The sequence below is a fragment of the Callospermophilus lateralis genome, unplaced genomic scaffold, assembly GCF_048772815.1.
Source record: "Callospermophilus lateralis isolate mCalLat2 unplaced genomic scaffold, mCalLat2.hap1 Scaffold_1255, whole genome shotgun sequence".
In the NCBI taxonomy this organism is placed as follows: Eukaryota; Metazoa; Chordata; class Mammalia; order Rodentia; family Sciuridae; genus Callospermophilus; species Callospermophilus lateralis.
The window spans coordinates 145,631-217,719 of record NW_027512437.1 but is presented as its reverse complement, the minus strand read 5'-3'; positions in this window follow the sequence as shown (position 1 = coordinate 217,719).

Here is a 72,089-nt window from a genome sequence, read left to right as displayed (position 1 = left end):
TGGAATACATTCCACTGTTGTATACGTAAATATATAAAATCAATAAAAATTCATATGCCATTCAGTCACTACAGAGCCCTTCCAGGGGCAGAAGTTGCAATTTTTTAAAAAAATTCCTCTCATATATGAAGTATTAGAAGATTGTGCCATGAGAGAGAAACTTAAAAAGTTTTAAAAGTAATGCAAACACAATGCTGCAACACTATTTTTTAAAAGATGGATACTTGATTTTAAATTATTGAACCTGTATTTTATACCTCCTTATTAAAATTTGAGAAGAAGATACAATCATTGAAGAAGATACAATACATTACTAGGCAAACTGTTGAAGTACTGTTTTAAATCTCCCTGTATATAAAATTATCATGAAGGATGTAAAAACCCATAATTTCCTGTTTGTTGTATACATGTAATGAAATTGTAGATAGAAGTGTATTGCATTAAAAAATGAACAAAAACTAGACACTTTTACTATACAAGACTGCTGATGAAGAAATGTGTGTGTGTGTGTGTGTGTGTGTGTGTGTGTGTGTGTGTGTGTGTGAAGAAGATATCACGGGGACAAATGAGTTGTGTCTTTGAATTAAATGATGTGTGCCACATGATCTCAATGAAAATTTGACAAATTTGATATTCTAAAAAAATTGATAACTGTTCTAATATCTGAGTAGTAAGTTTTTAAAAAGTTATTAACAACATGAAATCATGGACTAATTTTGGTTGTTACAGTCATCATTGTCAACCCAAAAAAATCAGAGGTAAAAATTATGTGTGATCAAAACATCAGTTGACAGACAAACTTAGAGCTTTATTCTATTCAGAGAAGGCAGATGCATTGGAAATCTTTATTTTTTTTAATTCTGGAGATAATTGTATACCTATCAAAGTTTTTAAAAATATGATTTTTTAATTTCCATTCTGGACAACAGTGGTCAGCAGAATCATCGGTTGTCACCTTCATTTTGACCTCTCCATCACCTTGTCTCACTTGAAACGTTTTAATTTTATGCTCTGCAGTAGTCAATTTTTTGTATTCAGCTAGTTCTCCTTTAATGTGCCAATGCTCTGTCTTTGTGTTCCACATTCTTTTGTTTTGATTTATTTACAATACATGCTGTGCCATTATGATTTTAACTTTGTTGTGTTGGTTGAATAACTTGTAATACTTAAATACTTGAGGTCACAGTGAAAAACCATACCAGTATTTCTTTCAGCTCCATTTCAAATATATTTATTTGATACCAGTATTTCTTTCAGCTCCATTTCAAATATAATTAACCTAAATATTTTGGATGTTTATCAAAGGTCTTTCATGAGGAAAGTAAATTTATGAAATAATAGATGTGTAACATATATGAGTAATGTTGGCTTAGATCAAATTTTGAAAACTTAGTTGGCAAAATATCGGATCACCTGAAAAGAAGCATGAATTTTGAAATCTGAATGCCTTGGTTCTCAGTATTATCATTCTTTTTTCATATATATATATATATATATATATATATATATATATATATATATATATATTAATTATCAATAGACCTTTATTTATTTATATGAGGTGCTGAGAATCAAACCCAGTGCCTCACATATGCGAGGCGAGTGCTCTACCATTGAGCTACAACCCAACACCATCATTCTTTTTTTTAAAAAAATATTTTTAATTGTAAATGGACTCAATGCCTTTATATATTTGGTTTATTGTGTGTGGTGCTTAGAATCAAACCCAGGGCCTCACATGTGTGAGGTAAGTACTCTACTACTTAGCCACATCCCCAGTCCCTGTATTATCATTCTTTATTGAATTTATTTCTTATTAAAGTATATAGATTTTAAGAAATTTTTTACAGTATTATGTAACTTTTAGCATGGTTAGATTAGAGTGATGCTCATATGTTACCATAGAGCAGACAATTATATTTTGTCTAGACTTTATTATATCAGTAGTTTTCATGCACTATATATATACAGCAAGCAACCTATTTCCAATGAGAAACATGTCAGTTAATGTATTTAAAGCCATTGTTACAAGTTTGTAATGTATGTTTTCCAACTTGTTTTATATGTATGTGATACATTACAAAAAATATTGTTCTTAATTGAAAAAAGGATATAAAATGTAAAACCACAATTTTTCATAAATGAATATTGCCAATTGTTTCCCAGCCCTTTCTTATGTTGGGTGTTTTGACTTGAGATTCAGTTAGCTAATTAATGGATAAATTAATTAAACACTTATGAAATTTAGTTGGGATTTAATTTAGCTTGTAATTTAATTATTTGATTCTTTATTGCATCCATTCACCCACATCAATAATTTTGTGAATGTTATAATACCAATCTAAAAAAAACAACCAAAAAAGCAAACTGAGTAGTATGGGAGGAGAGGAGTAATGGTGATAGAAGTTACCAGGTAAAATCTTTGTAATTCATCAAGATCTGCCTCAGGAAGATATTCCTCTTTTAGTGTGTGTGTTGTTTTTTGTTTTAACTAGTTAAAAATGACAGTACAATGATATTGACATATCATATTTTTGAATAAGATGGGGTATAATTTCTCATTTTTCTGAGTGTACAGGTTGCAGAATCACATTGGTCATACAGTCATGAATATGCATACAGCTATACTAATGTCTCTTTTATTCAGCTGACCTTCCTTTCCCTCCTTACCTTCCCTTCCCCTCCCATCAGTTCTCTCTTCCCAATCTAATGTGACACACTTCTTTTTTTTCCCTCACATCATCATACATGTATTCTGTATCACGATGAGGGTCTCCTTCCATCTTCCGTGCAATTCCACTTCTCCCGCACTTTCCCCCCCATCTCTCTTCCCAAGTGTGTTTTATTATACATAATGAATTTTAAAAGCAACTGTTACCATTAAATATAATTTAATAGAAAAATTTGACATGAAATACTAATATTAAAATTATTAAACAAAGAACATATAAGTCTGAAAATTCCATATAATATAAACAGTTATATCATTGGAAATGAAAAACAAGCTCCTGCTCCGAGTTTTACAGGTTAATTTCAGCTGCTCTGCACTGCAGGTATCATCTCTCCTGTGTTCCAGGGCCAAAGTCTCTGCTCTCCCTGGTGTCTTATGGGGTCTATAAAACAGAACAAGATAAAAAAATCACTTGGGATGAGTTGCTGGCCACAGAGAGTGGCCAGGACCACAATTGTCCTCAGGAAATGCAAGATGAACTTGGACCCTGATCTCTCCTGGGGTCTGGGCAGGGAGCACTGAGACTGGTATGCTGACTTAAGCTGAGGGTGTTGTCTGTGGGAAGAGTGTCTATGAATGTCCTCAGAAGGAAATTCTCATGGATATTCACCTTCAGATCCTTCTGACACTGCTTTCCTAGAGAGTGAACATGAGGCAATGGGAAGAGTTCTCTAAGACATCTGGGTGTAAAGGCTGAGTAGCATACATCTGGAATCCTGAAGAGCAGCATCTGTGATGACACAGGGTGGAGCAAGGTCCCTGGCTCCTCCAGCCCTACCCTCTGTAATGCCATTCCTCAGAGAGCTTCCTGCACTGATTTTTACCAAATTGTACCTTCTCTTGCATGGCCATGGTCCCATGCAACTATAGAATCTTCAGTGCTCTAATTGATTCTGATGGATTGCAAAAAAGTGCAACAAAGAAACTTGAGAAAGCAAAGGAGAATATGTGGACTGATATGACCTCTGCTCTCCTTCCCATTCTTTCCAGACTCACATTTCCTCTTCCTAAACTGCTTTATCGCCTTTGCTGCATTAAGCCCATATATTGAATCAGGAGAGGGCCCCTGGAGACAATTCATGTTAAGGAACCTAAATTCCAATTGCATAATCTTGACCTAGGAAAGGAAGGATACATTCATGCATGCCCAGAGCCAGCAAAGTCAGAACCCAGCTATTCAGTGGTCAGTAAACCAGAACCAGATTGTTTGTGTCTCATGTATCAGGCAACAACTCAGTGTTTCTGATGCTCCCTACAACTCAAACTCAGTATATGGGTATGCAGTATTACTCAGCATGATTCAGTGGTGTTGCTTGTGGTAAAAAAAAATGCAGATAAAGACTAAGAATGTTAGTGCAGAGAGATTTAACAAACATTGAAGGTCCAAGGACCTCAAAGATCTGGATGAGGAAAGCACCTTTAGAAAAGTCATAAAATGTGGGAAAGATGAAACATGGAAAATCTACAGAGTTTTTACGTAAGAAAGAATAATTAAGAGAAACCAATAGAAAATCAATTACTTGCAGATTTCTTGTCCTTTTGTCCTCCTCCTCATCCTCTGAATAGCTTTCTATGTTTTCTTTGTGGACTATTGCCATGATGGTCATGATGTGGCCTTAAAAAAAGGAAAGGCAGAGTTAAATTCAAGGAGAGAACTTAAGTTGCTCCAGCTCCTGGTGTTCTAGAATGCACAGTCAAAGCTCTCCATTCTTCCTCTTGTCTGCATTCCTGTCTCCTGGTCTCCATCACCTCACCTCTGCAATGAGAAATAGATCTAGCATCCCAAGAGCTCTTTTCCACCAGTTCACATTCTGCCATTGTACTTGGTAGGGATTCTGTGTCATCCTGTTCTTCCAAGAGACAGCCACAGTCTTCCTGATTTTCTGGTCTTAGGCCTCTTAAATACAAGCAAATTCAGATTTTCCCTAGTCCAAGTGCTTGGGAATTAGACAAAGACTGGAGGTTAGAAACATGTTCATGGAGGAACTACTCCCCACTCTTTTACAGGAGAACACAGTGGCCTGTCCAGGGTGCACAGAAACAATTTTCTTTAAGTTGCCCCCATTTGGGAATTCATTTTCGACCAGAAATAGACAAAACACAGAAGAGAAAATGCTGCTCTAAAAAGATAACATTCAGAGGGGAATTGTGACTTCTTACTCACTACTTATCACTAGTGAGAGCTTCAATTACAGGTTTGCAAAGTGCTCTAAGAAAGTATGTCCCACTAGATTCTTTCCCTTGTGGGTCAAACCTAAAGTGCAGATCTTATTTCTTTCATGCACAATGCCAAAAAATAATCAATAATGAAAGCCAGGCTACTTGATGTTTATTAGAGGCAAATTTAGGACAGAATGGGACTTAACATGGAAGATTGTGTTTACCTTTCAAAGCAAAAGTTGTCTTCTTATGAACAGGATGTCAGATGGTCTACTAACCCTACTTTTTATTAAAATAATACATATTTCTGTTTTCTCAATTTTATTCCCATTCCTTATTTCCCACGTGAGTAGGTGAACACAAATCTTACCATGAAACCTTTCCCATTTTGTCATACCCCAAGTGCTGTTCCTACCTGCAGGCTCTCCCTCGTCACAGCTTGAATCATAATCTTTGCTCCATGTCCAACCTTTAGAGACACAGACATCATCAACTGAGTTACTTAAGATTGACTCATTCTTTCTTCTACACAACTAAGCTTATGATGGTTGCTAGGGTTGGATGTTTTTTATCCCACACTGGATTGTGTGATTGAGGCTTGGTGCTCAGTATGGCCACATTGAGATTTGTGAAATCTGTGTGAGGAAGGGTCTGCTTGGAGTTGGTGAGGACATTTGATGGTATGAGAGTCAGAAGTAAGAATACAGATTTCTCAAACCCTTGTTAGATCCTGTTATATAAGAAGAGCAAATGAATCAACTGATCCCTGCTGGCTTCGTGTCTTGCCATGTGATGTCTCTCTACTGCACCTGCATCCCTGCAGACACCACCAATCACGCTATGCAGCTAAGAGGGTATTCACTAAAGAAAAGTGTTTGCTAGTGCCATGCTCTTGTACCTGCAGAACTGTAAGCTAAACACACCGACCTGTATAATTTATTCAGTTTCTGGGTTTCGTTATTGGAAAGAAAAATATAGTGATACTAATATTAATAGTCAGGATCATCTACATCTCTGTTCTGGGTTCTCAGACCCTCTCTGGGTTCTGGGGAGTCAGAGGCCTCAAACAGGATGCTGCAAACAATTGCAAACATTCTAATGAGAGTGGAGCTGTAAGGAGTCAAATTTTAACTACTTTCTTCCATCGGGATATTATCCCTTTCTCGTTTAAAAAGACCAAGCTGACATGCAAACTGTGATGCCAACAGTTTCAGGAATATAAACTCACAGAACATACACTGTGCCATCATCAGAGTAGCGGTCCGGAAGAGAATGGGAATGTCCTCTGCTTTATCCACATGGGTCTACTGGCCACTTTGAAAGTTTCGAATAAAAATTAAAATTAAATTAAAAATACTGTTATTTTGGATGGCCAAGACCAGGAGTTCAAAGATAAAGCAGACAAGAATTTCCTTGCCCCGGGTTTCCGTGCACAGCAGTTTGCTAGCATGTTCTCACTCCTCATACACCTCATTTATAAGTAGACTGTGGAGACAGTTTGCTAGAATGTTATCACTCCTCATACTCCTCATTTATAAGTAGACTGTGGAGTCAGTTTTCTAGCATGTTCTCACTACTCATACTCCTCATTTATAAGTAGACTGCAGTGTCATGCAAAAGTGAAAAGTGCCAGGAACTATCTGAGGGCCTGAGGAATCGACATAAACAAAGTCAACATTAAGTTCCAGATGGCTCCCCTCAAATTCAAGCACATCCCAACTAGAGCTCATAAGAAATGTGTGTGAAAAGCTTGGACACAATGCTATCTTAACTTCCCTACTGATTCTGGCTGGTCCTGGTGAGATCTCTGGTGGATACCTGGTTCATTGTAGAGCCCCACATGCTGAACAAGTGGGATCTTAGCACAGAGTTGCATTTATCAAATGATGTCGTGGACTAAGATTAAGACACTCTGCACAGGGAGAAGTTCTAGGATGAGAAGGAATGATGACCACAGTGGTTCTACCATCACAGTGACCAGTCAGTGTCAGTATGCATGTATGTATGAATAGAAGGACATAGACAGTACTTGAGACTGACAGTATGAAGACGTTTCATATATACTGTCATTGTGATATTCTGCAGGCCACACATGGGGCAGCACAGACCCAAACAAGGGATCAGACACCACTGCTGTGCTGAGCTGGACCTTCAATCCATCCCACCTTTTGCTCTGTAACTAGATGAGCTGCAATTTTGCTGATCAGGCCCCATGAAAACCCATCCAGTTAAAACATGTTTCTACAAAGTAGTGTCTACAAAAAGACCCAATAAGGTATTTTTCAGTGTCAGTTGGCACATGCAAAGTAAGCCCTTCCTTAGCTAAAGTAATCTCTGGTCTTTGAATCTCCTCTGTCTCAGATGTCCACCATAAGTAAGCATAGTGCATTGGTGGACCTGAGAGTCACTGTTAAGGATTGGCCCTGTCCAGGAACTTGTGCCTAGAATGGGGATTGGAAGATGAATTCTGACACCTCGCACAAAAAATGTATATGAACTTGAAAATTTTTCATGAGTGAAGTGTTCTGAACAATTACATGCACTGATTAAATCTAGGACCTACTGACACGTGATGTTTGCTATTAAATGAAGTTGCTACTGTTGCAGTGACAGAAATGAAGTGGAGCTTTTTCTTTATAGAGTGTCGTGAAAATTTTCTGGGTTTTGATGGGATATGTTTTGCATGTTAATTGAGCTATTGGTGTGAAATGAACTGCACACATGGAAAGTTTACAGTTTGATCTATTTACACATATACAAAATCATGATCTAATGGAGATGGCTTTTTTTGTTTAAACATGTGGACATTGGCATCTTGGCATGTATATATCTAGAGAAACAGACAAATATGCAAAAACGAACAAAAAGTCACACTCAGAATCATGTTGCAAGAATGCACACAGAGATACATGTAGAAAACTCTCATTGACCTAACCACGTTGCTCAATTCACACAGGTGCTTCAAGGAAATATGCAGAATGGCCATAGATTTATTTTAATCAATTTAGACCAGAAACCCCTCACTTCTCATTCTCAAGGAGGTAGTGGAATCACTGAGTCTCTGCACTCAAAAGGAAGGAAGTCTCTCTGACCCTTGGCGTCATCTACATTTTGCAACAGGAAGAGAGTGAGGCCAGGATACATACCAATTATGGATCCTCTTGAATCCTCCTGTGAATAGAGAAAAGGAGTCACTATGAAGATCAAGCCATGCTCTGACCTGTGTGCACAGTCTTTTGTTTACTTGGTGACATTCGAATATCCAATGATAATGTGGGCAAATCAAGGGAACAGATAGCAAATGTACTCTCACCAAATGACACAAGCTTTTCTAGGGGATTTGTGTCACAGGTCTATATTAGGTGATAATTAAGGAATTCGATGGCCAGGAGGGAAAACCATAGCCAGGCACAAAGCTTGTCATCATACAGTGTGTAGTTTATACTGTTTCTTGTTAATGTTGCTTTCAGTGAGGTCTCATTTGGCAACAGACACCCAAAATGAGAATCTGCACAGTCAGGAAATTGTGTAGGTCATCTCCAGGAAACCATATCATATAACAAGAGAAAGAGAAACTAAAGAGCAAAACTAGATTTCAGAGGAAGATAAGCAACCTTACCATGGCTTTTGATGGGGTCTCTCGACTCATGCTTTCTCCAGGAATAAACTCCACCATGTCACCTGGGTGAACTAGGAGGATGCAGAATAATGATTAGTATACTGATTTAAGGCTTATGAATAGTTCAGGGCATTTCTTGATATGGACATCAGTGAAAATATACAGCAAAGTTAAGAACAAGAATGAGAGATGCCTGCAAATAGAGTGTATCACACCCTGTGTACCGCATCACTGCACAGATGAATACAGGGTTAGAACGACAAAAAGCTATCTTGTTAGAAATTTCTAGCAAAATTGGGGTGCACCGAAACTTAGGGGAAGGATTCTATCATCGAGGAACGGTTACTGAGTCTCAAATGTGAGCCAACAGTGCGACCAGAGATCCAGGCTGACTGATCCGCCGCCCGCCCTGCGACCTGCCCTGTGGCTACAGACAGTGGGGTGCTGCCGAGAAGCGACCAGCAAGGAGAGAGAAACGGCGCTACGGATTCTGTGGAGTCCTCCTGGCTGTGCCCTCACTGAGCTCTGGGCTGAGTTTGGGGTTTGAGATTGGGGAAGGAAGCAGTCCAGTTCTATCCCCAACAATGGAAAATCCACCAAGGAAGCCAGCGGACACCATCTTGATCAGCTGACTTCACCATCGCCAGGTTCCGACAGATTGCAACAATAAAACAGCATGAACAACCAGACTACATATAACTTATCAAATGCAAATAGATGAATTCTATGAACAGGTCTATATTCCACCTAAGCCCTTAACTACCCCCAAGTACTCCTGTCTATTCTCTTGGTAATATCCGCGTGCATTTGCGTAACACCCCAAAGTAGCTAACATATACTAACCTCCATACAAGCAAATCACCCGACTTTAACATAAAATTCTAAGTCCAAACCTCAGTTCTCTATACGCCATCAAAATCTGAAGGATTTAATAAAACCAATGAATTTACCTTAAATCACAATTAAATCCAACATCTCTAAACATCATCTCCTAACACAAAGGAGAGATAGTGGAACTATAAAAACCAAAACAAATTTAAAGGAGAAAACAGAAACACAGCAGTCAAAGAGAGTTGGAAAGTAACATGAGCACCATGAAAAAACAAGGGAAAAAAAAGAGTACAAACAATGCAGGACAACTTAAATACAATAGAGAAGCTAGAGGCACCAGAAAATTGGATGGAGAAGGAAGTCAAGGCATACCTAATTAAGATGGAATGGAATCTCAGAGAAGAGTTTATACAGCAAGTTCAAACAATGAACGTATATTTTGAAAATGAATTAAATAAGCAAATTCAAATGTCAAAGAACGAGCTCTATCACGAAATAGAGATTTCAAAAAAAAAAAAAAACAGTAATCCTAGAAATGCAGGAAATGACAAAGCAAATTAAAAATTCAAACGAGAATATTACAAATAGACTAGATCAAGCAGAAGCCAGAACATCAGATAATGAAGACAAAGTTTATCAACTTGAAAAGAATATAGTCAACACAGAAATGATGCTTAAAAGACACGAGCAATCTATCCAAGAGAAATGGGATGTCATAAAAAAACCAAACGTGAGAGTCATTGGGATAGAAGAAGGCATAGAGGTTCAAACCAAAGGAATGAACAATGTATTGAATGAAATAATCCTAGAAAATTAACCAGATGTGAACGATGAAATGGATTGCCAAATCTGGGAAGCCTACAGGAACCCAAACCTTCAAAACCGTAATAGACCAACACCAAGACACATAATTATGAAGATATTCAACATACAGAAGAAGGAGAGAATATTAAAAGCTATGAGGGAAAGGAGGCATATTACATTCAGGGGTAAACAAATTAGGTTAACGGCTGATATTTCATCACAGACGTTGAAAGTGAGAAGATCCTGGAGCAACGTATTTCAACAGCTAAAAAATAATGGATTCCAACCAAGAATACTGTATCCAGCAAAATTTACCTTCAGATTTGACAATGAAACTAAAATATTTCATGATAAAAAAAAAAAACATAAAAGAGTTCACAGCCATAAAACCAGTACAGCATGGCATCCTTAGCAAAACACTAAAAGAAGAGGAATTGAAAAACAGCACCCCAAACTAACAGTGGGAGGTAACTCAGTAAAGGGAAGGGAAAAAATAAACAAAAAGGAAAAACTAGCCATATTAAAATAAATAAATAAACAAGCATGAGGTTAGTACTAAGCATATGTCAATAGTAACCTTAAACGTTAATGGCTTAAATTCCCCAATTAAGAGACATAGGCTAATAACCTGGATGAAAAAAAAACAAATCCAAAAATACGCTGCCTTCAGGAGACTCATCTGATAGGAAAAGACATACACAGACTGAAGGTGAAAGGTTGGGAAAAATCATACCACTCACATGGTGCCCCGAAGCAAGCAGGAGTGGCCATAGTCAAATCGAATAAAATCAAATTCAAATCTAAGTTAATCAAAAAGGGTAAAGAAGGAAAATACATACTATTATAAGGAACCACCCACATACAAGACATAACAATTATCAATATGTATGCATCAAACAATGGTGCTGTAACATTCATAAATCAAACTCTCCTCAAGTTCAATAGTCAAATAGACCACAACAGAATAATTATGGGTGACTTAAACACAAGGCTCTCTCCATTGGACAGATCCTCCAGACAAAAGCTGAATAGAAACTATAGAACTAAATAACCCAATCAATAACATAGACTTAACCAACATATACAGAATATATCAACCATCATCAAGTGGTTACACGTTCTTCTCAGCAGCACAAGAATCCTTCTCAAAGATAGACCATATATTATGCCATAGGACAACATTTAGAAAATATAAAGGTGCGGAGATAATACCATGCATCTTATCTGATTACAGTGGAATGAAACTGGAAATCAATGATAAAAGAAGGAAGGAAAAACCATACACCTCATGGAAAATGAACAATAGGTTACTGAATGATAAATGGGTTACAAAAGACATAAAGGAGGAAATCAAAAAATTCTTGGAGATGAATGGAAATATAGACACAACATATTGACATCTATGGGACACAATGAAAGCAGTTTTAAGAGGGAAATTCATTTCCTGGAGGTCATTTCTCAAAAAATGAAAAAACTAACAAATAAATGAGCTCAAACTTCATCTCAAAGCCCTAGAAAAGGAAGAGCAAAACAACAGCAAATATAGTAGAAGGCAAGAAATAATTAAAATTGGAGCGGAAGTCAACCAAATTGAAACAAACAAACAAAAAAAAAACATTAAAAATTGATAAAACAAAAAGTTGGTTCTTTAAAAAAATAAATATGATTGACAGACCCTTAGCCATTCTAATGAAGAGAAGAAGAGAGAGAGCTCAAATTACTAACATACGAGATGAAAAAGGCAATGTCACAACAGACACGAAGAAAATACAGAAGATAATTAGAAATTATTTTGAAACCCTGTATTCCAATAAAATAGAAGATAGCGAAGTTACTGATAAATTTCAAAAGTTATATGATTTGCCCAGATTGAATCAGGAAGATACAAACAATATAAAGACTAATAACAAAGGAGTAAATTGAAGAAGCCATCACAAGACTACCAACCAAGAAAAGCCCTGGATCAGATGGATATACAGCAGAGGTTTATAAAACCTTCAAAAAAAAAAAATAATACCAATACTTTTCAAGTTATTTCAAGAAATAGAAAAAGAAGGAGCTCTTCCAAATTCATTTTATGAGGCCAACATCACCCTGATCCCAAAACCAGACAAAGACACATCAAAGAAAGAAATCTACAGATCAATATCTCTAATGAACTTACATGCAAAAATCCTCAATAAATTTCTGGCGAATCAAATACAAAAGCATATCAAAAAAATTGTGCACCATAATCAAGTAGAATTGATCCCCGGGATGCAAAGCTGGTTCAATATATAGAAATCAATAAATGTTATTCACCACATCAATAGATTTAACCATTAGAACAACATGATCATATCTATAGATGCAGAAAAAGCATTCAACAAAGTTCAGCATCCCTTTATGTTCAAAACACTAGAAAAACTAGGGATAACAGGAAGTTACATCAACATTGTAAAAGCTGTATATGCTAAGCCTCAGGCTAGCATCATTCTGAATGGAGAAAAATTGAAGGCATTCCCTCTAAATTTGGAACATGACAGGGATGCCCTCTTTCAACACTTCTATTCAATTTAGTCCTTGAAATACTAACCAGAGAAATTAGACAGACAAAAGAAATTAACGGCACAAAAATAGAAAGAGAAGAACTTAAATTATCACCATATGCGGATGATATGATAACATATCTAACAGACCAAAAAGGTTGTACAAAGAAACTACTAGAGCTAATAAGTGAATTGAGCAAAATGGCAGAATATAAAATCAACACGCATTAATAAAAGGCATTCCTTTATATCAGTGACAAATCTTCTGAAATGGAAATGAGGACAACCACCCCATTCACAATTTTTTCAAAAAATAAAATAAAATAAAATACTTGAGAATCAACGTAACAAAAGAGGTGAAAGATTTATACGATGAAAACTACAGAACCCAAAAGAGAGAAATAGAAGAAGACCTTAGAAGGTGGAAAAATATACCCTGTTCATGGAAAGGAAGAACTAACATCATCAAAATGGCGATATTACCCAATAGTTCTCTATAGGTTTAAAACAATGACAATCAAACTCCCAATGGCATTTCTTGTAGAAACAGATAAAGTAATCATGAAATTCATATGGAAAAACAAAAGACCCAGAATAGCAAAAGCAATTCTAAGCAGGAAGTGCGAATCAGGAGGTATAGTGATACAAGATTCCAAAGTGTACTACAGAGCAATAGTAACAAAAACAGCATGGTACTGGTTTCAAATCGGGCGGGTGGACCAACAGCCAGATTACAGGACACAGAGACAAATCCACAAAATTATAACTATCTTATATTTGATAAAGGGGAAAAAAGCATGCAATGGAGGAAGGAGAGCATCTTCAACAAATGGTGCTGGGAAAACTGGAAATACATATGCAACAAAATGAAATTGAATACCCTCCTCTCGCCATGCACAAAAATTAACTCAAAGTGGATCAAGAAGCTAGATATCAATCAGAGACTCTGCGTCTGATAGAAAAAAAATTGGCTCCCATCTACATATTGTGGGGTCGGGCTCCAAATTCCTTAATAGGACACCCATAGCACAAAAGTTATTAACAAGAATCAACAAATTGGACTTACTTAAAATGAAAAGTTTTTTCTCAGCAAGAGACACAATAAGAGTGGTAAATAGTGAGCCTACATCATGGGAACAAATTTTTACTCCTCACACTTCAGATTGAGCCCTAATATACAGAGTATACAAAGAACTCAAAAATTTAAACAACAAGAAAACAAATAACCCAATCAACAAATGGGCCAAAGACCTGAACAGACACTTCTCAGAGGAGGACATACAATCAGTCAACAAGTACATGAAAAATTGCTCATCATCTCTAACATTCAGAGAAATTCATATCAAAACCAGCCTACGATATCATCTCACTCCTGTAAGATTGGCAGCCATTCTGAAGTCAAACAACAACAAGTGCTGGAGAGGATGTGGGGAAAAAGGTACTCTTGAAAATTGCTGGTGGCATTGCAATCTGGTGCGGCCAATTTGGAAAGCAGTATGGAGATTCCTGGGAAAGCCGGGAATGGAACCACCATTTGACCAGCTATTGCCCTTCTCGGACAATTCCCTGAAGACCTTAAAAGAGCGTACTACAGGGATACTACAACATCGATGTTCATAGCAGCACAATTCAGAATTGCTAGACTGTAGAACCAACCCAGATGCCCTTCAATAGATGAATGGACAAAAAAATGTGGCATTTATACAACATGGAGTATTACACAGCACAAAAAAATGACAATATCATGGAATTTGCAGGGAAATGGATGGCACTAGAGCAGATTAGGCTTAGAGAAGCTACCCAATCCCTTAAAAACCAATACCAAATGTCTTCATTGAAATAATGAGAGCAACTAGAAATACAGCAGGGAGGAAGAGCAGGAAGTAAAGAAGAATATTAAACATATACATGAGTGGGAGGGAAAGGGAGAGAAAAGAGTAATTGCATGGTAATGGAGGAAGACCCTCCTTGTTATTCAAAATTACATATAAGAGGTTGTGAGGGTAATGGAAAAATAAACAAGGAGAGAAATGAATTATAGTAGATGGGGTAGAGAGCGAAGATGGGAGGAGAGGGGAGGGAGGATAGTAGAAGATAAGAAAGGTTGCAGAATACAACAGTTACTAATAGGGCATTATGTAAAAATGTGGATGTGTAACTGATGTGATTCTGCAATCTGTATTTGGGGTAAAATTGGGAGTTCATAACCAACTTGAATCTAATGTATGAAATAGGATATGTCAAGATCTTTGTAATATTTTGAACAACCAATAAAAAAAAAAAAGATCCTGATGGCTCCCCTCAAAGTCAAGCACTTCCCACATAGAGCTCATGAGAAATGTGTGTGAAAAGCTTGGACACAATGCTATCTTCTTAACGTCCCAACTGATTCTGACTGGTCCTGGTCAGATCCCAGGTGGATACCTGGTTCATTGTAGAGCCCCACATGCTGAACAAGTGAGATCTTAGCACATAGTTGTATTTACCAAATGATGTTGTGGACTAAGATGAAGACACTCTGCTCAGAGAGGAGTTCAGGGATGAGAAGGAATGATGACCACAGTTCTTCTAACCTCACAGTGACCAGTGAGTGTCATTATCCATGTATGTATGAATAGAGGGACCCAAACAGCATATGAGACTGACAGTATAAAGACCTATCATATATACTGTCAATGTGATATCCTGCAGACCACAAAAGGTTCAGCACGGACCTAAACTAGGGATCAGATACCACTCCTGTGCTGAGCTGGATCTTCACTAGAGGCCAACTTTTGCTGTGTAACTGGATGAATTGAAATTGTGCTGATCTGGCCCCATGAAAACCCATCCAGTTAAAACATGTTTCTACAAAGTAGTGTCTACAAAAAAACACAAAAAGGTAGCTTTCAGGGTCAGTTGGAACATGCAAAGTAAGACCTTCCTTAGTTACAGTAATATCTGGCCTGTGCATCTCCTCTGACACAGATGCCCACCATAAGTGAGCATAGTGCATTGGTGAACCTGAGGGTCACTGTTAAGGATTGGCCCTGTCCAGAAACTTTTGCCTAGAATGGGGATTGGAAGATGAATTCTGACACCTCTCACAAAAAATGTATATGAAAGTGAAAATTTTTCATGAGTGAAGTGTTGTGAATAATCACATGCACTGATTAAATATAGGACCTACTGACAGGTGAGGTTTGCTATTAAATGAAGTTGCTACTGGTGCAGTGACAGGAATGAAGTGGAGCTTTTTCTTTATAGAGTGCCGTGAAATTTTTCTGGGTTTTGATGGGATATGTTTTGCATGTTAATTGAGGTATTGGTGTGGAATGAACTGCACACATGGAAAGTTTACAGATTGATCTATTTACACATATACAAAATCATGATCTAATGGAGATGGCTTTTTTGTTTAAACATGTGGACATTGGCATCTTGGCATGTATATATCTAAAGAAACAAACAAATGTTCAAAAACGAACAAAAAGTCACACTCAGAATCATGTTGCATGAATGCACACAGAGACACATGTATAAAACTTTCATTGACCTAACCACGTTGCTCAACTCACACAGGTGCTTCAAGGAAATATGCAGAATGACCATAGATATTTTTAAATCAATTTAGACAACAAACCCCTCACTTCTCATTCTCAAAGAAGTAGTGGAATCACTGAGACTCTGCACTCAAAAGGAAGGACGACTCTCTGACCCTGGGCATCATCTACATTTTCACAGGAAGAAAGTGAGCCCAGGATACATACCAATTATGGATCCTTTTGAATCATCCTGTGAATAGAGAAAAGGAGTCACTATGAAGATCAAGCCATGCTCTGACCTGTGTGCACAAGTCTTTTGTTTACTTGGTGACATTCGAATATCCAATGAGAATGTGGGCAAATCAAGGAAACAGATAGCAAATGTACTCTCACCAAATGACACAAGCTTTTTCTAGGGGATTTGTGTCACAGGTCTATATTAAGTGATAATTAAGGAATTCAATGGCCAGGAGGGAAAACCATAGCCAGGCACAAAGCTTGTTATCATACAGTGTGTAGTTTATACTGTTTCTTGTTAATGTTGCCTTCAGTGAGGTCTCATTTGGCAACAGACACCCCAATGAGAATCTGCACAGTCAGGAAATTGTGTATGTCATCTCTTGTAATATCATATTACAAGAGAAAGAGAAACTAAAGAGCAACGCTGGATTTCAGAGGAAGATAAGCAACCTTACCATGGATTTTGATGGGGTCCTTCGACTCATGCTTTCTCCAGGAATGAACTCCACCATGTCATTTGGGTGAACTAGGATGATGCAGAATAATGATTAGTATACTAATTTAAGGCTTATGAATAGTTCAGGGCATTTCTTGATATGAACATCAGTGAAAATATACAGCAAAGATAAGAACAAGAATGAGAGATGGCTGTGAATAGAGTGTATCACACCCAGTGTACCGCATCACTGCACAGGTGAATAAAGGGTTAGAACGACAAAAAGCTATCTTGTTAGGAATTACCAGCAAAATTGCGGTGCACCGAAACCTAGGGAAAGGATTTCCATCACCGAGGACCGGTTACTGAGTCTCAAACGCAAGCCAACTGTGCCACCAGAGATTCAGGCTGACTGATCCACCGCCGGCCCTGCGGCCCGCCCAGCATCTACAGATGGTGGGGTGGCGCCGAGAAGCTACAAGCAAGCAGAGGAAAATGGCGCTACGGATTCTGTGGAGTCCTGCTGGCTGTGCCCTCACTGAGATCTGGGATGAGTTCGGGGTTTGAGATGGGTTAAGGAAGCGGTCAAGTTGTATCCCCCACAACGGAAAGTCCACGAAGGAAGCCAGAGGCCAACATCTTGAAAAGCTGACGTCACCATCGCCAGGTTCCGACAGATTGCAAAAATAAAACAGCATGAACAACCAGACTACCTACAACTTACTAAATGCAAATAGATGAAAAATACGAATAGGTCTATAGTCCACCTAAGCCCTTTACTACCCCCAAGTACTCCTGTCCATTTTCTTGTTAATATCTGGCTGCATTTGAGTTACCCACCCCCAAAGAAGCTAACGTATCCTAACCTCCAAACAATCAAATCACCGGACCTTAACATAAAATTCTAAGTCCAAACCTCTGTTCTCTATATGCCATCAAAATCTGAAGACCTCTAATGAAACCAATGAATTTACATTAAATCACAATTAAATCCAAAATCTCGAAACAGTTTCTCCTAACACAAAGGAGAGATAGTGGAAGTATAAAAACCAGAAAAAAAATTAAAGGAGAAAACAGAAACACAGCAGTGAAGCAGAGTTGGAAAGTACCTTGAGCACCATGAAAAAACAAGTGGAAAAAGGAACACAAACAATGCAGGACAACTTAAATACAAAGGAGAACCTAAAGGCACCAGAAAAATGGATGGAGAAAGAGGTCAAGGCATACCTAATTCAGATGGAATGTAATCTTAGAGAAGACATTAGACAGCAAGTTCAAACAATGAACGTATATTTTGAAAACCAATTAATTAAGAAAATTCAAATGTCAAAGAACGCACTCTATCACGAAATAGATATAGAAAAAAACAAACAGTAATCCTAAAAATGCAAGAAACCCTAAACCAAATTAAAAACTCAAACGAGAATATTACAAATAGACTAGATCAAGTAGAAGCCAAAACATCAGATAATGAAGGCAAAGTTTATCAACTTGAAAAGAATATAGTGAACACAGAAAGGATGCTTAAAAGACATGAGCAATCTATCCAAGTAATATATGATGTCATAAAAAAACCAAATCTGAGAGTCATTGGAATAGAAGAAGGCATAAAGCATAAAACCAATGGAATGAACAATTTATTGAATGAAATAATCCAAGAAAAATTCCCAGATATTAAAGGTGGAATGGATTGCCAAATCCTGGAAGCCTACAGGACCCCGGACATTCAAAATCATAATAGACCAACTCCAGGACACATAATTATGAAGATATCCAACATAGACAACAAGGAGAGAATATTAAAAGCTATGAGAGAAAGGAGGCAGATTACATTCAGGGGTAAACCAATTAGGTTAATGGCTGATTTTTCATCACAGATGTTGAAAGCAAGAAGATCCTGGAACAACGTATTTCCAACGATAAAAAATAATGGATTCCAACCAAGAATACTGTATCCAGTATTGATAATGAAATTAAAATATTTCATGATAAATAAAAGTTGAAAGAATTCGCAGACAGAAAACCAGCACTGCATGGCATCTTGAGCAAAACACTACAAGAAGAGGAATTGAAAAACAGCTAGCCAAACTAACAGTGGGAAATAACTCAGTAAAAGAAAGGAAAAAAAATAACCAAAAGAAAATACTACCCATATAAAAATAAATAAATAAACAAGCACGGCGGGTAGTACTAACCATATTTCAATAGTAACCTTAAATGTTAATGGCTTAAATTCCCCAATTAAGAGACATAGGCTAATAACCGGGATTAAAAAACCAAATCCAACAATATGCTGCCTTCAGGAGACTCATCTGATAGGAAAAGACATACACAGACTGAAGGTGAAAGGTTGGGAAAAATCATACTACTCACATAGTCCCCCGAAGCAAGCAGGAGTGGCCATACTCAAATCGAATAAAATCAACTTCAAACCTAAGTTAATCAAAAGAGATAAAGGAGGACACTACATACTATTAAAAGGAACCATCCATCAACCAGACATAACAATTATCAATATATATGCACCAAACAATGGTGCTGCAACATTCATAAAACAAACTCTCCTCAAGTTCAAGAGTCAAATAGACCACAACACAATAATTATGGGTGACTTCAACACACTGCTTTCTCCATTTGACAGATCCTCCAGACAAAAGCTGAATAAAGAAACTATAGAACTCAATAAGACAATCAATAACTTAGACTTAACCGACATATATAGAATATATCAACCATCATCAAGTGGATACACATTCTTCTCAGCAGCACATGGGTCCTTCTCAAAGATAGACCATATATTATGCCATAGGACAACTAATAGTAAATATAAAGGTGTGGAGATAATACCATTAAACTTATCTGATTACAATGGAATTAAACTGGGTATCAATTATAAAAGAAAGATGGAAAAATCATACATCTTATGGAAAGTGAACAATATGTTACTGAATGATCAATGGGTTACAAAAGACATAAAGGAGTAAATCTAAAAATTCATGGAGATGAATGGAAATACAGACACAACATATTGGAATCTATGGGACAAAATGAAAGCAGTTTTAAGAGGGAAATTCATTTCCTGGAGGTCATTCCTCAAAATGAAAAAAAAAACAACAAATAAATGAGCTCACACTTCATCTCAAAGCCCTAGAAAAGGAAGAGCAAAAAAAAAGCAAATGTAGTAGAAGGCAAGAAATATTTAAAGTCAGAGCGGAAATCAACGAAATTGATACAAAAAAAACATTAAAAATTGATAAAACAAAAAGTTATTTCTTTGAAAAAATAAATAAGTTCGACAGACCCTTAGCCATGCTAATGAAGAGAAGATGAGAGGGATCTCAAATTACTAACACACGGGATGAAAAAGGCAATATCACAACGGACACTACAGAAATACAGAGGATAATTCAAAATTATTTTGAAACACTATATTCCAATAAAATAGAAGATAGCAAAGATATCGATAAATTTCTTAAGTCATATGATTTGCCCAGATTGAGTCAGGAAGATACACACAATTTAAAAAGACCAATAACAAAGCAGAAAATTGAAGAAGCCATGAAAATACTGCCAACCAAGAAATGCCCTGGATGACATGGATATACAGCAGAGTTTTACAAAACGTTCAAAGAAGAATTAATACCAGTACTTTTCAAGTTATTTTAAGAAATAGAAAAAGAAGGAGCTCTTCCAAATTCATTGCATGAGGCCAACATCACCTTGATCCCAAAACTAGATAAAGACACTTCAAAGAAAGAAAACTACAGACCAATATCTCTAATGAACTTAGATGAAAAAATCCTCAAAAAAATTCTTTTGAATCGAATACAAAAGCATATCAAAAAAATTGTGCACCATGATCAAGTAGGATTCCTCCCCAGGATGCAAGGCTGGTTCAATATACAGAAATCAATAAATGTTATTCAACACATCAATAGATTTAACCATAAGAACCACATGATCATCTCGATAGATGCAGAAAAAGCATTCGACAAAGTTCAGCATCCGTTTATATTCAAAACAATAGAAAACCTAGGGATAACAGGAACTTACCTCAACATTGTAAAAGCTATATATGCTAAGCCTCAGTCTAGCATCATTCTGAATGGAGAAAAACTGAAGGCATTCCCACTAAAATCAGGAACAAGACAGGGATGCCCTCCCTCACCACTTCAATTCAATTTAGTCCGCGAAATACTAGCCAGAGCAATTAGACAAACAAAAGAACTTAAGGGCATAAAAATAGGAAAAGAAGAACTTAAATTATCACCATATGCTGATGATATGATAACATATCTAACAGACCAAAAAGGGTCTACAAAGAAACTACTAGAGCTTATAAGTGAATTTAGCAAAGTGGAAGGATATAAAATCAACACGCATAAATCAAAGGCATTCCTGTATATCAGCGACAAATATTCTGAAATGGAAATGAGGACAACAACCCCATTCACAATATCCTCAAAAAAAAAAAAAACTAAATTACTTGGGAACCAAGCTAATAAAAGAGGTGAAAGATTAATACAATGAAAACTAGAGAACCCTAAAGAGAGAAATAGAAGAAGACCTTAGAAGATGGGAAAATATACCCTATTAATGGATAGGAAGAACTAACATCATCAAAATGGCAATATCACCCCAAGTTATCTGTAGGTTTAATGCAATGCCAATCAAAATCCCAACAGCATTTCTAGTAGAAATAGATAAAACAATCATGAAATTCATATGGACAAATAAAAGACCCAGAATAGCAAAAGCAATTCTAAGCAGGAAGTGTGAATCAGGAGGTATAGTGATACCAGATTTCAAACTGTACTACAGAGCAATAGTAACAAAAACAGCATGGTACTGGTACCAAAACAGGCAGGTGGACCAATGGTACAACTTAGAGGACACAGAGACAAATCCACAAAATTACAACTTTCTTATATTTGATAAATGGGATAAAAGCATGCAATGGAGGAAGGATAGCATCTTCAACAAATGGTGCTGGGAAAATTGAAAATCCATATGCAAAAAAATAAAAGTTAATCCCTTTCTCTCACCATGCACAAAAGTTAACTCAAAATCGATCCAAGAGCTTCATATCAAATCAGAGACTCTGCGCCTGATAGAAGAAAAAGTTGGTTACAATCTACATATTGTGGGATCGGGCTCCAAATTCCTTAATAGGACACCCATAGCACAGAGTTAATAACTAGGATCAACAAATGGGACTTACTTAAACTAAAAAGTTTTTTCTCAGCAAGAGAAACAATAAGAGAGGTAAATAGGGAGCCTACATCCTGGTAACAAATTTTTACTCCTCACACTTCAGATAGAGCCCTAATATCCAGAGTATACAAAGAACTCAAAAAATTAAACAATAAGATAACAAATAACCCAATCAACCAATGGTCCAAAGACCTGAACAGACACTTCTCAGAGGAGGACTTACAATCAATCAACAAGTATATGAAAAAAATGCTCACCATTTCTAGCAGTCAGAGAAATGCAAATGAAAACCACCCTTAGATACCATCTCACTCCAGTAAGATTAGCAGCCATTATGAAGGCAAACAACAACAAGTGCTGGAGAGTTTGGGGGGAAAAGGGTACTCTTGTACATTGCTGGTGGGACTGCAAATTGGTGCGGCCAATTTGGAAAGCAGTATGGAGATTCTTGGGAAAGCTGGGAATGGAACCACCATTTGACCCAGCTATTGCCCTTCTCGGACTGTTCCCTGAAGACCTTAAAAGAGCATACTACAGGGATACTGCCACAACGATGTTCATAGCAGCACAATTCACAATAGCTAGACTGTGGAACCAACCCAGATGCCCTTCAATAGATGAATGGATACAAAAGTTGCATTTATACACCATGGAGTATTACGCAGCAATAAAAAATGACAAATTCATGGAATTGGCAGGGAAATTGATGGCACTAGAACAGATTATGCTTAGTGAAGCTAGCCAATCCCTTAAGAAAATACCAAAAGTCTTCTTTGATATAATGAGAGCAACTAAGAACAGAGCAGGAAGGAAGAGCAGGAAGAAAAGATTAACATTAAACAGGTACATGAGGTGGGAGGTAAAGGGAGAGTAAAGAGAAATTGCATGGTCATTGAGGGAGACCCTCATTGTTATACAAAATTACATATAACAGGTTGTGAGGGGAATGGGAAAATAAACAAGGAGAGAAATGAATTGCAGGAGATGGGTAGAGAGCGAATATCGGAGGGGAGGGGAGGGGGGATAGTAGAGGATAGGAAAGGTTGCAGAATACAACAGTTACTAATAAGGCATTATGTAAAAATGTGGATGTGAAACCAATGTGATTCTGCAATCTGTATTTGGGGTAAAATTGGGAGTTTATAACCAACTTGAATCTAATGTATGAAATAGGATATGTCAAGAGCATTTTAATGTTTTGAACAACCAATAAAAAAAAAGGATCCTGATGGCTCTCCTCAAAGTCAAGCACATCTCACGCAGAACTCATAAGAAATGTGTGTGAAAAGCTTGGACACAATGCTATCTTCTTCACTTCCCTGCTGATTCTGGCTGGTTCTGGTCAGATCCCAAGTGGATACCTGGTTCATTGTAGAGCCCCAAATGCTGAACAAGTGAGATCTTAGCACACGGTTGCAATTATCAAAAGATGTCATGGACTAAGATGAAGACACTCTGGCCAGGAAGGAGTTCAGGGATGAGAAGGAATGATGACCACAGTGGTTTTACCCTCACAGTGACCAGTCAGTGTCAGTATCCATGTATGTATAAATAGAAGGAACCAGAGAGCATTTGGGACTGACATTATGAAGACCTATCATATATAATGTCAATGTGATATCCTGCAGGCCACACAGGGGGCAGCACAGACCTAAACTAGGGATCGGACACCACTGCTGTGCTGAGCTGGATCTTCACTACAGCCCACCTTTTGCTGTGTAACTAGATGAGCTGCAATTGTGCTGATCAGGCCCCATGAAAATCCGTCCAGTGTAAACATGTTTCTACAAAGTAGTGTCTACAAAAAAACCCAATAAGGTAGCTTTCAGTGTCAGTTGGAACATGCAAAGTAAGACCTTCCTTAGCTACAGTAATGTCTGGCCTGTGCATCTCCTCTGTCTCAGATGCCCACTATAAGTGAGCATAGTGCATTGGTGGACCTGAGGGCCATTGTTAAGGATTGACCCTGTCCAGAAACTTGAGCCTAGAATGGGGATTGGAAGATGAATTCTGACACCTCTCACAAAAAATGTATATGAACGTGAAAATTTTTCATGAGTAAAGTGTTGTGGAACTATCAAATGCACTGATTAAATATAGGACATACTGACAGGTAAAGTTTGCTATTAAATGAAGTTGCTACTGGTGCAGTGACAGGATTGAAATGGAGTTTTTCCTTTATAGAGTGTCAAGAAAATTTTCTGGGTTTTCATGGGATAAGTTTTGCATGTTAATTGAGGTATTGGTGTGGAATAAACTGCACATATGGAAGGTTTACAGTTTGATCTATTTACACATATACAAAATTATGATCTAATGGAGATGGCTTTTTTTGTTTAAACATATGGACGTTGGCCTCATGGCATGTATATATCTAGAGAAACAAACAAATGTGCAAAAACGAACACAAATTCACACTCAGAATCATGTTGCGTGAATGCACACAAAGACACATGTGTAAAACTCTCATTGACCTAGCAACTTTGCTCAACTCACATAGGTGCTTCAAGGAAATATGCAGAATGGCCATAGATATTTTTTAAATCAATTTAGACCACAAACCCCTCACTTCTCATTCTCAAGGAGGTAGTGGAATCACTGAGACTCTGCACTCAAAATGAAGGAAGACTCTCTGACCCTTGGCATTATCTACATTTTCAAACAGGAAGAGAGTGAGCCCAGGATACATACCAATTATGGATCCTTTTGATTCCTCCTGTGAATACAGAAAAGGAGTCACTATGAACATCAAGCCATGATTTGAGCTGTGTGCACAAGTCTTTTGTTTATTGGTGACATTCAAATATTCAATGAGAATGTGTGCAAATCAAGGGAAGAGATAGCAAATATACACTCACCAAATGACACAAGCTTTTCTAGGGTATTTGTGTCACAGGTCTATATTAGGTGATAATTAAGGAATTTGATGACCAGGATGGAAAATCATATCCAGGCACAAAGCTTGTTATTATACGGTGTGTAGTTTATACTGTTTCTTGTTATATTGCCTTCAGTGAGGTCTCATTTGGCAACAGACACCTTAATGAGAATCTGCACACTCAGGAAATTGTGTATGTCATCTCCAGGAAACCATATCATATTACAAGAGAAAGAGATACTAAAGAGCAACACTTGAATTTCAGAGGAAGATAAGCAACCTTACCATGGCTTCTGATGGGGCCTCTTGATCCATGCTTTCTCCAGGAATGAACTCCACCATGTCATTTGGGTGAGCTAGGAGGATGCAGAATAATGATTAGTATACTCATTTAAGGCTTATGAATAGTTCAGAGAATTTCTTGATATGGACATCAGTGAAAATATACAGCAAATATAAGAACAAGAATGAGTGATGACCGCAAATAGAGTGCATCACACCCCGTGTAACACATAACTGCACAGGTGAATACAGGGTTAGAACAACAGAAAGCTATCTTGTTAGAAATTTCCAGCTGAATTGGGGTGCACCGAAACCTAGAGGAAGGATTTCCATCACCGAGGACCGGTTACTGAGGCTCAAATGCGAGCCAACGGTGCAACCAGAGATCCAGGCTGACTGATCCGCCGCCTGCCCTGCGGCCCGCCCCGTGGCTACAGACGGCGAGGTGCCGCCGAGAAGCGACCAGCAAGCAGAGAGAAACGGCACTACAGATTCTGTGGAGTCCTGCTGGCTGTGCACTCTCTGAGCTCTGGGATGAGTTCGGGGTTTGAGATGAAGGAAGGAAGTGGTCCAGTTCTATCCCGCACAACTTAAAGTCCACCAATGAAGCCAGCGGGCAACATCTTGTAAAACTGACGTCACCATCGCCAGGTTATGACAGATTGCTACAATAAAACAGCAAGAACAACCAGACTACATATAACTTACTAAATGCAAATAGATGAATACTACAAATAGGTGTATAGTCCGCCCAAGCCCTTAACTACCCCCAAGTATTCCTTTCTATTCTCTTGTTAATATCCGACTGCATTTGAGTAACCCCCCAAAGAAGCTAACGTATCCGAACCTCCATACAATCAAATCAACCGATCTTTACATAAAATCTTAAGTCCAAACCTTAGTTCTCTATATGCCATCAAAATCTGAAGGCCTTTAATGAAACCAATGAATTTACCTTATATCACAATTAAATCCAACATCTCGAAACATTGTCTCCTAACACAAAGGAGAGATAGTGGAAATATAAAAACCAAAACAAATTTAAAGGAGAAAACAGAAACACAGCAGTCAAACAGAGTTGGGAAGTAACTTGAGCACCATGAAAAAAACAAAGGGAAAAAGGAGCACAAACAATGCAGGACAACTTAAATACAAAGGAGAACCTACAGGCACCAGAAAAATGGACAGAGAAAGAAGTCAAGGCATACCTAACTCAGATGGAATGGAATCTTAGAGAAGACTTTAGACAGCAAGTTCAAACAATGAACGTATATTTTGAAAACGAAGTAAATAAGCAAATTCAAATGTAAAAGAACAAGCTCTATCACGAAATAGAGATTTAGAAAATAAAACAAACAGTAATTTTAGAAATGCAGGAAACCATAAACCAAATTAAAAACTGAAACGAGAATATTAAAAGACAAAAGATTTATATGATCTAAAGAGAAACCAGAGTATAACAAACGAGAATATTACAAATAGACTAGATCAAGTAGAAGCCAGAACATCAGATAATGAAGACAAAGTTTATCAACTTGAAAAGAATATTGTCAACACAGAAAAGATGCTTAGAAGGCACGAGCAATCTATTCAAGAGACATGGGATGTCATAAAAAAACCAACCCTGAGAGTCATTGGAATAAAAGAAGGCATAGAGCATCAAACCAAAGAAATGAACAATTTATTGAATGAAATAATCTTAGGAAACTTCCCAAATATGAAAGGTGGAATGGATTGCCAAGTCCTGGAAGCCTACAGGACCCCAAACATTCAAAGCCATACTAGACCAACTCCAAGACATATAATTATGAAGATATCCAACATACAGAACAAAAAGGGAATATTAAAAGCTACGAGAGAAAGGAGGAAGATTTCTCTCAGTGGTAAACCAATTAGGTTAACGGCTGATTTTTCATCACAGACGTTGAAAGCGAGAAGATCCTGGAACAACGTATTTCCAACGATAAAAAATATTGGATTTCAACCAAGAATACTGTATCCAGCAATATTAAGCTTCAGATTTGACAATGAAATTAAAATATTTCATGATAAATAAATATTAAAAGAATTCACATCCAGAAAACCAGCACTGCATGGCATCTTGAGCAAAACACTACAAGAAGAGGAATTAAAAAACAGCACCCCAAACTAACAGTGGGAGGTAACTCAGTAAAGGCAAGGAAAAAAAAATAACCAAAAAGGAAAAACTATCCATATTAAAATAAATAAATAAACAAGCATGACCGGTAGTACTAACCATATTTCAATAGTAACCTTAAACGTTAATGGCTTAAATTCCCAAATTAAGAGACATAGCCTAATTACCTGGATTAAAAAAACAAATCCAACAATATGCTGCCTTCAGGAGACTCATCTGATAGGAAAAGACATACACAGAATGAAGGTGAAAGGTTGGGAAAAATCATACCACTCACATGGTCCCCCGAAGCAAGCAGGAGTGGCCATAGTCATATCGAATGAAATCAACTTCAAACCTAAGTTAATCAAAAGGGATAAAGAAGGACACTACATACTATTAAAAGGTACCATCCACCAACAAGACATAACAATTATCAATATATATGCACCAAACAATGATGCTGAAACATTCATAAAACAAACTCACCTCAAGTTCAAGAGACAAATAGACCACAACACAATAATTGTGGGTGAGTTCAACACACCGCTCTCTCCATTGGACAGATCCTCCAGACAAAAGCTGAATAAAGAAACTATAGAACTTAATAACACAATCAATAACCTAGACTTAACCGACATATATAGAATATATCAACCATCACCAAGTGGATACACGTTCTTCTCAACAGCACATGGATCCTTCTCAAAGATAGACCATATATTATGCCATAGGACAACTATTAGTAAATATAAAGGTGTGAAGATTATACCATGTAACTCATCTGATTGCAGTGAAATGAAACTGGATATCAATGATAAAAGAAGGATGGAAAAATCATACATCTTATGAAAAATGAACAATATGTTACTGAATGATCAATGGGTTACAAAAGACATAAAGGAGTAAATCAAAAAATTCTTGAAGATGAATGGAAATACAGACACAACATATTGAAATCTATGGGACAAAATGAAAGCAGTTTAAAGATTGAAATTCATTTCCTGGAGGTAATTCCTCAAAAAATGAAAAAATGAACAAATAAATGAGCTCACACTTCATCTCAAAGCCCTAGAAAAGGAAGAGCAAAACAACAGCAAATGTAGTAGAAGGCAAGAAATAATTAAAATCAGAGCAGAAATCAATAAAATTGAAACAAAAAAAAACATTAAAAAATTGATAAAACAAAAAGTTGGTTCTTTGAAAAAATAAATAAGATCGACAGACCCTTAGCCAAGCTAACGAAGAGAAGAACAGAGAGAGCTCAAATTACTAACATACGGGATGAAAAAGGCAATATCACAATGGACACTACAGAAATACAGAAGATAATTAGAAATTATTTTGAAACCTTATATTCTAATAAAATAGAAGATAGCAAAGATATTGATAAATTTCTTAAGTCATATGATTTGCCCAGATTGTCAGGAAGATACACACAATTTAAACAGACCAATAACCAAAGAGGAAATTGAAGAAGCCATCAAAAGACTACCAACCACGAAAAGCCCTGGATGACATGGATATACAGCAGAGTTTTACAAAACGTTCAAAGAAGAATTAATACCAATACTATTCAAGTTATTTCAAGAAATAGAAAAAGAAGGAGCTCTTCCAAATTCATTCTATGAGGCCAACATCACCCTGATCCCGATAAAATACAAAGACACTTCAAAAAAAGAAAACTACAAACCAATATCTCTAATGAACTCATATGCAAAAATCCTCAAAAAAAATCTTGTGAATCGAATACAAAAGCATATCAAAAAAATTGTGCACCATGATCAAGTAGGATTCATCCCCGGGATGCAAGGCTGGTTCAATATACAGAAATCAATAAATGTTATTCACCACATCAATAGATTTAACCATAAGAACCACATGATCATCTCGATAGATGCAGAAAAAGCATTCGACAAAGTTCAGCATCCCTTTATGTTGAAAACACTAGAGAAACAAGGATAACAGGAACTTACCTCAACATTGTAAAAGCTATATATGCTAAGCCTCAGTCTAGCATCATTCTGAATGGAGAAAAACTGAAGGCATTCCCACTAAAATCTGGAACAAGACAGGGATGCCCTCCCTCACCACTTCTCTTCAATTTAGTTCTCGAAATACTAGCCAGAGCAATTAGACAGACAAAAGAAATTAATGGCTAAAAAATAGGAAAAGAAGAACTTAAATTATCACATATTCAGATGATATGATAATATATCTAACAGACCAAAAAGGTTGTACAAAGAAACTACTAGAGCTAATATGTGAATTTAGCAATTTGGCAGGATATAAAATGAACACTCATAAATCAAAGGCATTCCTGTATATCAGTGACAAATCTTCTGCAATGGAAATGAGGACAACCACTGCATTCACAATATCCTCAATAAAAATAAAATACTTGGGAATCAATCTAACAAAAGAGGTGAAAGATTTATACAATGAATACTACAGAAACCTAAAGAGAGAAATAGAAGAAGACATTAAAAAATGGAAAAACATACCCTGTTCATGGATAGGAAGAACTAACATCATCAAAATGGCGATACTACAAAAAGTTCTCTATACGTTTAATGTAATGCCAATCAAAATCCCAACAGCATTTCTTGTAAAAATAGATAAAGCAATCATGAAAATCATATGGAAAAATAAAAGACCCAGAATAGCAAAAGCAATTCTAAGCAGGAAGTGTGAATCAGGAGGTATAGTGATATCAGATTTCAAACTGTACTGCAGAGCAATAGTAACAAAAAAAAAGAATGTTACTGGTACCATAACAGGCAGGTGGACCAATGGTACAGATTAGAGGACACAGAGACGAATCCACAAAATTACAACTATCTTATATTTGACAAATCCGATAAAAGCATGCAATGGAGGAGGGGTAGCATCTTCAACAAATGGTGCTGGGAAAACTGGAAATCCATATGCAAAAAAATGAAACTGAATCCCTATCTCTCGCCATGCATAAAAGTTAACTCAAAATGGATCAAAGACCTTGAGATCAAATCAGAGACTCTGCGCCTTAACGTGAAAAAGTTGGTTACAATCTACATATTGTGGGATTGGGCTGCAAATTTTTTAATAGGACACCCATAGCACAGAGTTAATAACTAGGATCAACAAATGGGACTTAATTAAACTAAAAAGTTTTTTTCTCAGCAAGAGAAACAATAAGAGAGGTAAATAGGGAGCCTACATCCTGGTAACAAATTTTTACTCCTCACACTTCAGATAGAGCTCTAATATCCAGAGTATACAAAGAACTCAAAAAATTAAACAATAAGATAACAAATACCCAATCAACAAATGGGTCAAAGACCTGAACAGACACTTCTCAGAGGAGGACAAACAATCAATCAACATGTACATGAAAAAATGCTCACCATTTCTAGCAGTCAGAGAAATGCAAATCAAAACCACCCTAAGATACCATCTCATTCCAGTAAGATTAGCAGCCACGCTGAAAGAAAACAATAACAAGTGCTGGAGAGGTTGTGGGGAAAAGGGTACTCTTGTACATTGCTGGTGGGACTGCAAATTGGTGCGGCCAATTTGGAAAGCAGTATGGAGATTCCTGAGAAAGCTGGGAATGGAACCACCTTTTGAGCCAGTTATTGCCCTTCTCGGACTTTTCCCTCAGGACCTTAAAAGAGCATACTACAGGGATACTGCCACAACGATGCTCATAGCAGCACAATTCACAATAGCTAGCCTGTGGAACCAACCCAGATGCCCTTCAATAGATGAATGGATTAGAAAAAGTGGAATTTATACACAATGGAGTATTATGCAGCACTAAAAATGACAAATTCATGGAATTGGCCGGGAAATGGATGGCATTAGAGCAGATTATGCTAATTGAAGCTAGCCAATCCCTAAAAAATCAAAGGCCAAATGTCTTCTTTGTTATAATGAGAACAACTATGAACAGAGCAGGGAGGAAGAGCAGGAGGAAAAGATCAACTTTATACAGAGACATGAGGTGGGAGGGAAAGGGAGAGAAAAGGGAAATAGCATGGAAATGGAAAGAGACCTTCATTGATATACAAAATTACATATAAGATAATTTAAGTTATGAACTCCCATTTTTACCCTGTATACACATTGCAGAATCACATCAGTTACACTTCCGTTGATTTATATATTGCCATACTGGTGTCTGTTGTATTCTGCTGCCTTTCCTATCCTTACTATCCCACTTGAATCAAAGTGTGGAATATGATATATCAAGAACTATGTTATGTTTTGAACAACCAACAATAAAAAAAAGATAATTTTAGGGGGAAGGGAATAAAATCCAGAGAAAGAATTAAATTACAACAGATGGGGTAGAGAGCGAAGATGAGAGGGGAGGGGAGGGAGTATAGTAGAGGATAGGAAAGGTAGCAGAATACAACAGTTACTAATATGGCATTATGTAAAAATGTGGATGTGTAACTGATGTGATTCTGCAATCTGTATTTGGGGTTAAAATGGGAGTTCATAACCCACTTGAATCTAATGCATGAAATAGGATATGTCAAGAGCTTTGTAATATTTTGAATAACCAATAAAAAAGAACAAGAATGAATGGGAAGCACAGCCTTTGGGTTTCCAGTAGATTGGAACCAGGTGTGATATATTTTTTTTGTATTTTTTACCTATAGGAGTATGTTTTTCTCTAGAGATGACCACTGAGGCCACATTAAAATATGCAAAATATTTCACGTCTCTGTAGGAGATTAGTTATTACTAATATATTGTAATAACCTGGACTGTGTTATATCACTAAGTGATGTACACAGTTCCCTAACCCAAAGCATCACCACCAGGATAATTTCCTGAACTCTTAATGCTTCTTTCACTTACAGAGTGAATAACCTGGATCTTTTGGCTCAGCAACATCTCTGTCTACAGAGAGGGCCTACTAACCAAAACTACATTTGGGTGTCATGAAGTGGGAAAAAATTATATCAAGCAAATCATGCATTAGTGTGGGTTTTTATTTTTAGAAAATGGATGCTTGTTCTGGGCATGTTAGAAGAGAATTTCTGCAGAAGCTCCCAAAGCCTCACAAACACATACACAATTATTACACATGGACATGCTCAGAGATACCACCCCATGCTCATTCACATAAATGCACACCACACAAAAGACAGCTATTTCAGGATCATGGTAGTGGGCCACAATTCTTCACTGGATTATCACTTTGTCACCATATGCCTATCCTCATTTCCAAACAAAATCTAAATCCAGGATAACTTTTTATATAGAAACCGGAAGGAATGTGTGACCTATCTAAGTACAGAGGTTTTGCTCAGCATGTTAGGGAGTTGAGAATACTTACTTTGCTCATTTGTTGCAGAGGCTACCTGTAGTTACAGAAAGGTAGACAGCGTGAGCAGGAGATCATTTGCACAAGTCTACTGTTGGCTGTGGTGACATTAGATAACTAGATGGGAAACAGCAGTTGGGGCAAAGATCACAAAGTAAGGCAGAGAAGGCACTTGTGAAAATACATGAGCTTTGCATGAGGGATTTCTCAGGTACAATTTGATGACATGCATAAAATTCTTTTTCTCTCAAGGAAAAGTGCCACTGAAGAAAATGCTCACTACAATTATTTGACAATGGTTGTTCTCATATGTGAATGTCATCTTGAATCATTCTCACAGGGAATAGATGTGCAGTAGTAATTCCATCACCTATGAGTCACCTATAATGAACACTGTCATATTTTCATGAAGGAATTTGAATTAAAAGGAAGAAAACAACACTTATATCTAAGAGAAAGAAGGGTCACATTACCTTAACAATGTAATTTTTTTGGTCTTCTGCCACAATGGGTACCACCTCTATTATGACTTGATAGCAATCTAGGGAAATATAGAGTAACTGTCAGTATATTGGTTTGCTGAAGAAACACTCCAGGGGCTTCCTAACTGTGGACATGGGTCTAGAGTGTATGGAGACGGTTGTTTAATACACACAGGCTCAATTAGTGCTGGAACATGATTGTTTCTGAATGGCAAGAGAAGGAGCAGATCAGGAAACAAAAATTCAAAATAGACAAAAAAATGGAAGGAACTACAATAAGAAATTAAATATTCTACTGTTACACTAGAAGGTTTCAGCATTCCTTTATAACACTTGACAGATCCATCAGGAAGTAAAGAAAAAGTATACTTTTGAATCAATCATTTCTGTTATGGGTCAAATTACTTCCACACAAATACATGTTTAAATTCTAAACATGGTTAACTTAGAACTTAAACCATACCTCCAAATTTTACTGGGTTTTAAATGAGAGTCATTGTGATCTTAGCAATTAAAAGTATCCTCTTTGAACAGGGTGGACCCATTCTCCAAATAGGGCATCTATTCTCATGAAGATGGGGCACATTCATGAGAGACTAATGCCATGTGATGATGCAAGCAGAGAGGAAAGTGCTGCAGTTGAAAACCAAGCAGATCAAGGATGGCCACCAAACCAGTAACAGTTAAGAATGGGCAGGAAAAATCCTTCCTTTTAAGTTTTCAGAAGTAACATGTTTCTGCTAACAGGTCAATGTGGGATTCCTAGGAAATAGAGCTCTAAGATAGTACACTTACATTACTTCAACCCAAGAAAGCTGGTACTTAGTTTTGGCAACCCTAGGAATTTACCAAAACCATTATCAATCACATAGATCTATTTGGCATTTGTACAAATACTTCATACGACAGTGAGAGAATAAAATTTGTTTTCAAGTTAACATGAGGTATTCATCAAGATAAGATATACTTTGGCCCAAAACGTTCCTTGGCATGTTGAGAAATTGTGCAAATTTGCTGTCAGGAAAAGAGAAGTTGGCAAATGGAGGAAGGATGCACCCACGACAGTTCTTCAGTGCCAGACTTAGAAGGCAAGAAGACTGCTTCTCAGTGAGAGGGGAACTAAAGGAAGTCACCCAAACTTAATAGTGAATGGAAAAAAATATAGAGGAATATAAAGTCAAAAACTCAAGCAAAAGAAATGATACAAGACAGAAGTAAATTTAAGATAGAGAGAACCTTTATTTCTTGCAGCTCCACAACCTGTAATGCAAGCAGTGCGAATAGTCCTTCCTCTCAGGTGTGCAAAAGAGGGGTTTCACGAAAACTCAATAGTGGACACTCAGGGAGTCTTAGAGAATCAGAAACTTGGCTACATTAAACAAAGACAAAAAAGAAAGTACATTAGATCCAAGCTGATGGTGGCAGAAGCAGCAGTAGCAGCAGCAGGATTAGTGGCACTGCTAGATCACCTAAAGAAGGAAATGAACAGAAACAAAATAGAAAGATTCAATGTGAAAATCCTGAGATCAGAGAGGCAACGTTTTTTTGGCTGAAAAGAGGCTTCTTTGCACTGCACACTGTACATGAAGAAAGATCTGTGATTCATGCTGTCCCCAGAGAGCAAGGCAGGAGCCACCTTGACACAGCCAAGCTGATGCTGCCACTGCAGGAGCCAGGAGCTGGGAGATCTGAGCAGGTAGGCACACATGGACCTGAAAGGCACCTGCCACAGCACCTAGGCTTTGCCTGGCTGAGCTAGAGCAAAAGGCATGGAGAGAATTCTCCCCAGGGCAACTCAAGTCAGAGATGTGCAGGCAAGCTCTGGTCCTTTCCTCCTTGAGTCTGGTGCCTCGCAGGACCAGCTGAAAGGGATTGAGAATTTGAAGGAGCAGGTGTAAAAATGGGCTGCTGGGAATAGATGCCCAGACCATAAGCCCAGGAAACATGTAAAGGTCGCTCCACAGGCAGCAGAGTGGGTGGGGAGAAGCTGACTAGCACACCCATAGTTGGAATTAAGAACAAGATTCAGAAAATCACCTCAATAGATGTAGAAAAGCTCTTGATTAAAAAGGAGAAACAATTCATTTCCAAAATAAAGGAGAAACCTGGAAAAAAAGGAACTTAGTTTCAATATTATAAAAGCCATATATGAGAAATTCAAAGCCAACATCACACTGAACAGAGATAAAAATGAACTGTCTTCTTCAAATATCAAGAACAAGAAAAGAATGTCTACTTTTGCCAATTTTATTCAATATATTTTTCTGAAAAAAATGTCAGAACAATCAGGCAAAAGTAGGAAATTAAAAGGATACCATAAGAAAAATTCAAATTGTCCACATTACCTGGTGAAATGATTCTATATTTAGAAGGCCCAAAAATTTTCACCAGAAGAATTCTAGAAGTAATAAATTTAGCAATGTAGCAGGATAAAAGATCAACACAAATAAATCAATATTGTCACTATACTCCAACATTGATGGCACTGATTTAGAATTCAAGAAAATAATTTTTTTATAATAATGTAAAAAAGCAACTGAGGATAAATCTACCAAATAGGATGTAAGATCTCTACAACTAAAACTATAGAACACTGAAAAAGAAATGGAAGAAGACCTCAGAAGAGGCAAAATAGTTCTGTGTTCTTGGATAGGCAGAATTAATATTGTCAAAGTGGCCATAACATCGACAATATCCAGGTTCAATGAATTCAATACAATCCCCTTCAAACTACAAATGATATTTCTTACAGTATTGAAAAACTAACCCTGAAATTAATTTGAGATGATGATGATGATAATAATAGTAATAATAATAATTATTATAATATAATATTATATTAATTATTATATTTATTAAATAATAATAATTATTATTATTATTATTATTATTATTATTATTATTATTATTTGGCAAAGCAATTCTGAGCAAGAAAAAGTAAGGTGAAAGCCAGCACAATGACCAATTTTATATTTTACTACAGAGATGAGTAGCAAAAACAGTACCTTATTGAACTGAAAATAGATATGAAGATTCTTGAATTGAATATACCTCACAGAGACAACCCACCTGATACTTACATTCACCTGATACTGGACAACAGCACCAAAATACATGTTAAAGAGGACATTATGGTTTAAACAAATGGTGCTGGGGAAACAGGATAAGCATAGAAATACCAGGAAGGATGAGAGAAAGAAGGTACACTGACACAATGTTGGTGGGTTTGTAAATTATTATGACAACTCTGGAAAGCAATGTGCAGATTCCTGACAAGCCCAAGAGTGGAACTCATAGGACTCAGCTATTACGTTCCTCCCTGCTTATTCTATAAAACTACAAGTCAGCCTACTATAGTGATACAATCACTTCAATGTTTCTAGCATTCACCATAAATACATTGTATGATCAACCCAGATGTCCACCAGCAGTTGAAATAATCAAGTGCACAGAATTAAAAGGTAACTGGATCTTTACTTCTGGAGCTATAGCACTGCTGAATGACTCAAAGCACGTAAATTTGTACATGTTAAATAAAAGAAGAATTGGAAATCTGAATCAACTAGAATCCTTATTGCAGAATGGACACAATGACAGGATTTCCACAGTACCTTCGTTGGAATTCTCATTTGGAACAGCACTGTTTGATGGCCAGAGGTCTCCACTGGACCAAGGCCAGAGGCAACAGCCTGGGAAATGTGATAAAACAGAGTTAGCTGTTGACAATGTGCTGGCAAGAAAACATAGGGTCATCAATAGTAATTCAAATAACAGTTCAACCAGTTTTAATTGATAAGTGATCATTGTAAATATCTGGGGGTATAATTGGAGCTTTGAATTCAAGTATGTATTTATACCCTAATAGCATGCCCAGAAACTTAAATATTTCTTGTATGTTTTTTTTCTGTCATTTTCAACAACAAGAGGTGATAAATAGGTCTGGGACACAACGATAAATGCTGCATAATATCACTCTTTCGTGGAAACTGAAAAATTGATCATAGAAGGTGAGAGTAGAGTATTAGTTAGCAGAGCAGGGGAGACAATGTTACAATTGAATATTAGAAAAAAAGTTCTGATGTATTTTTGCAGTCAGTTAACAGAGTTAAAAACAGTAAAATCTGTGTCTCGGGATGTGGCTCATTTGGAGAATGCTTGCCTTGCATGTCTGAGGCATGGGGTTTGATTCCCAGCACCACATTTATATAAATAAATAAATAAAGGTCCATGAATAACTAATAAAAAAATTTAAAATAAATATGTTTAATAAATTTTTAAGGAGAAATGTGAATGTTCTTAGATTTCACACTACTGAGTTTATTTTTCACCATTGGGGCAGCAAAGCACCTGAGTCAGATTGATCTTTAGGATAACAATGCAATGTGTGTGGTCTACAACCCAACACAATATTGTGTGGTCAAAAAGAATTACTGAGGCGGAATCATAGAAATCAGAGAAAACAGTGACCATAAGCAGAGGCTGTGGTTAAGTGGCTTTTGTTCAAATCCTACCTCAAAAATTAAATACATGTTCAGTTACATAAACCCCTTCTCAATTGTTGCAAAAAGTGTGGCATCTGATCCATGTAATGGTATAAGGCTGACAATGATCACATCCATGCATTCTTAAGCGGACTGGTGCTTCATATGGGTGCTAATGTGTCCTGACATTAAATAGTACACTTCATTAAATGTGTGGAAAAATAAGCTCAATCGTTGACAGTGTTTGAACAGAGAGGTGTCAAACAGAGGTCATCCTCCAGAGCAATGGGTAAAGAAAGTCTATTCCTCATTCTTTACAGATGGATATTTGTAAAGCTCATGGAGAATATCTGTGACCTCCTATGACTTCATATCAGCCTAAAGGGATGGGTGGAGCAGAGTCTGTCCACCACAATTTAGAGTTTAGGTGTTTGTAATTTGGAGATTTTATGTTTCTTGCCCAGATTCACAAGAATGATGAGCGGTGGATATGGGACAGGAATGTAGCTATTTACCTGGGCCCAGAAATCCCTGAGCACTTGAGTCCTCTAGTGGATATCCTAGAACCAGGAAACCAGAACTCTTCTCAGTGCTTTTTGAATACTCCTTCCTTCAGGCCTCTTTGGCATGAGGTTTCAGTAGCAGACACCATGAGAAATGTTCAAGTTATAACCCCGGGCTCCTGTCTCTTTATTGCAATTACTTACTTAAAAATGATCATTTCATGTAAATGAAGTCTATCTGAAGGTCAAGGTGAAAAGGTTAAGAATGTAAGAATTAAGTTCTGTTTTCCTGGAACCTGAAACTCATTTAGAAGTCGAAAAAAACTCCCGGAAATGCCCACTAAATGTATGTTGAAATCTCCCCTGATCATCTGGTTGCTCTACTAAAACAACCCCCCTCCCAGAATCCATGCAATGATTGGCTATGCTGTATGTGAAGTCCCTGCCCTCTCCAAGGAATGTATATAAGCTCTGCTTAAGCTGTTTCCGGGGATCTCTGCTCTATTCAAGTGAGCTCTGAGCCCCAGAATGCTGGACCCCCCCAATAAACCCTTTGCTGTTGCATGAGACAGTCTCTTGGTGGTCTCTTCCTCCGACGCTTGCCCGACCTTTACAAAGGGTAGAGTCCACACTTGGAGCCATCCTCCCCCAGGGTCTTCTCACTTCCAGCTGTCTCCAAGTGATCCTTCCTGACGAGCAGTTGACCATCTAATTCATCAGAGTTCTCTGGGGCTCAGCAACTGTTTCAGAACTTGGGACATTCTAAACCAACTGCCACTTGATGGCTGTGCCAAGAATGAAGTTTCCTTGAGCTTTTCCCTCCTGGATGGCCTGTTAGTGGGGATTAATCAGGGAAACAGATACTCTGGGCTGATGGTTTGATGTTTCCATGTCAGAAGCTGGCCTGCCCCATGTCTGCAGTCTAATATTCTGAGCCATAATCTGAGCAGTCAGACAAGGCCTGGTTGAAATATCATTTCTCCATATGGACCAGCTCTGACCAGGCATATTCCTGCTCCTGGCTTTCCAAGCCTCTTCCTAGACCCTGCATGGCCAGGGGCAGAGACTTACCTGCCTAGATGGAACCACCACTAACTATAACCTGTGAACCTCAACCAATGAATCCTCCCTGAAACCACTGAGGCCCTCATTTCCTCCATTATCAGACATCCACTCCACTGACCTCAAGGCACTGTCCTTTTTGCCTTCTTCCCAGTAGCCCCCAAACACCTGGGATCCTGTAGTTATCAACCAATTGGAAACGTTTTCTGAAATTTCAGTCCTCTTTTCTTTTACAAAATCTTGATTTAGAATTCTCTAACATTATTTTTAAATATTCATATACATTGAGATGGGTTTGGTTTTTAATTGCCCTTTCATGGTATATATATCGCCTTACTTAGCATCCATATACTATGTCTCACTTTATTTTTTCATCTCATGAAAGCAAGGTGGGTGTCCTGCTCCTGTAATTCACTTAAAAGGCACACATGTTATTGGCATTAGGAATGGTTCATTTATCTAAATTTAGAAAAACATTTTCAGTAACCAGGTCAATAGAACAAGCAAATATATGAATTGAATGATAAAACAATATCACCAAATATTTAAATCTCAGGAGAGAAGATTCAGTGTTGAGGATGAAAAAATCAAGAGGAAAATATATTCAGTAAACATTAACTGCCCTTTGAAGAAACACACTTAAAAATATCACTGACAACATACCTTTCCCACAGCAGTTAAGATTTCCCATGGACAACCAGGAACTCAAAACCTCCCTACTCTTCTCCAACTTTAACTTACACCAACTCACTCACTACACCAACTGAGTGGAAATGGAAGGTAAGATGTGCATTCCACATTACCATGGTGACTGGTCAACATGGAACTTTCATTGTGAGCACATGCCACATTCTGAGCTGCTACTATTAGAAAGTGTATTTTCATGTCCAAGTGTGTTGTTGAATAGTTTGTGTATTGCTTCAAAAACTGAAACCTAGAACTATATATTAATGTTTGTTGTTAATAAAAATAAGTTAAATTAGAAAAAAAAGGATTTACTTCAAAAATTATTTCATTGATCAAAAAATCATGGGATGAAAGGGATGCATAGCTATAGTTTTGAGAATCAAAGAAGATTCCATTTCTGGTTTGTAATTCTAAACCAACACATGTCTCAATCTTTCTGAACCTCCAAACATTTGTAGATAGAGAAAATTAAAATGTCTTTTTGATTCAGAATGAAAATGTATACAAAGTATTATCTTTTAAGAGTTGAGGAAATTTTCAGGAAGGAGAAATTTTAAGATCACATCCCCCTTATTTTAAATTTGAAAACAAAACTATTTTCTATATAGTAGGATTTAATCCAATCATTTGAATTAATCTTCCTCTTCCATGACTCCTGCTGTGGAATCCATTCTTTTGTTTCTCATCATAACCTGTCATCTCATACCACAAACACTCATGTTTGAACATGCACATGGTGAGGTCTATACAAACAATGTATGAAAAGTCTTCACATTGTAAAAGCTATCTATGCTAAACCCAAGGCCAACATTATTACTAAATGAGAAAAGGAGAAATCATTCCCTCTAAGGACAGAAACAAGACAGGGATGCCCTCTTTGAAACTCTAGTCAGAGTAATCAGACAGATGAATGAAATTAAAGTGATTTGCATAGAATAAGAACTCAAATTATCACCCCTTGCTGAGGACATAGTTCTATATTTAGAAGATCCAAAAAATTCCTCCAGAAAGCTTTTAGAACCAATAAATAGATTCAGCAAATTAGGATATAAAGTCAATACCCAAGAATCAAATGCATTTCTATATACAAGCGATGAATCCACAGCAAGAGAAAGTAGGAAAACCTCCCCATTGACTCTAGCCTCAAATAAATAGAACACTTGGGAATCAATCTAAAAAAAGAGATGCAAGACCTCTACAATGAAAACTATAGCACACTAAGAAAAAAAATTGAAAAAGATCTTAGAAGATGGAAAGATGTCTCATGCTCTTGGATAGGCAGAATTAATAGAGCCAAAAATGGCCATACTACCAAAACTTTTACAAAGATTTAATGCAATTCCTATTAAAATCCCAATGACATTCTTGTTTTTTAATTAAAAACACCAGGCAAGGCTAATGCTCTGCCACATGGGGTATTTCCCTTTGGGTCTCTCCTGACCCTCTTTTTGGCTTTGGCTTATGCTTTCCCTCAGGGAAGTCATTCCATGTGGACCTTCAGGACCTTCTTTTTGCTTGGGGCTTTTTCTATCTCCCAGGTTGCATCTGCATGGAAGGTTCTCAAGATATTCATCCTGGCCCCAGCAACTCAGGAAACTCAGGACAAGGCAACTCTGGGAACTCTGGACACACAGGCAACTCTGGACACATTGAAGAGCCATTTCCTCCTGGCACCCCACTGGAGCCCACAAGCCAGGTGGATAGCTGACAAGAAGAGGCACCTGGGGTGCAATTGCTGTCACTGCTGTGGCTGCTGTTCCTGCTGATTCTGATTTCATTACTACAGGGGCTTGTAGAGATGTTTAGTATGGGAATCCAACTGGGATTGGCACTGAATGGGGCACAGACATTTTCACATGGGGTTGCAGTGCCTGGAGCTAAGGACCTGGGTGTCCTGGCACATAAAGCAAAGGTGCTGGGGCTGGCATCTGGGCCTCCAAATGTGTTATGCCCTGTGTTCCAGGTGCTACCACCTCTGCCTGATCCTCTCCGTCCAGGGACCATGCCACAGCACCATGCTGTTGGGCTCCCATAACAGGTACAACCTTTGGGGGCAATGGATCTGCGAAGGCTGACCTCTCAGCCTGAGGTAGCCTCTCACGTAGCACTTCACGCTCATCCATTGCCTGTTGAAAGACATTCTAAGTGAAGTGCAGCTGAGTAGTAGCATCATCACTGTCCTCACACAGCCACTGCAGCTCAGAGGCCAAAGCCCAGCAAGCCGCCTCACCCTCCTCCAGTTGGTCCTGCAGCAGACAGGCACGATGCCCCTGCTGCTCCCGCTGCCTTGCCACCACTCGCATGCCCAGGGCAAGGGCACTTCAGGTGCATTCCCTCTTGAGGTCTCGAGGCACCTGAAAGTCCACCACCACAGTGCGAATCCACTCCTCTACCTTGTTCCAGGGACAAGAGTGAAAGGCCATGTAGAACTCGGGGCCACCACTGTTCAGGAGAGCTTCATTATTAATGAATCGGACCACCTCCTTGTGGAGAAAGCCACTGGCATGCTCGCCAAATTCCACTCTCATGGCTCTTGCGGCCTTTATTTCTTAATTTCATGAAAACAAGGTGGATGTCCTCCCCTTGTTTACTTATTCACTTTTCTATTAAAATATTTATTTATTTTAATTTGTTATATGTGATGGCAGAATGCAATTCATTTCATATTAGATGTAGAGAGAACCATTTTTCAAGTCTCTGGTTGTACAAAAAGTATTTTTACACCATTCGTGTCTTCATTTATGTACTTAGGGTAATGATGTCTAACTCATTCCACCATCATTTGTACCCCCATGCCCTCTCCATTCCCCTCCTTTCCCTTTGCCCTATCTAAAGTTCTTCCATTTCTCCCATGCCCTGCTATCATCATTATGAATTAGCATCCTCATGTCAAATAAAGCATTTGGCCTTTGATATTTTTCGATTGGCTTACTTCACTTAGAATTATATTCTCCTACTCCAACCATTTACTTGTAAATGCTATTATTTTATTCTCTTTTAGTTCTGAGTAATATTCCATTGTGCATATATATAAAAGTTTCACTGTGTATTCATCTACTGAAGGGCATCTGGTTTTGTTCCACAATTTAGCTGTTATAAATTGTGCTGCAATAAACATTGATGTGTCTGTGTTCCTTTCTTAAGCTGTTTTTCAGTCCTTTACATCTAAGCCAAGGAGTGGGATATCATGGTCAAATGGTGGTTATGTTGTAAGTTTCCATGAACTCTCCATACTGACTTCTAGATTGGCTACACCAAATTACAGTCCCACAAGCAATGTGTGAGTGTGCCTTTTCCCCTACATCCTGGACAACTCTTAGTGTTGTTTGTAATCTTGATGGCTGCCATTCTGATGGGAGTGAGAATCTTAGAGTACTTTTGATTAGCATTATATCTCTACCAATGAATGATAGTCTTCGTATAACTAGAAAAAGAAACCACAAATTTCATTTGTAAAAATAAGAGGCCTAGAATAGACAAAGCAATCCTCAGCAAGAAGAATGAAGCAGAAAGCAACACAATACCAGAATTTAAACTATACTATGGATCAATAGTAACAAAAACAGCATTGTGTTGGTACCAAAGGACACATGTGGAACAATAACAAAAAAATACAAGACACAAAAATGAACCCACATCTAGATGATCATATGGTCCTCATCTTTAAGTTTATTGAGGTGAAAGATTTATACGATGAAAACTACAAAACCCTAAAGAGAGAAATAGAAGAAGATCTTAGAAGGTGGAAAAATATACTCTCTTCATGGATAGGCAGAACTAACATCATTAAAATGGCGATATTACCCAAAGTTCTCTATAGGTTCAATGCAATGCCAATCAAAATCCCAACGGCATTTTTTCTAGAAATAGATAAAGCAATCATGAAATTCATATGGAAAAATAAAAGACCCAGAATAGCAAAAGAAACTCTAAGCAGGAAGTGTGAATCAGGCGGTACAGCGATACCAGATTTCAAACTATACTACAGAGCAATAGTAACAAAAACAGCATCGTACCGGTACCAAAACAGGCGGGTGGACCAATGGTACAGAATAGAGGACACAGAGACTAATCCACAAAGTTACAACTATCTTATATTTGATTAAGGGGCTAAAAGCATGCAGTGGAGGAAGGATAGCATCTTCAACAAATGGTGCTGGGAAAACTGGAAATCCATATGCAACAAAATGAAACTGAATCTCCTTCTCTCGCCATGCACAAAAGTTAACTCAAAATGGATCCAGGAGCTTGATATCAAATCAAAGACTCTGTGTCTGATAGAAGAAAATGTTGGCTCTGATCTACATATTGTGGGATCGGTCTCCAAATTTCTTAAGAGGACACCCATAGCACAAGAGTAAATAACAAGAATCAACAAATGGGACTTACTTAAACTAAAAAGATTTTTCTCAGCAAGAGAAACAATAAGAGAGGTAAATAGAAAACCTACATCCTGCGAACTAATTTTCACTCCTCTCACTTCAGATAGAGCCCTAATATCCAGAGTATACAAAGAACTCAAAAAATTAAGCAATAAGATAACAAATAACCCAATCAACAAATGGGCCAAGGACCTGAACAAACACTTCTCAGAGGAGGACATACAATCAATCAACAAGTACATGAAAAAATGCTCACCATCTCTAGCAGTCAGAGAAATGCAAATCAAAACCACCCTAAGATACCATCTCACTCCAGTAAGATTGGCAGCTATTATGAAGTCAAACAACAACAAGTGCTGGCGAGGATGTGGGGAAAAGGGTACACTTGTACATTGCTGGTGGGACTGCAAATTTGTGCAGCCAATTTGGAAAGCAGTATGGAGATTCCTGGGAAAGCTGGGAATGGAACCACCATTTGATCCAGCTATTCCCCTTCTTGGACAATTCCCTAAGACCTTAAAAGAGCGTACTATAGGGACACTGTTACAACAATGTTCATAGCAGCACAATTCACATTAGCTAGACTGTGGAACCAACCCAGATGCCCTTCAATAGATGAATGGATAAAAACATGTGGCATTTATACACAATGGAGTATACTCTGCACTGAATAATGACATGGAATTTGCAGGGAAATGGATAGCACTAGGGCAGATTATGCTAAGTGAAGCTAGCCAATCCCTTCAAATTAAATGCCAAATGTCTTCATTGATATTAGGAGAGCAACTAAGAACAGAATAGAGAGGAAGAGCATGAGAAGAAGATCACAACTAAACATAAACGAGTGGGGGGAGGGAAAGAGAGAGAGAAGGGAAATTGCATGATAAAGGAAGAAGATCCTCATTGTTATACAAAACTACATATATGAGGAAGTGAGGGGAAAAGGGACAAATAAACAAGAGAGAGAAATGAATTACAGTAGATGGGGTAGGGAGAGAAGAAGAGAAGGGAGGGGAGGGGAGAGGAGGGAAGGGGAGGGGAGGGGGGATAGTAGAGGATAGGGAAGGCAGCAGAATATAACATACACTAGTATGGCAGTAGGTGAAAAATGGTTGAGTAACCGGTGTGAATCTGCAATAATATGTATATAGGGTTAAAATGGGAGTTCATAATCGGCTTGAATCAAATGTGTGAAATATGATATATCAAGAGCTTTGTAATGTTTTGAACAACTAATAAAAAAGTAGATTAAATAAAAGAACATGTATTACATGGAACTGTTTTTCATAAGCACTTAAGTGAGTGAATGCACCACAAGGAAGCTATCACAGGTGTGGTGAGCCACTTCTGCAGATTATGGTCGCCATTACAAGATGGCGCTGGCTCCTCTGTGGTCTGTGACAAACAACTCCTTATTTGGGAGAGATGGCGCATGGTTTTTCAACACCCTATGAGAAAGTTCCACGTGGCAGCTTCGCATTGGGGCTTGAGATGCTTTATTAAGGCTGGGAGGGGCATCCGGGGTGAGAAGAAGAAATATCAAGGGCCTGAATAAACTTCTGAAAAAAGATTCCTGAGTTGCGTCTTCCTTGCGGGCAAGGGGTCGCGACAAATGGTGCCGAGACCCGGGAACCAGAACTTTCAGTAGTCAGGGGTGGTGCAACGGTTAGTCCCAGGTAAGTGGGATCCGCGATCAAAGCGGGGATTAGTCCCAGGTAAGTGGGATCCGCGATCAAAGCAGGGCAGCTCCTCTGTAAAGCAAGAGAGAGCGTTACATTTTATTGCAGCTGCACTGTGTACTTTAACTTTTGTTTTTTGTGCGTCTTTTGTTGTGTCATGGGTGTCACATCTTCCAGTTCGCTTCTCCTGTCCTTAGATGGCCTGTTACGTTCCAAGGGCCTAGAAGTGAAACATAGTACTTTACAGAGATTTTTACAGAAGACAGATATTGCTGCACCATGGTTTGCGTTTTCGGGCAGCCTTACTATACCTAGCTGGAATAAGTTAGGCAAAGATCTTGACTTTGCTTATGAGCAAGGCATATTAGAGGGTGGGGTGATACCCCTTTGGAAGAGGGTCCATAGTTGCCTCACAGATGGCAGATGTCAGGAAGCACTTACTAAAGGACAGGAAGTTCTAGAGCAATTACATGAGGAAAAATCGGAGACGGCAGGAAGTGAGGTATTTCAGGAGGATGGAAGTGTGCGAAGTGTGAAACAGGGGAGGAGACAATTGTATCCATATCTCAGTACACTGCGCACAACCCCATATGAAAGTGGGTCAGAGAAAGAGGAGGATGAGGAGGAAGAGCTCGGGAGGGTGTCTCGTCAGCTAGGGAGTTTAGCTATAGGAGAAGGGAACAAAAATAAACAGGGGCTCAAGAAAAATGATCCTCCGGATCCACCGCCGTACAGTGGGGGTCTTTCGGGGAGAGCTTTCCATGCCCAAACATGGAGGGCTGTTAACGCTGAGATGGGTCTTGCTTATCCAGTTTTCCAGGATGACAATAGGGGAAGATTCCATGAGCCCTTAGATTTCAAAATTGTGAAGACCCTGCGGAGTCTGTGCGCACTTATGGGGTGGATGCCGCCTTCACAATAACTCAGGTGGAGAGTCTGTCTAGATACTGTATGACTCCCTCTGATTGGGCTAGCCTAGTTTGGCTTGTGTTTCTCCAGGTAAATATTTGGACTGGAGAGCCTTTGTGCTAGAGAGTGCGGTAGAGCAGGCCGCCCAAAACCATGTGGCGGGACACCCCCATTGGGACAAGGATATGCTTTTGGGACAAGGTAGATTTGCTAATCAATAGACAGGATTCCCTCTTGAGGCATATGATCAAATTAAAAACATTTGCATTCGGGCATGGAAATCACTTCCAAATAGAGGAGAGGTGTCTGGTAATTTGACCAAGATTCTACAAGGCCCTACAGAACCTTTTTCAGATTTTGTAGCAAGGATGGTGGATGCCGCTGGAAAGATTTTTGGGGATCCTTATAGAGCCATGCCCCTTATCAAGCAATTGGTCTTTGAGCAATGCACCAAGGAATGTAAAGCACCAATCACTCCTTACAAAAACAAGGGCATAGAAGCATGGATGAAGTGTGAAGAGAGCTCTTAAGAACCATGGTAGGACCTGGGAATGTGGCTCAAGCTGAAGTGTGCTTGCCTGGCATGCGTGTGGTGCTGGGTTCGATCTCCAGCAACAAATACAAACAAAGATGTTGTGTCTTCTGAAAATTAAAATGAATAAATAAATATTAAAATTCTCTCTTCTCTCTCTCTCTCTCTCTCTCTCTCTCTCTCTTTAAAAAAAGAACCATGTTAGTTTTTTCAAAACTATCTTTATTAACTTTATATTTTAACCAAAATTTTTATCTATACATACACACATATACTCTGGAGTCCCTACTGTCTTTCAGATATTTGTTTGGTTTGGTGTGCTTTGGTGCTCGGGGGGTTCTTTCCACTGAGTTATGTCCCCAGTCCTTCTTTTTCTTTTTGAGACAGGTGATATATCACTAATATCTCACTAAGTTGCTTATAGCCTTGCTATGTTGTTAAGGCTGTCTTTCAAATCACAATCCTCCTGATTTGCCTGTCTAGCCTCCAGCGTATTTGCCACCACACCTAGCTCCTTCAGATTATTACAATAACCTTTTCAACAAAGGTTGCCCAGGCTACAGAAAATCTCTTTGACTGATGCATTTTATCCCTGTGGAAAGTTTGTATGAAGTAGCCAATTTAGAACTATTATGTAAAGATTTATTGGAATAAACAGGAATCATTGTTTTTTAAACTCCTTTCTGAACTACTATTTGGTATCATATTTCATAAAAGCACTGGGAAAAGAACGTAAATTCATTTGTTTGAAATCTACAGAGATTTACATAAGCTCAGTCACCTTTCGTTCTGGAGATTGGTACTTCAGGACATAGTAACATAAATAAAATATGTTAAAGTTGAGACATTCAGTACACACATCCACACACACAGACATCCAAACACACACAAAAAAACTTTCTAGGAGCAATTGTTAGTTCTGGGATTATTACTAGTGTATCAGGGACATAGTAACATAAACAAAATATGTTAAATTTGAAACATTCAATACACATATACACACACCCACCAAAAAAAACCCAAAAACTTTTTCTAGGAGGAATTGGTAGTTCTGGCCTTATTACTAGTGTATCAGGGTTGGGGCAGGATTCAGAAAGTGCTAAAATCTCACTCAAGCTAAGAGTAGTTTACTGGATTCCTGCTTATTTCACCTACAATTAAAGCTAGAGTGAACTTCATCTGTCAGCAACAGTAATTGGGAAAATATGCTGGCAGATGTTGTTTTGAGATAAATTGACAGCTTTGATATTTGGGTATTTTTGTGTCTTGGTCACAGCTGATGAAACACTTGTGAAGGCGTTTATGGCTCCTAGATATCACCATTTTTTGTATCATTTCTTTCATACTTCCTTCTTTCTTTTTCTTTTCTTTTTTTTTTTGGTAGGGGAGTTGCTAGAGATTAAACCCAGGGCCTTGTGCATTCAAGGCAAGCCCTCTGAAAACTGAGCTACATCCTCAGCCCCTCTCTCACATTTCTGTTCACTAGAGCTGATGATGGTATTTGGGGATTTTGTCCCAAATGTGGTACATTTCTTAAGACTGGACTAATATCTAGTGTATCTAAATCTCTCTACTCACTCATGATTTTGCCAAAGAGACACTCACAGTAGTTTTTTCCTTAAATGTATCTATAGATGGAGGGAGAGTGTCTCATTTAATATTCTGCTTTATTTTCAACATCATTCCCTCTTAATATTTGCTTTTTATAGTGTTGCTAAGATTGGAACTGACTATCTTGCACATTCTGCACACACACTCTAACAGTGAACTTTGCCACTATGTCCCATTTCTAACTTTTGGTTGGATAGATTCATTCATTAATGTTTAATGTTAGTTTTCATATGGTTAGTTTTACATACACCTTTCTATTGCTCTTAACAATACTATTGATCTACATATAGTTTCAGATTTGATTAATATTATGATTTATTGGTCTGTATTATTGCAATATAGTTTCATAATATACATTAAGAATGTCTCAGTACAATAACTATATTATTTGGTTTTTTAAAAAGGTTTTGGGGTATTTTACATATATATTTTTTTTCTACGATAAATTTATTTTTTTTTTGGTCCCTTCTTTTCTTTAATTTGGTACTTCGAATTAAACTCAGGAAAATTTTTCCACATCCCCAAGCCTATTTTGTATGACATTTAGAAACGGTGTCTCACTGAGTTGCTTAGGGCCTCACTTTTGCTGATGCTGGCTTTGAGCTCACAATACACCTGTCTTAGCCTACCAAGGTACTGGGATTACAACTGTGCACCAACAGGTCCAGCTGTCTTCTTGTATTTAGAGAAAAACATGCTAAAATTTTGATAGTAAAATATTATATATTAAATTGAGTTAAAATAGTTGTCTTTGTAATGATTAGTTTTATTTATGCACATGCTATTTTATGGGCTTTTGTAAATTTTTATTTCGTTTGTGATAAGTTCCACGTATTTTCCTTGAAATTCATTATACGCGTGATGTATTTAACAGATGTAACTTCAATATAATACTTATGTGGTATTTTGTACTCTAATTAAACCAAAAATGTTTCTGGGCTCCAGAAACCATTTTTTCTCAAACTGTATTATTTTTTTTTATTTTTCTGAATCACCTCCTCTTTCCTCCTAGGCCCCAAATTTCCACTGCATTAACAAGTAGAGGTCTAGTCTTATGCTATCACATACTTGTAAACTGTAATGGTACACACATACTATAATTTCCACAGGTCTAAGCAGCTTGGTGAGGAGTATTTCATATGTGTGTGTGTGTGTGTGTGTGTGTGTGTGTGTGTATATATATGTATATAGTTTTCATGATGAAATAACAGCAATTTTTACTCCATCTTTAGTTCATGAGAATTTGTTTTGTGTCCTCATCAATACTGTGTATTCTTTTTGTTGTTGTTGTTTCTTACTGGAAATTTAAATTAGGGGCACACAGAGACTGAGTCACACATAGTTGCTTGGGGCCTTGCTAAGTTTCTGAGGCTGGCCTTAAACTCAGGATTATTTTGCCTTAGACTCACAATCCAATGGGATTAGAGGTATGTGCCATGAGACCTGGTTCTATTTTACTATTATATTGAAATATAAATTACTTCTGAAAATAATATATTCTTGATATTAAGAAAGCATAGAATACCATTTTCCCCACAAATAAACCCCCCCTTTTTTGGAAAAGATGTCAATTTTTTTTTTGGAAAAGATGTCAGTAGTGCCAAATGTATAATTTATTAATGTCTAAATGGCAAGTTCATTATTATTATTATTTTTATTATTATTCTATGTATTAGTTACAAAACTTTATCTCTTCATATTATTATAAGTTATATAGTCTTTTCTATAACTTCATAGCATACATCAGTGTGTATCAAAATAAACTTTGGGGGGGGTTGGGAGGTGAGGGGAGTGATCATAGGGTTAGAAATGATGGTGGAATATGATGTATTTTGTTATATAAAGTACATGTACAAGGAAGTGAATTCATGTAAATATATTTTGTATAAAACCAGAGAAATAAAAAAATTTGCTCTATATGTGTAATAAAAAGTGTAATGCATTCTGTTGTCATAAATAATTTTAAAAGTATTTAAAATTTAAAGATAAATGATGGCATATGTTCTACCTGGAAATAAATACTACTCCTTTTAAAAATTGAACTAAAGGGTCTGTTGGTCAGTTGTAAACTTTAGAAAGTACAAAATGTATCCTGAACATTTGGTAATACATAAACCTAGATATAGCTATTTATAGTGTTTTCAGCAAAATTAAAAAAAAAAACTGTAGAGTTCATTTTTTGCAATGTATACTCATAATTATATGAGATGCATTTTGTACATACACATATATACTACCATTATATATAATTAACAAATGATTACTACATCTCACATTAACTACATTTATTTCAAATTAATTTGTCTTTTGAAAGCACCAATATATGACACTCTTTGATATATACACTTGGTGTGTCTTCAAATTTGTCACTTTTATGTATTATGTTCTTTTCTTTATTCTCCTTTTTATAGAATTTCTTTTTCCAATTATTGAGATTAATGAATTTTAAACAATTCAGTTTAACAGTGCAGTCTGTAGATTTTCTTTTTTAACCTAAGACAGAATGCATCCCAAATAATAGGCTTATTGTTATGTAAATGACTTGAAAAACCTGCATATATAACACCCTGGCCTGACCTTACTCTGGACTATTGATATCTGGGTGGTGGGGATCTGAAAGTGATCCATGGAAAATCAGAACAGGGATGGGACAGGATGTGAAATTGGTGGATATTTAGTATGTAGTAGGGAGTATTCATGAAAAAGTATTGGTGGAACAGGTACGGGTAGAGAAAAAAAGTGCTCTGAAGGAAAGAGGGAAAGATTGACCAGCTCAAGAGTTCAGATTTAAAAATTCTAATGGTGGATCAATGGTAGTATGAGGGTAAAGGGTAGTTTCTTTGGAGGCAGAAATAAGGTAGAAATAAAAGAAGAAGGTAACTCTGGCACGCACCCCAAGAGAAAGAGTCAAATGAACACTACCCTCTATATTCACTATATATATATCAAACTTCTATAACATTAAAGTCAGCCAGCCTCAGCAACTTAGTGAGGCTCTAAGAAAAACAGCAAAACCCTTTTTCTTTATAGAATAATTTATTAAAGGCTGAGAGTGTTTCTTTGTGAAAAAGCATATCTGATTTCAATTTGTCATATGAGAGAGACAGAGAGAGAGAGAGAGAGAGAGAGAGAGAGAGAGAGAGAATCTTGCAAAAATTAAAAAAAAACGTAATCAGTGACACTCTTAGTGTCAAGGATGTAAATAATTTAAAAGTAATAATGAGCTAGTTGAAAATCTCACCTAGGTTATTAACTACTGCTTAGGAAGTTAGTCTACTCTCCAAAATATAAAAGTGAGAGAGGAATTCTTTATTAAACTGTATATAAGAAAATAGAGGACTTTTTACACAGTTCTTAGTTGACAAAGACTGCGTCAATTTTAGTGGGTGATTAGGGTTCTGCCAAGATGATAAATCCTTGAGTTATTTGGAATAATGTGATTTTATCTACTCTTCATAAATGAAGATTGACGTGTAATATAAATCAGGCTTGGCAAAGAAAAAACATTTCAATGAAAATTAAATGTATGAATAAAAACATAAAACAATATTTAACAAAACTTCAACATTCAGAATATTTATGTAATTATGTAATCACGAGTAATGTAAAAACAATGACAACTAAAGAATAAGTGAATTAATAAAAAAACAAATAAATAATGTAATGAATGAATTAATCACATTTAATGAAATTGAAGTTGTCAAAGCCAGCTTGTAGCCATGAAAAAGTGTACAGCTACATAGAAATGCTGTTTTACTACATACTGAGACATACCCTATGAACTATAAATTCCACTCCTAGGTGGGAAGAGTTGAACAAAGAACCATTCACCTGGCTCTCTCACTTGGGAACTGTGCAAAAAATTACCTTTTTCTTTCTCTCAAATTTTATTGCTGCTTCCAAGAACACTACCCTCTATATTCACACTGTCATTGTAGACTTGGAATCTGTGAACCCCTCTACTGTTCAAGATTTTCTTTTTTTTTTTCATTGCTCTTTTTCTCCCTACCCCATATCATCCACCAATACTTATTTTGTATTGCAAAATCTACATACTCACGAATCACCAGTCTTATATCTTTCTATATCCATTTCCTACCTTGTGCATGACCACTTTGAGATCCCCTCCATCAAAACATCAATTGTCCAAAGTGATCAGAATGGGGGTAAAATTTGAAGAATATTAAAAGTCAGTTATACAACAAGATAGCTATAAAAAGTGGGCTTCATTTAAAGGTAAAAATAAAAAGAAAATCTTTAGACTTCACTAGTTCAAATAAAGGATCAAAAATTTATGAGTCTCAATAATTTGAATTATACTTGTGAGTCACTTTTTTGGAGGAAGGAATATAAGGACATTGCTAATGAGTTTAAAGCTCAAACTTTGTTTTTATTAGACAAAGAATAGAAAGATTTAAAAAATATTAAAATAATTGTGATATCATTTTCATAAAAAAAGATATACATATTTATTCACAAATTGCTTTAACATTATAAACAGTTATAAGTGTCAATACATTTCTCTCTGGGTTAGGTCCTATTATTGGAAGAAAATTTTGCCTTAAAATAACCCCATACAGAGGCATTTAATGCAATTAACAGGCCTCTAATAATAATAATAATAATAATAATAATAATAATAATAAGAAGAAGAAGAAGAAGAAGAAGAAGAAGAAGAAGAAGAAGAAGAAGAAGAAGAAGAAGAAGAAGAAGAAGAAGAAGAAGAAGAAGAAGAAGAAGAAGAAGAAGAAGAAGAAGAAGAAGAATTGAGTTGGGGAGGATTTCAGGGTTGTGAAGCATACCTATAATATAAGTAACTTGAAAAAAATCACTGGAGAATTTTAAACACTGTCTGAAGACATATATGTACATATTATTTCTAAAATGTGTTTTTGAGTTATGTAGTGAGGGTGCACAAGTCCAATACACAGTCTTTTTATTTTCTTGAATATTTTTTGTTGTAGATGGACACAGTACCATTAGTAGTTTGTTGGCTTTTTAAAAATATTTTTAGTTTTGGGCGGACACAACATCTTTGTTTGTATGTGGTACTGAGGATCCAACCTGGGCTGCCCACATGCCAGGCGAGTGCACTACCGCTTGAGCCACATCCCCTCTAGGTTGGCTTTTTAATGCGGTGCTGGGTGTTCAACCCAGTACCTCACACATGCTAGGGAAGTTCTCTACCACTGATCCATAACCTTAGTTCCAAAGTCCTTTACTCAATTTTTTTTTTGGGGGGGAGAGTATGCGTGTAGTACAAGGGATTGAATCCATGGCCTTATATCAGAAAAAAAAAGCACTCTACTGACTAAGCTATATTCTCAGCCCTGATCTGTAGTTGGTTAACAATGACAATGGAGCAGCCTGTCATTCAGACTTTGATTTTGTGCCCACTTGGCTCAGGTTGGAGGCAGTGCCTGAAGCCTTGACCAATCAGTCTCTTAGGTGAGAACTGTCCAATCCTCACGCAGCCGGTGATGAGGGGAAGGGCTTCCACAATCTTCTGTTCCCTTGGTGTCTGGAGCTCGCCATTTTTTCAATCTTTTTGTAGGCTACTTCTGTCCTGGATCTGAAGCCCAGGTGTCTGTTCTATGCAGAATCTGAAAACAAACCACAGGGAGAACGATGAGGACCCTGAAAGCCAGGAAATGGTAAGTGTGCCTTGCTACCTTGAGACTGGCTAGGAAGGTGGCTTAAAGCTGACAGGAGTGGCAATGGTGGAAACTGGGAGTTGTGGCTAGTGACTCCTCATGGTCCTCTCCAGAGTCTTGTGACCACAGGGTCACTCTGTGGAAGCTTAGCCTTCACCTCCCTCTGACTAGTCTAGTGAGGCTCAGATTGGCAGTTGAAAACCTTGGCATTTTTTTCCATCATTGTATGGTGTTTTCAGCTACTTTCTGAAGCCCTTTGTGAGCATCCATGTGCCATGAGTCCAGCATGTCCCAGATTGTGTGGAGAAGACTGGAATAATTATCAGGAGAGAACCCCAAATCCATTAGTTGTACTCCTGAATGAGAGAGGCTGCTGATTTAGGGCTTGTTGCTCACGAGGGTTTGTTTGTTTATTTAATTTATTTTTGTGTGTGTAAGTGAGTGTGTGTGTTTTTTTTTGTGTGTGTGTGTGTGTTGATTACTTTTTGGTACCAGAAATTCAACCCGGAGGCATTCATCCACTGATTCCCACCCCCACCCATTTTTTTATATTTTTATTTAGAGACAGGGCCCCTTTGAGTTTCTTAGGGTCTCATTAATTTGATGATGCTGGCTTTTAACTCATTCTCTTCATGAGTCCTAAGATTTTTAAATGTAGTGGAAGCAGTATCTCAAATCCAGAACAACATTCTGAAATGCAGAACTTCAGCTGAGCTCTCCATAGGACTCAGAATAAACCCCTAGTTTTCTAGCTCTCTGTTCACATATCCAAATCTAGGATTCTCTGTTCACAGTGAATAAGTATAAAATAGAATAGATATTATAATGACCATGTAATCAGGATAATGGGCCTCACTCAACAACACCTGGAGTCTAACTGGAAGATATATTAATTGGCACCATCAAGGCCTATTTCAAATGTAAAAGACCTTGAAACCCACTTGTGGGAACACCTTCAACAAATTCCTTTTTGAAGAAAAAAGGATGGGTCACTGAAAGGATGAAAGTGAAACCATATGGTAGTCAGGATGCCTTTTCCAAAGCCTATTGTAAATGCATTTTGCTCCATGTTGTGCCCAAAACCATCAGGAAACTTCTAAGTTGGCACACTAAAATGAGTTTTTTTTTTCTGGTATCATTACTCATACCAAATGATGGGAGTTCTATTTCTTCTTCCTTAAACAGATTTTTGTCTTCAAAATTTATGAGACAAGCACACAGATGCAATCAGCAAACTGAGAAACTTTGGTTCATCTCAAAACTCCATTTTCAGCATTATCAATCATTATTTTCTCATGTTTTATTTCAGATGTATGCATGATTTATAATGTTTTTCTTCAAGAACTGGAGGGAATTTTTTAAAAGATTTTAATTTATCATTCTGAGATTTTCACATGAGAAGAAAGCAAAATAAAATTAGGTGATATTGAAAAGAATGAATATCTCCTAAGTAAGGTTTATGTGTCCCAAATAAAGATTTTTTAAAACTGTAATGGGTCTTCAATTGAGGGTTTATTTATTTATTTGTTAACTTGATAAGACTGTGGATTTGAATAACCAATTACTTTACCAAAGCAATCTTCAAAGAATCCATATTTGTGTCCACTTTTAGTATTGTTAAGAGCAACAGAAAGGACTACCTAAATTCAACCATGGGAAAAATAACATTGGACATGAAGGCATAAAACTGATCAATCTAAAGTTAAAATATTGGACTGGTGGTACAATTCAAGGGTAAAGCATGTGTGCATAGTGTGCACGGTACTGGGTTACAACCTTAGCAACACACACAAAAAAATGCAGATGTTAAGGGGGGAAATGATATTAAAAATAAAGCAAAATGTTAAAATTATGTATCATTCTTCTACCTATATACACAGTTAATAAAAACTAATTATCCCAACCAATTGGGATAATTGCATATTTTTTAACCCAGACCCTGAAAGCTACAAGATGCTGGAATAACATATATCAAGCTATGTAAGATAATTGGTGCCAATCAAGAATCTTGTATCCAGCAAAATTAAGCTTTAGATTTGAAAATGAAATAGAAACCTTCCATGATAAACAAAAGTTGAAAGTATTTATAACTAGACAACTGGTGCTACAAAACATCCTTGGCAAAATATTTCATGAACAGGAAAAGAAAAACAGCAATGAAAATCAACAGAGGGAGGTATGCAGTAAAGGAAAAAACTAATCAAAAAGGAAAATCAAGTCAAGTTAAATAACAAAAATAAGCAATTATGGCTGGAAATACAAACCATGTCTCAATAGTAACCCTAAATGTTAATGGCTCATACTCAACAGCAACAACAACAACAAAAATGTTATGGGTTGCAGATTTGATAAAATAAAAGACCCAACAATATGCTGCCTAAAGGTAACTCATCTGATATGAAAAGACATATACAAACTGAAAGTAATAGGTTTGGAAAAACCATACCACTCACATGGACTGTGTAAGGAAGCAGGGGTTTCAATACTCATATCAAATAAAGTAGACTTCAAGTCAAAGTTAATCAAAATGGATAAAGATTGACATTACATACTGCTCAAAAAATCCTACACCAATATTCCATAGCAATCATAAATATATATGCCCCAAAACTTGGTGCAGCTATAATCATCGAACAAACTCTTTTCAAGTTCAAGAGTCAAATTGACCACAACACAATAATCTTGGTTGACTTTAACAGACCTCTCTCATCACTGGATAGATCTTCCAAACATAAGTTGAATAAAGAAACTATAGAACTCAATCACACAATCAATAACTTAGACTTATCTGACATATACAGAATATTTCAACCTGCCCCAAGTGCATACACTTTCCTCTAGCAGCACATGGATCCTTCTCTAAAATAGACCATACAATGTGCCACAAAGCAACTCTTAGCAAATACAAAATGTTAGAGATACTAGCATGCATTTTATTGGATCATAAAGGTGTGAAATTGGAAATCAACTTCAAAATAAAAAACAAAATTTTCTCCATCACTTGGAGCCTAAACAATATGCTACTTCCAGAAGAAATCAAGGAGGAGATTAAAAAATTCTTAGAAGTAAATGAGAACATAGACACAACATATCAAAATCTCTGGGACACTATGAAAGCAATACTAAAAGGAAAGTTTATTGCATGGACTTTATTTCTTAAAAAAAAAAAAGTCAAAATATATATGACCTCACCCTACATCTCAAAGCCCTAGGAAAAGAAGAACAAATCAGTAGCAAAAGCAAAAGAAGACAAGAAATAATTAAAATTAGAGCTGGAATCAATGAAATCAAAATTAAAGGAACAATTGAAAAATTGACAAAACAAAAAGTTGGTTCTTTGAAAAAATAAATAAAATTGATAGACCCTTAGCCACGCTAATGAAGAGAAGAGAGAGCTCAAATTACCAGCATAAGTGATGAAAAAGGTAATATCACAACTGACACTACAGAAATACAGAGGAATATTAGAAATTATTTTGAAATCTTAAACTCCAATAAAATCGAAGGCATTGAAGGCATTAACAGATTTCTTAAGTCATATGATCTGCCCAGATTGATTCAGGAAGATATAAACAATTTAAACAGACCAATATCAACTGAGAAAATAAAAGACGCCATCAGAGGCTTACAAACCACGAAAAGCCCAGGACCGGATGTTTACACAGGTGAGTTCTACAAGTCCTTTAAAGAAGAACTAATACCAACACTCTTCAATGTATTTCAGGATATAGTAAAATAGGCAGTCATTCCAAACTCATTTTATGACGCCAATATCACCCTGATCCCCAAACCGGGCAAAGACACTTCAAAAAAGAAAACTTTAGACCAATATGTCTAATGAACATAGATGCAGATTTCTCAATAAAATTCTGCCAAATCTAATGCAAAAACATATCAAAAAATTTGTGCACCATGATCATGTGGGATTCATCCCAGGGATGCACGTTTGGTTCAACATACAGAAATCAAAAAGATATAACTCACCACATCAATAGACTTAAAGGTAAAAATCATATGGTCACTTCAATAGACACAGAAAAAGCATTTGACAAAATGCAAGATCCAGTTAAGTTCAAAACACTAGAAAAACTAGGGATAACAGGAACATATCTCAACGTTTTAAAGGCTATCTATGCTAAACTTCAGGCCAACATCATTCTAAACAGACAAAAATTGAATGCATTCCCTCTAAAATCTGGAACAAGACAGGAATGCCCTCTCTCACCATTTCTATTCAACATAGTTCTTGAAACATTGGCCAGAGCAATTAGACAGATGAAAGAAATTAAAGGAATACACATAGAAAAAGAAGAACTTGAATTAGCACTATTTGCTGACAATATGATTCTATACCTAGAAGACCCCCAAACCTCCACCAGAAAATTTCTAGAACTAGTAATTGAATTCCTCAAATAGCAGTATATAAAATCAAAACCCATAAATCAAAGGCATTTCTGTATATCAGTGACAAATCCTCTGAGAAAGAAATGAGGAAAACTACCCCATTCACAATAACTTAAAAAATAAGATAATTGGGAATCAACTTAACAAAAGAGGTGAAAGATCTGTATAATAAAAACTACAGAAGCCTAAAGAGAGAAATCAAAGAAGATCTTAGAAGATGGAAAGATCTACCTTGTTCTTGGTTAGGCAGAATTAATATTATCAAAATGACTATACTACCCAAAGCACTGTACATGTTTAATTCATTTTTCATCAAAATTCCAATGGCATTCCTCATAGAAATAGAAAAAGCAATCATGAAATTCATATGGAAAAATAAGAGACTCAGAATAGCTAAAGTAATCCTTAGCAGGATAAGTGAAGCAGGTGGCATCACTATACCAGACCTTAAACAATACTACAGAGCAATAGTATCAAAAACAGCATGCTATTCACACCAAATCAGACTTGTAGACCAATGATAGAGAATAGAGGACACAGAGAGTAACCCCCCAAATTACAATTATCTTATATTAAAAAAGGTTCCAATAACATGCACTGGAGAAAAGAGAGCATCTTCTAAAATGGTACTAGGAAAACTGGAAACCCATATGCAAAAATATGAAATTAAACCCTTATCTTTTACCTGCACAAGACTAAACTCAAAATGGATCAAGAACCTAGGAATGAAACCTGAAACTCTGTGCCTAATAGAATAAAAAGGTAGGCCCTAACCTTCATCATGTGGGATTAGGCCCAATTTCCTTAACAAGACTCCTATAGCACAAAAATTAAAAGCAAGAATCAATATATAGGATAGAATCAAACCAAAAAGTTTCTTGAAGCAAAAGAAACAATCTGTGAGGTGAACAGAGAGTTTACATCCTGGGACCAAATTATTACCCCTCACACATCAGATGGAGCACTAATCTCTAGGATATATAAAGAACTCAAAAACCTAAGTACAAAAAACAAAACAACAACAACAAAAAACCTCAAAAAACTCAATCCACACATGGGCCAAGGAATTGAAAAAACACTTCTCAGAAGAGGATATACAATCAATTAACAAATATGTTTTAAAAATGCTCATCATCTATAGCAATTAGAGAAATGCAAATCAAAACTACTTTAAGTTTGGGCTGGGGATGTGGCTCAAGCGGTAGCACGCTCGCCTGGCATGCGTGCTGCCTGGATTCGATCCTCAGCACCACAAACAAAAAAAGATGTTGTGTCCACTGAAAACTAATATATATATATATATATCTATATATATATATAGATATATATATATATAGATATATATATATATATAGATATACTCATTCTGTCTCTCTCTCTCTCTCTCTCTCTCTCTCTCTCTCTTTTTCTCCCTCTCTCTAAGAAAAACAAATCTAAGTTATTATCTCACTCCAGTCAGAATGACAGCTATTATGAAGACAAACAACAAAAATGTTGGCGAGGATGTGGAGAAAAATCTACACTCGTACATACCTGGTTGGACTGCAAATTGGTGCAGCCAATATGGAAAGCAGTATGGAGATTATTTGGAAATCTGGGAATGGAACCACCATTTGACTCAGGTATCCCTTCTCCTTGGACTATACCCAAAGGAATTAAAAACAGCATACAACAGGGACACAGCCACATCAATGTTTATAGCAACACAATTCACAATAGCTAAACAGTGGAGCCAACCTAGATGCCCTTCAGTGGATGAAAGGATTTAAAAATGTGGCACATATACACAATAGAATTTTATTCAGCAATAAGAGAGAATAAAATCATGGCATTTGCAGGTAAATGAATGGCGTTGGAGAAGATAATGCTAAGTGAAATTAGCCAATCCACACACACACACAAAAATGCCAAATGTTTTCTCTGATACAAGGAGGCTGACTCATAGTGGGGTAGGGAGGGGGAGCATGGGATGATTAGATGAATTCTACATAGGAAAGAGGAGTGGGAGGTAAAGGGAGGGACAGGGGATTAGAAACGATGGTGGAATGTGATGGACATCATTATTCAAAGTACATGTATGAAGACTTGAATTGGGGGTCAACATACTTTATATGCAACCTGAGATATGAAAAAAATGTGGTATATATGTGGGATAAGAATTGTAATGCAAAAAAACCCCAGAAAGTATTTGTGTTAAGGCATGAATTAGTGTGAACATACTTAATATACAAAGGTATGAAAAATTGTGCTCTATATGTGTAATAAGAATTGGAATACATTCCACTGTTGTATACGTAAATATATAAAATCAATAAAAATTCATATGCCATTCAGTCACTACAGAGCCCTTCCAGGGGCAGAAGTTGCAATTTTTTAAAAAAATTCCTCTCATATATGAAGTATTAGAAGATTGTGCCATGAGAGAGAAACTTAAAAAGTTTTAAAAGTAATGCAAACACAATGCTGCAACACTATTTTTTAAAAGATGGATACTTGATTTTAAATTATTGAACCTGTATTTTATACCTCCTTATTAAAATTTGAGAAGAAGATACAATCATTGAAGAAGATACAATACATTACTAGGCAAACTGTTGAAGTACTGTTTTAAATCTCCCTGTATATAAAATTATCATGAAGGATGTAAAAACCCATAATTTCCTGTTTGTTGTATACATGTAATGAAATTGTAGATAGAAGTGTATTGCATTAAAAAATGAACAAAAACTAGACACTTTTACTATACAAGACTGCTGATGAAGAAATGTGTGTGTGTGTGTGTGTGTGTGTGTGTGTGTGTGTGTGTGTGTGTGTGTGTGAAGAAGATATCACGGGGACAAATGAGTTGTGTCTTTGAATTAAATGATGTGGGCCACATGACCTCAATGAAAATTTGACAAATTTGATATTCTAAAAAAATTGATAACTGTTCTAATATCTGAGTAGTAAGTTTTTAAAAAGTTATTAACAACATGAAATCATGGACTAATTTTGGTTGTTACAGTCATCATTGTCAACCCAAAAAAATCAGAGGTAAAAATTATGTGTGATCAAAACATCAGTTGACAGACAAACTTAGAGCTTTATTCTATTCAGAGAAGGCAGATGCATTGGAAATCTTTACTTTTTAATTCTGGAGATAATTGTATACCTATCAAAGTTTTTAAAAATATGATTTTTTAATTTCCATTCTGGACAACAGTGGTCAGCAGAATCATCGGTTGTCACCTTCATTTTGACCTCTCCATCACCTTGTCTCACTTGAACCGTTTTAATTTTATGCTCTGCAGTAGTCAATTTTTTGTATTCAGCTAGTTCTCCTTTAATGTGCCAATGCTCTGTCTTTGTGTTCCACATTCTTTTGTTTTGATTTATTTACAATACATGCTGTGCCATTATGATTTTAACTTTGTTGTGTTGGTTGAATAACTTGTAATACTTAAATACTTGAGGTGACAGTGAAAAACCATACCAGTATTTCTTTCAGCTCCATTTCAAATATATTTATTTGATACCAGTATTTCTTTCAGCTCCATTTCAAATATAATTAACCTAAATATTTTGGATGTTTATCAAAGGTCTTTCATGAGGAAAGTAAATTTATGAAATAATAGATGTGTAACATATATGAGTAATGTTGGCTTAGATCAAATTTTGAAAACTTAGTTGGCAAAATATCGAATCACCTGAAAAGAAGCATGAATTTTGAAATCTGAATGCCTTGGTTCTCAGTATTATCATTCTTTTTTCATATATATATATATATATATATATATATATATAATATATATATATATATTAATTATCAATAGACCTTTATTTATTTATATGAGGTGCTGAGAATCAAACCCAGTGCCTCACATATGCGAGGCGAGTGCTCTACCATTGAGCTACAACCCAACACCATCATTTTTTTTTTTTTTAAATACTTTTAATTGTAAATGGACTCAATGCCTTTATATATTTGGTTTATTGTGTGTGGTGCTTAGAATCAAACCCAGGGCCTCACATGTGTGAGGTAAGTACTCTACTACTTAGCCACATCCCCAGTCCCTGTATTATCATTCTTTATTGAATTTATTTCTTATTAAAGTATATAGATTTTAAGACATTTTTTACAGTATTATGTAACTTTTAGCATGGTTAGATTAGAGTGATGCTCATATGTTACCATAGAGAAGACAATTATATTTTGTCTAGACTTTATTATATCAGTAGTTTTCATGCACTATATATATACAGCAAGCAACCTATTTCCAATGAGAAACATGTCAGTTAATGTATTTAAAGCCATTGTTACAAGTTTGTAATGTATGTTTTCCAACTTATTTTATATGTATGTGATACATTACAAAAAATATTGTTCTTAATTGAAAAAAGGATATAAAATGTAAAACCACAATTTTTCATAAATGAATATTGCCAATTGTTTCCCAGCCCTTTCTTATGTTGGGTGTTTTGACTTGAGATTCAGTTAGCTAATTAATGGATAAATTAATTAAACACTTATGAAATTTAGTTGGGATTTAATTTAGCTTGTAATTTAATTATTTGATTCTTTATTGCATCCATTCACCCACATCAATAATTTTGTGAATGTTATAATACCAATCTAAAAAAACAACCAAAAAAGCAAACTGAGGAGTATGGGAGGAGAGGAGTAATGGTGATAGAAGTTACCAGGTAAAATCTTTGTAATTCATCAAGATCTGCCTCAGGAAGATATTCCTCTTTTAGTGTGTGTGTTGTTAAAATTTGTTTTAACTAGTTAAATATGACAGTAAAATGATATTGACATATCATATTTTTGAATAAGATGGGGTATAATTTCTCATTTTTCTGAGTGTACAGGTTGCAGAATCACATTGGTCATACAGTCATGAATATGCATACAGCTATACTAATGTCTCTTTTATTCAGCTGACCTTCCTTTCCCTCCTTACCTTCCCTTCCCCTCCCATCAGTTCTCTCTTCCCAATCTAATGTGACACACTTCTTTTTTTTCCCTCACATCATCATACATGTATTCTGTATCACGATGAGGGTCTCCTTCCATCTTCCGTGCAATTCCACTTCTCCCTCACTTTCCCCCCCATCTCTCTTCCCAAGTGTGTTTTATTATACATAATGAATTTTAAAAGCAACTGTTACCATTAAATATAATTTAATAGAAAAATTTGACATGAAATACTAATATTAAAATTATTAAACAAAGAACATATAAGTCTGAAAATTCCATATAATATAAACAGTTATGTCATTGGAAATGAAAAACAAGCTCCTGCTCCGAGTCTTACAGGTTAATTTCAGCTGCTCTGCACTGCAGGTATCATCTCTCCTGTGTTCCAGGGCCAAAGTCTCTGCTCTGCCTGGTATCTTATGGCGTCTATAAAACAGAACAAGGTAAAAAAATCACTTGGGATGAGTTGCTGACCACAGAGAGTGGCCAGGACCACAATTGTCCTCAGGAAATGCAAGATGAACTTGGACCCTGATCTCTCCTGGGGTCTGGGCAGGGAGCACTGAGACTGGTATGCTGACTTTAGCTGAGGGTGTTGTCTGTGGGAAGAGTGTCTATGAATGTCCTCAGAAGGAAATTCTCATGGATATTCACCTTCAGATCCTTCAGACGCTGCTTTCCTAAAGAGTGAACATGAGGAAATGGGAAGAGTTCTCTAAGACATCTGGGTGTAAAGGCTGAGTAGCATACATCTGGAATCCTGAAGAGCAGCATCTGTGATGACACAGGGTGGAGCAAGTTCCCTGGCTCCTCCAGCCCTACCCTCTGTAATGCCATTCCTCAGAGAGCTTCCTGCACTGATTTTTACCAAATTGTACCTTCTCTTGCATGGCCATGGTCCCATGCAACTATAGAATCTTCAGTGCTCTAATTGATTCTGATGGATTGCAAAAAAGTGCAACAAAGAAACTTGAGAAAGCAAAGGAGAATATGTGGACTGATATGACCTCTGCTCTCCTTCCCATTCTTTCCAGACTCACATTTCCTCTTCCTAAACTGCTTTATCACCTTTGCTGCATTAAGCCCATATATTGAATCAGGAGAGGGCCCCTGGAAACAATTCATGTTAAGGGACCTACATTCCAATTGCATAATCTTGACCTAGGAAAGGAAGGATACATTCATGCATGCCCAGAGCCAGCAAAGTCAGAACCCAGCTATTCAGTGGTCAGTAAACCAGAACCAGATTGTTTGTGTCTCATGTATCAGGCAACAACTCAGTGTTTCTGATGCTCCCTACAACTCAAACTCAGTATATGGGTATGCAGTATTACTCAGCATGATTCAGTGGTGTTGCTTGTGGTAAAAAAAATGCAGATAAAGACTAAGAATATTAGTGCAGAGAGATTTAACAAACATTGAAGGTCCAAGGACCTCAAAGATCTGGATGAGGAAAGCACCTTTAGAAAAGTCATAAAATGTGGGAAAGATGAAACATGGAAAATCTACAGAGTTTTTACATAAGAAAGAATAATTAAGAGAAACCAATAGAAAATCAATTACTTACACATTTCTTGTCCTTTTGTCCTCCTCCTCATCCTCTGAATCGCTTTCTATGTTTTCTTTGTGGACTATTGCCGTGATGGTCATGATGTGGCCTTAAAAAAAGGAAAGGCAGAGTTAAATTCAAGGTGAGAACTTAAGTTGCTCCTGCTCCTGGTGTTCTAGAATGCACAGTCAAAGCTCTCCATTCTTCCTCTTGTCTGCATTCCTGTCTCCTGGTCTCCATCACCTCACCTCTGCAATGAGAAATAGATCTAGCATCCCAAGAGCTCTTTTCCACCAGTTCACATTCTGCCATTGTACTTGGTAGGGATTCTGTGTCATCCTGTTTTTCCAAGAGACAGCCACAGTCTTCCTGATTTTCTGGACTTAGGCCTCTTAAATACAAGCAAATTCAGATTTTCCCTAGTCCAAGTGCTTGGGAATTAGACAAAGACTGGAGGTTAGAAACATGTTCACGGAGGAACTTCTCCAAACTCTTTTACAGGAGAACACAGTGGCCTGTCCAGGGTGCACAGAAACAATTTTCTTTAAGTTGCCCCCATTTGGGAGTTCATTTTCGACCAGAAATAGACAAAACACAGAAGAGAAAGTGCTGCTCTAAAAAGATAACATTCAGAGGGGAATTGTGACTTCTTACTCACTACTTATCACTAGTGAGAGCTTCAATTACAGGTTTGCAAAGTGCTCTAAGAAAGTATGTCCCACTAGATTCTTTCCCTTGTGGGTCAAACCTAAAGTGCAGATCTTATTTCTTTCATGCACAATGCCAAAAAATAATCAATAAAGAAAGCCAGGCTACTTGATGTTTATTAGAGGCAAATTTAGGACAGAATGGGACTTAACATGGAAGATTGTGTTTACCTTTAAAAGCAAAAGTTGTCTTCTTATGAACAGGATGTCAGAAGGTCTACTAACCCTACTTTTTATGAAAATAATACATATTTCTGTTTTCTCAATTTTATTCCCATTCCTTATTTCCCACGTGAGTAGGTGAACACAAATCTTACCATGAAACCTTTCCCATTTTGTCATACCCCAAGTGCTGTTCCTACCTGCAGGCTCTCCCTCGTCACAGCTTGAATCATAATCTTTGCTCCATGTCCAACCTTTAGAGACACAGACATCATCAACTGAGTTACTTAAGATTGACTCATTCTTTCTTCTACACAACTAAGCTTATGATGGTTGCTAGGGTTGGATGTTTTTTATCCCACACTGGATTGTGTGATTGAGGCTTGGTGCTCAGTATGGCCACATTGAGATTTGTGAAATCTGTGTGAGGAAGGGTCTGCTTGGAGGTGGTGAGGACATTTGACGGTATGAGAGTCAGAAGTAAGAATACAGATTTCTCAAATCCTTGTTAGATCCTGTTATATAAGAAGAGCAAATGAATCAACTGATCCCTGCTGGCTTCGTGTCTTGCCATGTGGTGTCTCTCTACTGCACCTGCATCCCTGCAGACAACACCAATCACGCTATGCAGCTAAGAGGGTATTCACTAAAGAAAAGTGTTTGCTAGTGCCATGCTCTTGTACCTGCAGAACTGTAAGCTAAACACACCGACCTGTATAATTTATTCAGTTTCTAGGTTTCGTTATTGGAAAGAAAAATATAGTGATACTAATATTAATAGTCAGGATCATCTACATCTCTGTTCTGGGTTCTCAGACCCTCTCTGGGTTCTGGGGATTCAGAGGCCTCAAACAGGATGCTGCAAACAATTGCAAACATTCTAATGAGAGTGGAGCTGTAAGGAGTCAAATTTTAACTACTTTCTTCCATCGGGACATTATCCCTTTCTCGTTTAAAAAGACCAAGCTGACATGCAAACTGTGATGCCAACAGTTTCAGGAATATAAACTCAGAGAACATACACTGTGCCATCATCAGAGCAGCGGTCCAGAAGAGAATGGGAATGTCCTCTGCTTTATTCACATGGGTCTACTGGCCACTTTGAAAGTTTCGTATAAAAATTAAAATTAAATTAAAAATACTGTTATTTTGGATGGCCAAGACCAGGAGTTCAAAGATGAAGCAGACAAGAATTTCCTTCCCCCGGGTTTCCGTGGACAGCAGTTTGCTAGCATGTTCTCACTCCTCATACACCTCATTTATAAGTAGACTGTGGAGTCAGTTTGCTAGAATGTTATCACTCCTCATACTCCTCATTTATAAGTAGACTGTGGAGTCAGTTTTCTAGCATGTTCTCACTACTCATACTCCTCATTTATAAGTAGACTGCAGTGTCATGCAAAAGTGAAAAGTGCCAGGAACTATCTGAGGGCCTGAGGAATCGACATAAACAAAGTCAACATTAAGTTCCAGATGGCTCCCCTCAAATTCAAGCACATCCCAACTAGAGCTCATAAGAAATGTGTGTGAAAAGCTTGGACACAATGCTATCTTAACTTCCCTACTGATTCTGGCTGGTCCTGGTGAGATCTCTGGTGGATACCTGGTTCATTGTAGAGCCCCACATGCTGAACAAGTGGGATCTTAGCACAGAGTTGCATTTATCAAATGATGTCGTGGACTAAGATTAAGACACTCTGTACAGGGAGAAGTTCTAGGATGAGAAGGAATGATGACCACAGTGGTTCTACCCTCACAGTGACCAGTCAGTGTCAGTATCCATGTATGTATGAATAGAAGGACATAGACAGTACTTGAGACTGACAGTATGAAGACGTTTCATATATACTGTCATTGTGATATTCTGCAGGCCACACATGGGGCAGCACAGACCCAAACAAGGGATCAGACACCACTGCTGTGCTGAGCTGGACCTTCAATAGAGCCCACCTTTTGCTCTGTAACTAGATGAGCTGCAATTGTGCTGATCAGGCCCCATGAAAACCCATCCAGTTAAAACATGTTTCTACAAAGTAGTGTCTACAAAAAGACACAATAAGGTATTTTTCAGTGTCAGTTGGCACATGCAAAGTAAGCCCTTCCTTAGATAAAGTAATCTCTGGTCTTTGAATCTCCTCTGTCTCAGATGTCCACCATAAGTAAGCATAGTGCATTGGTGGACCTGAGAGTCACTGTTAAGGATTGGCCCTGTCCAGAAACTTGTGCCTAGAATGGGGATTGGAAGATGAATTCTGACACCAAGCACAAAAAAATGTATATGAACTTGAAAATTTTTTATGAGTGAAGTGTTCTGAACAATTACATGCACTGATTAAATCTAGGACCTACTGACACGTGATGTTTGCTATTAAATGAAGTTGCTACTGTTGCAGTGACAGAAATGAAGTGGAGCTTTTTCTTTATAGAGTGTCGTGAAAATTTTCTGGGTTTTGATGGGATATGTTTTGCATGTTAATTGAGCTATTGGTGTGAAATGAACTGCACACATGGAAAGTTTACAGTTTGATCTATTTACACATATACAAAATCATGATCTAATGGAGATGGCTTTTTTTGTTTAAACATGTGGACATTGGCATCTTGGCATGTATATATCTAAAGAAACAGACAAATATGCAAAAACGAACAAAAAGTCACACTCAGAATCATGTTGCAAGAATGCACACAGAGATACATGTAGAAAACTCTCATTGACCTAACCACGTTGCTCAACTCACACAGGTGCTTCAAGGAAATATGCAGAATGGCCATAGATTTATTTTAATCAATTTAGACCACAAACCCCTCAATTCTCATTCTCAAGGAGGTAGTGGAATCACTGAGTCTCTGCACTCAAAAGGAAGGAAGACTCTCTGACCCTTGGCGTCATCTACATTTTGCAACAGGAAGAGAGTGAGGCCAGGATACATACCAATTATGGATCCTCTTGAATCCTCCTGTGAATACAGAAAAAGAGTCACTATGAAGATCAAGCCATGCTCTGACCTGTGTGCACAAGTCTTTTGTTTACTTGGTGACATTCGAATATCCAATGATAATGTGGGCAAATCAAGGGAACAGATAGCAAATGTACTCTCACCAAATGACACAAGCTTTTCTAGGGGATTTGTGTCACAGGTCTATATTAGGTGATAATTAAGGAATTCGATGGCCAGGAGGGAAAACCATAGCCAGGCACAAAGCTTGTTATCATACAGTGTGTAGTTTATACTGTTTCTTGTTAATGTTGCTTTCAGTGAGGTCTCATTTGGCAACAGACACCCCCAATGAGAATCTGCACAGTCAGGAAATTTTGTATGTCATCTCTTGTAATATCATATTACAAGAGAAAGAGAAACTAAAGAGCAACACTAGATTTCAGAGGAAGATGAGCAACCTTACCATGGCTTTTGATGGGGTCTCTCGACTCATGCTTTCTCCAGGAATAAACTCCACCATGTCACCTGGGTGAACTAGGAGGATGCAGAATAATGATTAGTATACTGATTTAAGGCTTATGAATAGTTCAGTACATTTCTTGATATGGACATCAGTGAAAATATACAGCAAAGATAAGAACAAGAATGAGAGATGCCTGCAAATAGAGTGTATCACACCCAGTGTACCGTATCACTGCACAGATGAATATAGGGTTAGAACGACAAAAAGCTATCTTGTTAGAAATTTCTAGCAAAATTGGGGTGCACCGAAACTTAGGGGAAGGATTCTATCATCGAGGACCGGTTACTGAGTCTCAAACGTGAGCCAACAGTGCGACCAGAGATCCAGGCTGACTGATCCGCCGCCCGCCCTGCGGCCTGCCCCGCGGCTACAGACAGTGGGGTGCTGCCGAGAAGCGACCAGCAAGCAGAGAGAAACGGCGCTACGGATTCTGTGGAGTCCTCCCGGCTGTGCCCTCACTGAGCTCTGGGCTGAGTTTGGGGTTTGAGATTGGGGAAGGAAGCAGTCCAGTTCTATCCCCAACAATGGAAAATCCACCAAGGAAGCCAGCGGACACCATCTTGATCAGCTGACTTCACCATCGCCAGGTTCCGACAGATTGCAACAATAAAACAGCATGAACAACCAGACTACATATAACTTATCAAATGCAAATAGATGAATTCTACGAACAGGTCTATATTCCACCTAAGCCCTTAACTACCCCCAAGTACTCCTGTCTATTCTCTTGGTAATATCCGCGTGCATTTGCGTAACACCCCAAAGTAGCTAACATATACTAACCTCCATACAAGCAAATCACCCGACCTTAACATAAAATTCTAAGTCCAAACCTCAGTTCTCTATACGCCATCAAAATCTGAAGGATTTAATAAAACCAATGAATTTACCTTTAATCACAATTAAATCCAACATCTCTAAACATCATCTCCTAACACAAAGGAGAGATAGTGGAACTATAAAAACCAAAACAAATTTAAAGGAGAAAACAGAAACACAGCAGTCAAAGAGAGTTGGAAAGTAACATGAGCACCATGAAAAAACAAGGGAAAAAAAAGAGTACAAACAATGCAGGACAACTTAAATACAATAGAGAAGCTGGAGGCACCAGAAAATTGGATGGAGAAGGAAGTCAAGGCATACCTAATTAAGATGGAATGGAATCTCAGAGAAGAGTTTATACAGCAAGTTCAAACAATGAACGTATATTTTGAAAATGAATTAAATAAGCAAATTCAAATGTCAAAGAACGAGCTCTATCACGAAATAGAGATTTCAAAAAAAAAAAAAAAACAGTAATCCTAGAAATGCAGGAAACGATAAAGCAAATTAAAAATTCAAACGAGAATATTACAAATAGACTAGATCAAGCAGAAGCCAGAACATCAGATAATGAAGACAAAGTTTATCAACTTGAAAAGAATATAGTCAACACAGAAATGATGCTTAAAAGACATGAGCAATCTATCCAAGAGAAATGGGATGTCATAAAAAAACCAAATGTGAGAGTCATTGGGATAGAAGAAGGCATAGAGGTTCAAACCAAAGGAATGAACAATCTATTGAATGAAATAATCCTAGAAAATTAACCAGATGTGAACGATGAAATGGATTGCCAAATCTGGGAAGCCTACAGGACCCCAAACCTTCAAAACCGTAATAGACCAACTCCAAGACACATAATTATGAAGATATTCAACATACAGAAGAAGGAGAGAATATTAAAAGCTACGAGAGAAAGGAGGCATATTACATTCAGGGGTAAACAAATTAGGTTAACGGCTGATATTTCATCACAGACGTCGAAAGCGAGAAGATCCTGGAGCAACGTATTTCAACTGCTAAAAAATAATGGATTCCAACCAAGAATACTGTATCCAGCAAAATTTAGCTTCAGATTTGACAATGAAACTAAAATATTTCATGATAAAAAAAACATGAAAGAGTTCACAGCCATAAAACCAGTACAGCATGGCATCCTTAGCAAAACACTAAAAGAAGAGGAATTGAAAAACAGCACCCCAAACTAACAGTGGGAGGTAACTCAGTAAAGGGAAGGGAAAAAATAAACAAAAAGGAAAAACTAGCCATATTAAAATAAATAAATAAACAAGCATGAGGTTAGTACTAAGCATATGTCAATAGTAACCTTAAACGTT